This window comes from Chenopodium album, chromosome 18, assembly GCF_948465745.1.
Source record: "Chenopodium album chromosome 18, dcCheAlbu1.1, whole genome shotgun sequence".
Classification (NCBI taxonomy): Eukaryota; Viridiplantae; Streptophyta; class Magnoliopsida; order Caryophyllales; family Amaranthaceae; genus Chenopodium; species Chenopodium album.
The window spans coordinates 16,799,562-16,871,650 of NC_137851.1; the positions used below are offsets into that span (position 1 = coordinate 16,799,562).

Sequence of the window (72,089 nt, forward strand, 5' to 3'; positions counted from 1 at the left end):
CATAAAAATAATAGTATGGGTCAATCTTCACCAGCAATGACGAATGTCACTTCCATGAAATTGAGTAAGGACAATGATAATGTTGTTTACTAGTTCGCTAAAATCAGCGAAAGTAGGTGGAATGACGGTGGTAATGAGAGGGATGAACGAGAATGTTGTTGAAATAGAGAGTTGGTCGAAACCAAGTTCATTCAACACAAAGTGGATGTTAAGAACGACAAGGAGTATTGCACCGGTGAAGTCCTCATCGAAGGAGAACCTCATACCAACCGAAATTGAGATTTGTATATATGGTACAGACGGGTGTATTATGCGTATGGTACACTCAGAAGAACATTAACTATAAATAAAAGGTGGTACACTCGCATAGTACCAATCAACGATTGTAAAATTACTCCGTACTTCCTAGGTTGGAAAAACTTTGAAATAGTATGTTTAATTGTTGCCGGAAAAACTTAGTTTATGGCATGCGTTTATTTTTTCAAATGGATTTTAGGCTCGTTTTTAATATATCATTGCCCATCTTGTGATGAGTCTATTTTATGTATTTTTATTCCCTGTCCCACGGTCATATTTGTGCTTATTTGAGCTCTATGGAGCTATTTTTATTATTAATATACGTTTTCTAGTATTTAATAGAGTTGGTATTATTTTATAGGGATTTGCAGATTTATGATAATTCTCGAGCTTATTGAGCCACTACAAAGACATTGAAGTTGGATTGCATTTTAGGACCATATACTTGAAGCCCAAGGCCGAGTTAAAGGAATTTGGTTCGGTGAATAAGGGCTTGATTTTAGTGAAGGAGTCCAAGTTTAACAAACAATATACAAACCAAAGAATTTAAGGATTGGGCCAAACTTGCTGACCCAATACCAAGATAGCAGCCCAAGCTGTGCGTGATTTTTGCCGGGCCCGAACAAGCGAGAGTGTACTTGGGGTTTTGGGTTGTTGATTTGTTATGTTAGTCAATGGGATTTTATTTTTTTTTTGGTTTCTTTTCCTATATAAAGGAATAGGAGTATTGGGTAGTACGTAGGGGGAGGTCAACTTTTTACTTTCTTTAGTTTTAGTTTTAGTTAGATAACTTAGATGAAAATTTTAAGGTGATTAAATAGTTTTTTATCACCTTAAGCAATCTTACATGGCACACTTAGGCCACAAATAATCAAAGTAGTCCCTCTTAATTTTTTTTTTTTTACCAAAAATCATTTATGAAAATTGAAAAATAATTTTAGGAATTAAAAAAAAAAAATCTTAGCCACCCTCTCCACCAGCCCCTACCCTGCCACGACCACCGCCACCGCCTTTGACTGCCGGAGACCACCGACGACCGTCTCTGTCTGCCGCCGACCACCAACCCTACACCCTAACATGCAGGCGACCCATTTCTCCCTTTCCCCTTACCTTCGGCTACCCATTTCTCTCTTTCCCCTTACCGCCGGCGATGCCCAGTCTAAGATCTAACCCGAAATCATCCCATCACTTTTTTCCACCTTGAAAACAACGCCCCACGCCGATTTGAGGTGGGGGAAAAAGAGATAGGCTGGTTTCGTGGCTGGGAAGAGAGCATGGTGGGGTTTTGGGCTATTGATGCGGTCGCTGGCCGTGGGTGAATGCGTCGCAACGTTGGGATAAGGGGAAGACAGGTTAGGCAGGTCGGCAACGAATTGAAGGAAGAAGGTCGGCCGGCGAATTGAAGCAAGGTCGCCGGCAATTGGTTTAAATCTGGGCGGCGAAGGCGAGTGGTTGGCATCGCCGGTGGTGGTGGTTTTTTAATTTTTTTTTTAAATTTATTATTATTGTTATTTTTTGGTGTTTATTATTATTGTTATTTTTAAATTTATTATAGTGTTTTTTTTAAATGAGCTTAATTATTTATATTAGATTTATTATTATTATTATTATTATTATTATGATAATAATAATAATGATAATAATAATAAAAGAAGTTATCTCGTTTAGGGCGATTAGGGCAGGGCATTGCTTCCACATCAATTTTCGGTAGCTTTCCGGCGGTTTGGGTGCGTTAAGGTCAGGGGCAGGGTTCTTGGTTGGTGTGGTATCAAATCAAGCGAAATTCAGGTACTTTTATCGCTTTTTGTGCAGTTTTTGGTTGAATCTCAGGTGGTATTGGAGCAGTTTTTCGGCGGTTTTTTTACAATTTCTGGCGACGTTGAGGCAGGTTTTCCGCGCTTTTTTGAGGCAAGTTTTTGGGGCTGTTTGCGGGCTATTTTTAGGTAGGTTTTCAGGAGAAATTCTGGTCGATATTGAGGCAAAATTCTAATTGCTTTTGTGCGTGTTTTAGGTCTTGTTTTGCGGCAGTTTCTAATGCAGTTTCGACTTCTTTTGGGTGTAGTTTTTGGTCTGGTCTGGTGCATATTCTGGCGTATTTTAGGTCAGTTTTCAGGCGTTTTAGCTCTGGATTAAGTCTGGTTGTGTACTGGTTTTTCTTGTCAATTTTTGGACAGTTGTTCTGGTGCGTTTTGGGTGGTGTTTTGGGTGTAGTTTTCAGGCAGTTTTATAGGGGTTTAAGTGGTTGTTTCCAAGTCATTTTCTAGTCTCTGTGGAAGTTACTTGCAGCGTATATTTGTTTGTTGTATTTGGTAGTTTTTGTCTCGTATCGACTTTGTTAGTGTTTCTTGCGGCTTGGATAGTTTTGGGTGGTGCATGTTTCTGTGCAGCTATGTCGGTTGTCGCTGTGAAGTTTCGTTATCCCTTTGTGGGTCTTAGTGGTTGTCAAGATGGGAGTGGAAATGGCCTTACTTGGCGTTCTCTAATCAGGAATCTTAGTGATCGTCATTGTTGTATCGGTGCGCGAGATATCACCCGACATTCTCTTACTTCTAATTTGGTTGTTTATACTGAGGTATAAGTTAATTTTAGGCGTATGGGGAATTGGTTATGTGGAGTTTGCTACAAAACGCACACGGTACGTTAAAAGTGTCGTCATGGTAGGGGTGAGGATATGTCACCCCCTGATGAAGGAGATGGTATTGTTCGTTTTGTGCTTCATAATTTCACCAAGCTTTAAGCTCCTTCTTCTCCTACTCGAGTTGGACATGTGGATGGTTTGTTGCGAGATCATAGTGATGGTTTTGATGTGGCTACTCTTGATTGTTTATTCTTTAAGGGGTTTTGCTCTGTTAAGTTTATCCCTCCCAAGTGTCGTTTGGGGTTTTCTCGGGTTCTGAAAGGTACTCTTGATAAGGTGATCTCTAAGCCTGATGACATTTCTAATTGGGTCTCTTTGTTGGTGTTACCTCTTTGCATCCTTAAAATCTTTCTCCCGTGGAGTAGTCGTAAATCTCGGTCTTCGGTAAGACGTCGACATCAGGAAGAGAGTATTTCCCGTGCTATTTGTTCTTGGAGTGTAGCAGGTGGTAATTTGCAGCTTGTGAGGAAAATTTTGGCAGAGGATTCTCCTGCTTTGTCGGTGGTTGATAATAAGGATCTTGATTTGGAAGAACGTAATATTAAGCAGTGTCGTAGGAAGATTTGCGATGGCCTAATATCATTGCAGTTCGGGTTCTTTCTTCTTCAGGCGTTGCTCCTTATAATGACGTCACTCTTGCGGATTTACAGTCAAAGCACCCTTCGTCTCCAGCTCCATCCTTGCCTGATATACCTGTTGATCACCTTCATCTCGTTACGACTTTTGCTGTTGTTTTGGATCAGATTAAGAGTTTCCCTCGTGGCACATCATGTGGTAGGGATGGTTTGCATGCTCTACATCTTATGGATTGCTCGAGTGGTACAGCTGTAGCAGTCTCAGATGAGTTGGTTGACTCTATTACCGGGGTGGTTAATCTCTTTCTAGCTAGAAGATGTCCTATGAAATTAGGAGAATATATTGCTAGTTCTCTTCTTACACCACTTGTTAAGCCCGGTGGTGGTATTCGTCCTATTGTTGTGGATACAGTTTGGCGGCGTCTAGTTTCGAAAATGGGTGTTGTTATGGTTGGTCAGTCTTTAGGGAGTTACTTTAATGGTCTTCAATTTGGTGTTGGAGTTTCTTTAGGTGGTGAGGAAATTCTTCATGCAGTGAATCGGTTGATTGAGGACCGTGGTTCTTATGTTGGTCTTTCTATGTTGTTGGTGGATTTTCAAAACGCCTTCAATCTAGTTGATCGTTCGGTCATGTTTCGAGAAGTACGTCGCCGTTATCAGAGCATTTTGCAATGGGTTGAATTCTGTTATTCTAGTCCAGCCAGATTATATTATGGGGACTAAACCTTATGGTCGTCTCAAGGGGTGCAGCAGGGTGATCCCCTTGATCCTTTGCTTTTTGCTTTGGTTTTACAACCCCTGGTGTGTAAAATCAGAGAGACTTTTGATATATGTCTTCACTTGATTATGGAGGAAGGGCCTCGTTCTGGGTTACGTCTTAACGTGGAAAAAAATGAAGTTTTCTGACCTACAGAAGTCCCCCGAAGTAGGCTTGTGGGTGTCTTTCCACCTAATATTGCTCGACCTTTAAGTGGTGTTAAGTTACTTGGTGGTCCCGCTAGTCCGATTCTGGTTTTAGTGGTGAGATTGTGATGTAGAGGGTGACCAAGACCATTGCCCTTATAGATAAGGTCGCGATATTGAATGATCCTCAATGTGAGTTGTTATTACTTAGGGCATGTACCAGAGTTTCTAAACTCTACTTTGCATTGCGTACTTGTCCTCCTAGTACTTTTGAGGCGGCTTAGCACACTTTCGATGGGGCTCTTCGATCTTCCTTGGAGCGTATTGTTACTACTTCGGGACCTGGGTTTGGTGACTGGTGGTGACGGCTTGCCACCTTACCATTTGCATTTGGAGGGCTTGGTGTTTAATCCGCAAGTGATGTTCATCACTATGCTTTTCTTGCTTCTCGGTTGCAATTTGCTAGGTTGCAAACACAACTTCTACGGCATGCTGGCATTGTTGGTCTTGGACGAGCCTTTGAGGATGCGTTGAGTCTGTTTAATGGAATAGTGGAGTTTGACATTTTGAGTAATCCTAGTGAGGTCGCTGCCCCTAAACTCATGAAGAAATTGGTAGATATATATTTCACAAAGGTTACCGCTTCTGCAGAATCTGCTCATTCTTTAACTCCTCGACAATCATCATTGTGGAAATCACAGCAGGGACATCACGCCTCTGCTTGGCTTCGAGCAGTCCCTATTTTGGGGTTGGGTCAGACGATGAATGCCAAGACTTATTGTTGTATGTTGTGCTACCAGTTGGGTGTTCCATTGTTCTCTATCACGACGTCGTGATATGCTTGTTCAAGGGTTTTTGCTGAGGATATTTTTGGTGATCACGCAGTGTCTTGTGCTGGTATTATGGGCATTAAACATCGGCATAATGTTGCTCGGTATACCCTTGTTAATGTTTGTTATCGGTTAGGGATTTCAGCTAGAAATGTGGTGGACATTGGGTTATCTGGAAGGAACGACGGGGCTCTCAGACCTGCAGATGTGTTACTTTATTCCTGAGATCGTGGCCGCGATGTCTGTGTTAACTTGACAGGGTCTTCTCCATTGACACAGTCTGGGCTTTCTAACTTTGTTCCTAGACGGGTAGTGACTGATGCGGCCAATCGAAAGTGGGTCAAGTACGAATCCAGTTGTCGAGCAATTGGATATGGCTTCCTTCTATTCTGTTTCTCTTCTCTTGGGGAGTTAGAAAAGGAGGTTGTTGCATTACTGATGCAGATCCAGAAGTTTTTGAAGACTCAGGACATTGGAGCGCGTGTTGCGGCTCATATCTTTACTAGGGTCGGCTTTTTCATAGCTACAGGAGTGGGGGCCCAAATTATATCTCGACTTCCCACTAATTTTCTATAGGTTGTATAACTTTGTTTGTTCTTAAGATTTAATAATAATAATAATAATAATAATAATAATAATAATAATAATAATAAATGCAAGTTAATTAACCGCCTATAAATTTCAACCGCCCTAGGGTGAACCGCCTAGAATTTTCAAAACAAACCTTAGTTGTTTGGAAAAACTAGGCGGCTCAATTTGTAGGGGAAAAAAAAAAAAAAAAAAAAAAAAAAAAAAAAAAAAAAACCTAGCCGGTTCAGGGTTAGTAAAAAAAAGGTTGTTTCTCTCCAATAGTTCCATACATCTTAGTAGTATATTGCAATAAATTTTAAATTAATCTTGTATAAGGTTTTTTTTTTTTTTTTTTTGAAAAAATCTTGTATAAGTTTTAAGTAATACAATTATATAAATATCAAGTAAATGGGAGAAAAATCAATACAATTAGGTTACATAAATTTTAAATTAATCTGTTATTTAATTAATTTTGACATTATATTTTATGTTGACACTATTATATTTACACTTGGTTTGAATAATAGAGTTATGTTTAAGAACAAAACAAAAGTAAAGAGAAAAATGAATCATAATGAGAGAACAAAAATAAGTAATCTTGTACAGTGAGTAAAGACTATATTTGGTATTTACTAAAATTTTCCACATTAATTGATAAATTTTCCTAGCTATCATTTTTTTTTTTTTTTGAATAAATCTTCCTATCACATCCAATTTTGATTTACTTAATATGTCATAAATTTTTTTAATTTCCTAAAAAGATACAAGTGATACTCAATAAATATATATTCAAAGTATTCAAATACACATATCAAGTAAAACATGTAGGATCAAACCTCCCAAAAATCTCACACAAAATCTTCAATTTATAAATGAATAACTAACGTCAACATAAATATAAAAAAAGGTACAAATATCTAAATTTTCAAAATTTGAACATTATACAAATCTTGTGAAAGCTTAGAAAAAGGGGGTTACTAAATGCCACGATGAAATTACTTATGCCGCGGTATTAAATGACCTTTCTACCCTTATCAATTTAATATTTGGCCTCACCCAATTTTCTCACCACCCATCCCCCCTTCATTTTTTTTTTACTTATAAACTATTATGTGATATATTAAAAATTAAAATTTAATTTAACTACGAGCATTAAATTAAATTCATGTGAAAAAAATAAAATTAAAAATAAAATTCGTAAATTTACTAATTAAATGTATTTTGTTATTTTTAATTATTATTTAAAAATATTTAAGAACTTTAAACAGTTCACAATCGCATGTAATATGCGACTGTACCAATCGCATGTAATACGCGACTGTACCATGGTACAGTCGCATGTTACATGCGATTGCACCATGGTACAGTCGCATGTTACATGCGACTATACCTGTAACATGCGACTATACCATGGTGCAGTTGCATGTAATATGCGTCTATACCATGGTATAATCACGTATTACTGGTATAATCGCGTATTACATGCGACCGTGTACATCTAATAAAGAAAAAGAAAAGGTTCGACATAACTTGACTCCGATATAAACGCGGACCGGCGTCAACTTATTTTAATGGTCGGAAAGTACAATGTATGTGGTCAACCGTCGTGAATCTACAATGTTGGTGGTCAAGCTAGTTGCCAAGGTGGACCTGTCGTGGTGGATGGTTAGGGTTAGTGCCGGTACATGTGGTGGAGTAAACGGTCAAGGTGGAGTCATAGCTTGGAGGGTCAAGGTTAGTGTAGTGGGTCAAAATTAGTGGTGGTTGGATGAGTATGTAATTTTCAAAATTAAAAGGGGCATGAAGGTCTTTTAATACCATAGCTTGAGTAATTCTATTATGACAAATAGCAATTCATAGGGAAGTGAGCACATGTTCAGTTGGTTTTGCTATAAAAGGATAAAATTAGACCAAGCAAAAGTTGCCTATCTTATTGTTCTTTTATTGGTCAAAGTCAAATTTAAACTCCCTTATAATTCCCAATTATTTATTCACTTCTAAATATTTTTCTATTAAATAAAATATATTTCTACTAAATTAAAACTTTCCAAAATTAAAAAATACTCTAATTAAATCATTTTACTTTTAAACACCAAAAATCAAGACCTTTCTCTATCCTCACGTCTTCCCTCTTTCTTTCTTTTCCTCCTTTCTTTCTCTTCCTCCTTTCTTTCTCTCTCTTATTACCTGTTTTTGTAACAAATTTTTACTTATTTTAAAAATCAACTTATATAATTACAGCGGATTTTCATTGTTTGGGTGATAATCAAGTTGGCAGATCAAACAAAAAAGGGTTTTGTTTTATATCAATTCAATCTTTTTGTATAATTTTTAAGGTATGTTTCAAATCATCTTTCATTCCTTGGTCATTCTTCATGTATGTATTTTGATTGTCCTTTTTTATTTCTTTGTTGATTGATATTGTTGTAATATTCTCTTGGATTTTTCGAATTTGATTTTGATTAAATTATAATAACATTGAGACTGCATCACTTTAGTCATGGTTATTATTTTTATTTTTATTTTTTTTGGTTACTATTTGATGTGAATTTTTAAATTACAAGTACAACAAGATAATTGACAATTACAAATGACATTGATGTTTTTTATTTTTATTCATTTTGTTTTATAACCATATTTATAATTTGTAGATTTTCTTTAAGGGATTTTAAGTGCAGATTCATTAAAATATTTAAAGGAAGTCAAATTTCAATTTTAATTATCCTTATAATTAATTATAAATCCCATGATTATATAGTACTAGATTGATCTTCTAGCTTTTATAAAAACATAGTTATGGCATGATTATCTATTCATGTAATTTTTTTTTATTTATTTCTTTTTTTTTTTTTGTAGTGTTACAAGATTATTGAAATGTTGTTCTAGTAAAGGTTTTGTTGCATCGCAAAAGTATTAAAAACATTGCCTAAATATATTTCGATAGTTTTATAAGACTATTGAATATGTTTTTCTGTAATCATACATGACTACTCAAACAAAATTTTGGTAGTCGATAAATTTTAATAGTCATATATACGAGACTTCTCTTAAAATTTCGACGGTCTTACAAATCTACCATTTTAATTACAATGGGTGACATTTGCTTTATTTCACAAGCTTTTGAGGAAGAGCATATTGTCGTGTCATTTTGGACATTTTATCTTATGTAGGAATTGTTATGAAATATTGTAAATTATGGAAGTCTATATTATTATGCAACAACAACCTTGAACATAAGAAAGAATACATTAATTGAGTGTAATATGTACTCATCATTATTCATTATGCTAAGATATGAATGACATTTTTAGTAAAATCATATTGTTTTCTTGGTTAAGATCGATCTAGCTAAATGTGTATGCCTAACTAAGACTTTAAATTTATAATTGAGTTGATCAATTGGGATATACGCTCTTCAACTGTATGGCGTACTATGGAACATAAGGAGTTTTGCTTGTGGTAACATTCCTTCATTTAGTAGCTTATTATCGATAATGCACATTGCATCCTCGATCTTTCAATAGGTTATTCAAAATGTACATTCTATTTCAAAGACTTGTCTACCAGATAAAAATAAGTGGGATTGGGTTTTAATTAACAAAACGTCTTTTTTCTATGAATCCTTGTCGTTTTTATGGCTCTTGTTATGGCTTATAGTAGCCTGTTTTATTATCAAGAACATGCTATGATGAGTAATTGAATGGAGAGGATGGAGGGGATGGTTATATGTTTGAAAATTTCTAATCTTGTCTTTGTACAATTATTAATTTATTTAATGTATTAATTTATATACAGATATATGGTGTTTGAAGATCTCAATTTTCTTTTAAGTTCTCGACATTATGTTCGAGGTCTAAATATTGGAGAAACACAATTACTGAATCTAGGGTTTTATATTATCACTGGTTTTGGTTCTATGTATAGATCAATAGCAGGATCATTTGGTTGAGATATGTAAGACATGGTCACCGCAGGACTTATGAGGATTGTTTACCCTTGTTGGAAGCCTTCTGGTGAAGGAGAGAGTTCTAGTAAAGACTCTAATGGTCGGTTCGACGGTCTTTTATGGCATAAAGATTTTGGGAACCATGCAAATGGTGAATTTTCTATGGCCGTTGTTCAAGCAAATAGTTTATTAGAGGATCATAGTCAAATTGAGTCGGGTCCCATGGGATCACTTGATAATGGCCCTCATGGGACATTTGTCGGTGTCTATGATGGTCATGGAGGTCCAGAAACAGCTAGATTTGTCTGCAATAATCTCTTCAAGAACATTAAGAGTATGGCTTTTCACAAACCTTACCTCATTATGCTTTCCAATTTGTTGTATGACCATAAAACATTATTTTAGCTTAGCCTGATTTAGTGCTTCCTTAATGTTTTGTCTTTTGGTTTGCTAATGCCTTGATTTACTGACTTTTTCCAGCTATTCTTGGTGCAGAGTTCACTTCCCATAGTCAAGGTATGTCTGCTGATGTTATCGTGAAAGCATTTATGGCCACAGAAGAGGAGTTTCTCTCTTTAGTGAAGAAACTATGGCTTGAAAAGCCACATATTGCTTCTGTAGGTGCTTGTTGTTTAGTTGGTGTAATATGTAATGGATATCTTTACACTGCAAATGCTGGTGATTCACGTGTTGTCCTAGGAAAGCTAGATAACTTGGATAAAACTATGAAAGCTATCCAGTTATCTTCTGAGCATAATGCAAGTTATGAATCTGTGAGAGAAGAGTTGCGATTGAAGCATCCCGACGATCCACATATTGTTGTTTTAAAGCACAAAGTTTGGCGTGTAAAGGGTCTTATACAAGTAAAATTTCTTTATCTTTTATTCCTAAATCATCTTTTTTTTTTTTTGTCCTTGTAGAAGATGTAAGCTATATATTAACATCCATGTGTCAAGAGAATGTGCCTAAACAAGGAAGGAAATTGAATTGAATAAAGAGTAGAACAGTAGACATTAAAACCTTAATAACTAGCTAAATTTGAATTTCATATTTTGTATACATGTAGTTCTTCTATATTGATTCATATTCACAGTTTTGATTTGGGGAATCCAACAATCCTTTTCATTCTATCTATTCAAGGAAATCCATCTCATCTATCTTTTCCTCTTTCTTTCCTAGAGCTTTATGTTACTTATTTTCTTTCTTATTCCAATTCAATTGTAATATTCCCTCTTTATATTATTCTTAAACTCCATGCCAATTTCAAGTGTGAAGATGAATTCGGGGTGTTAGGAAGATGAGGCATGGTCATGTGCGAATTTTGTTTGCTCTATAAAGAATACATTGACTCTTCATATCTAGGTAGTAGCAATTTGAAAGTTTCTTTGTGACCATGGCTCGCTTTATTTCGAATTTTGAAGTTGGAATTGAGGTTTTAGGGAAGCTAAGCAAGGCTAGTATGAGACCATTTCCCCTGATATTGATCATACATACATTACCTAAATTTATTGTTAATGGCATGGCATAGATTTCTAGAAGTTCCCATAAACATAGTTATATAATCAATGTGATTGATTGAAGGGGGAAGTGTTTTTTAAAATGACCACCCAATTAGAAGAGTTGGATTAGCTTGTGTATTTAGATTTGGTCTACTAAATAATTGTTTATTATTATACAGGTTTCAAGATCCATTGGTGATGCCTATCTAAAGAAGACTGAGTTCAATACATCACCTTTATTAGCAAAGTTTAGATTGCATGAGCCTTTTGATAGGCCAATCATGACAGCTGAACCATCAATATCAGTACAAAAGATTTTTCCCGAAGATCAATTTCTTATCTTTGCTTCAGATGGCTTATGGGAGCACCTTAGCAACCAAGAAGCTGTTGACATTGTGAACACAAGTTCTCGACATGTACGTCATTTTTATTTTTCTAGCATGATCGTTTTTCACGATAATATTGTAACCAAAATTTAAAAAGTAGTTTATAGGAAGAACTCCAGCTCAATTTCATGAATATAATCATGAAGTAGGAAAAATTATCATTTTTCCCTATCTTGCCTCTTACCCTTATAGGGGATAAAAGTATATGTATAAAAAATTCTTAGTTTTTTAGTTTGTCTTTTACTCTTATTTAGTTCTTGAGCGTGAGAAATGATTGAGAATGAACATCTTTTTATTGAATTGCTAATACTTAATTAAGACTTTATTTATTTGTTTTTTTTTCCCTTAACAAAGAATGTACTGACAGAGTTTGTTGTGTGATAGGGAATTGCAAAGAAGCTTGTGAAAGCTGCACTTTGTGAGGCTGCAAAAAAAACAGAAATGAGATATTCAGATCTTAAGAAGATTGATCGAGGAGTTCGAAGACATTTCCATGATGACATTACAGTAGTAGTTTTGTTCCTCGACTCTCATTTGGCTAATCGAAATATATTTAAAGGACCTTACCTTTCAATTAAAGGTGCTGGATATTCTTCTTCAGGCATTGATTCTTGACAAATCTGAAAAGAAGACTCTTTTCATACAACCGATACTCGGTCAATTTTGTTTAATTGCCACTTAGGTGGTTTTAGAAGAGGGGTAAATAGAGGATTTTTTTTATAATTTATTATAAATATTTGCAAATTGGAATATTAAATATGGTGTAATTCCCTTTCAAAGGCCCTTGGAAGAATTTCCTCAAACACACTCGATGAAAAATACTACAAACTTCATTTTATAAACATTATGTAAAATTCTATTGATTGGGACATGATGTTATTAAAGGTCGTTACTAGAAAGATTTATGATTCTTAATTATTTGTTTGTTATCTTTAACTTAAGAATCTCACTGTCTTAGAAGAAAACTGATTTTGGGTAATGCTTCCATATACCTTTGATGAGTAGTAAATTTTAAGGCTTCATCTTATTAGTTCTTTATACTTAGTCAGGATCGGGGTTAACAAATTAAACTTTGGAGTTATTTTAATGCACTTTACTATTTTATCTTTGTTTTTTTTTAATTAAGGCTTCATCTTATTAGTTTTATCTTTGTTTTTATATTACACTTTACTATATTCTTCAAATGTCACTGAACATTTTATAAGTATATATTATTCTCTAATCTAGGGCTGTTTATATACAAGAGGGTCGTTTTTAGGGTTTAATAAGGCTCAAATGGAACAAGTCACAATTCAAAGACTTCTCCTACTACCAAAAATTGTAGGTACATTGTATGAAATAAGCTGACAAGACACCGTACTATAAACAAATATAAAACCCTAGTCATTTGGAGAGAGGATTGAAGAGATTTACAAGAGTTGTGACCCTAATATATTATTTATAAATTCATTGTTTCTACATATTTTCATTCCTCTTTCTTTGTATATTGCAAACTTAGCTTGAGTTATTACGGTTACAAATTCACATGACTAGTGTGACAATTTTCGCTCTTCTACTCCGCTTTAAGTTTCAAAAATCCAATGTCAAATATCCACAACATAAGGAGCATTTGTGAAAACCGAAATTTTATTTGTTAATTTGTAGGTGTCAAATTTATGTAAATAAGGTAATATTATTAAAAAAATATAAGGAAATTATCAAATGTAACCATATAAAATTGCGCATTCTCAATGGGTTGTAGCAATTTTATTTTTCCAAATATTCCTTAACTAACATTGAAGGTATAATCTTTCTCTAGTCTAGCTTTATTTTAATAATTCTAACATAATTAACCTTTAATGATTCATCATGGATAACTATTTGATTAACACCCTCACCACCACCACCTTGCCACCCTTTCCTCTTTCCTTAAATACCCAGCCCCCCTCTCCCACCTCTCCCCCACCGTTAACAATCCCCAGTCACCCTTCCACTGAACTACCGAGTCGCACTTGTCCCCACTCCTAAAACACGTCGTCCCTCTCCTTCCCCTCGGAACAACCTAGCTGCATCTACTCGCTCTCTTCTAAAACCCCTCTTCCCAGCAAAATCCTCAAACAGTCTTTTCGTATCCCCACTAAAAGAGGCGTGAGAAGGAGATAGGGAAATTAGTTTTAGGGGGTGGGGAAAGGGACGTCGTGGGTTTTAGGGGTAAGGAGAGGGCGGTTGATGGTTTTGCTGGGAGGGGTAGGGAGGGTTGAGGATTTTGTGGGGAGAGGGAGGGGATTCTAGGGTTTCAAGGTAGGGCAGTGCAGCTGGGTGGTTCAAGGAGGAAGGGAGAAGGGCTAGGGTGAATGGGTGTTTAGGGGTAAGGGAAAGGGCGACTAAGTTCCTAAGCAGTGGTTAGGTGTTTTTGGTGGTGGGATTGGGAGGAGGGTGGCAATAGTAGTGAGGGTATGCTAATTTTACTATGGTTAGCCCATTGTCAATTGATTATGTTACGGAGAATTCTTTAACCTTCGACTTTCTTTATAACAAAGAGGAAATTTTGTCAAGAATTACCAATTAAAGCGCGTGTTTTAAAAACAACTACCTATTATTATTATTTTTTTTAAAGAACTACCACAAATTTGTAAAAAGTTTAACTAGCACTACCACTCTAATAATTCCAACTAGAATATTCGGCATATAGGTTCCATTTTTTATCTTTACTTCATAAAATAACCTTCTAAATTGACTAAATTACCCTTCATAAAGGTTAAAAGTGGTAAAAAGTGAGCACCCAAATGTCGGATATTCTAGCCAAAATTGTTAGAGTGGTAGTGCTATTTATACTTTTTACAACTTTGTGGTATTGCTTTAAAAAAAATTAATAGGTAGTTGTTTTCAAAACACGTGCTTTAATTGGTAGTTGTTGACAAAATTTCCTAATAAAGAAAGTCATTTCTAAGGTCTCAAGGGCTCCGATAGAGTAAGTCATAAAGACCTCATTTTCTCTTTATTACCTATATCTATTAATCTATTAACTTATACTAAAAGCGAATAACTAATGACACTTGTCATTACCGTGTGAAAAAGTTTCCCGCCTTTTTTGCTTCTCTTTCTCTCTTTTTTTCTTTTTTTTTTCTTTTTTTGCAAAATCTTTAAGGAAATTATTTATACCTTATGATATTTTCTTTCCAGTTTGACAATCATAATCCATCTTAACTTATACTAAAAGCGAATAAGCAATGACACTATTACCTTATGAAAAAGTTTCCCGCCTTTTTGCTTCTCTCTCTCTCTTTTTTCCTTTTTTTTTCTTTTTTTTTGTAAAATCTTTAAGGAAATTATTTATACCTTATGATATTTTCTTTCCAGTTTGACAATCATAATCCATATATATTCAAATGAAATATTTCTGCATATCTTTAATATACTTTATTTTTTTGTAATATTATTGTCAAAAATATTTAACAACCGTACATTGCACGAGATTTTAATCTAGTTGTAGGTACATAAAATGGAATAAGCCAATAAGACAACTTTCCATAAATAAGTATCAAAACTTAGGCTTTAGAAGGGAGGAATCATGGTATATATGAGAGTTGTAACCCAACAAATTATGAATAAAAAAATATTATTTTCGTACATTCTCTCATCTTTTTATTTGTTCATTGAATCTTCTCGATATATACGTAAGGAAAAAAAATAATCACATATAAAAATTAGTTTGATTTATCTACATTTATAGTTTCACAATATCAACTTCAATTCATTAGGTCATGGGGCCCCTTCTTTATGATTAAGTTGAGTTGTTAAAAATTCACCTGACCCTACCCGACCTAATTCGAAAGTAATCCGATCCAGATTTCGAGTTGTATAACAAGATGATAATTACTAATGCCTACACCCTAGTGTAGGTAAATATACCTACACCACCTCCCCCCACCACCACCAATTTACCTCCCAAATAAATACAGATTATATGTATATCACCATTTTTATCTTCTAAAAAGCTTCATTTTATGATTTATCTCTCCAAAAACCATCATCCTTTATTTTTTTTCTCCAAAAACTTTCATCATATCCATTTTCTCTCTCCAAAAACCTTCATCCTTAATTTTCTCTCTCTAAAAACCTTCATATTTTTCATCAGAAAAATTTAATCATCATCTATTCATGTCACTTCTTATGGGAGCTTCGTTGTTAACGCAAATCATTGATGAGGTACTAATTTATCTCTCCTTTTTTATTTCGTTGATTTGATATAATTGATAAATATTGATTTGATTACTTTAATTTTTTCCCCCAAATTGATTGTCAAATCTTAGAAAAAAATTAATATATTGATTGAATTATATCAATATTTGATGATACTCTTGTGTTGAATTAGTTTATGGTGTGTTATTATATTATATAATTATTAGACATAAATAATTGAAAACAGAGTGTTGTTGTCCTAATTTTCTGGATAGTTTGATCTATTTCTTCAAGTTATTGAGATGTAAATTAAAATTAGTGTGGAAAATAATTATTGAAGAATGTTCACTTTCGTTATAATAGATGTTCATTAGCGTATTAGTAAATGATCATTCGCATATTAATATAAGAGCATTAAATTTCAGATATATATATATATATATATATATATATATATATATATATATATATATATATATATATATATATATGTTCAAATTATTGTCATCTCCATCAAATTTTTTCTCTGGAATTAAAGATTTTGAGTAAGAATTTGTGACTTCTTACACTTTTTTGTGGAAGTAAGTGAGTCTTATAATTGTAGTTGAATTATGTTATTGTTTGATATTCTCTAATTTTGTGTTAAGGCATGATTTTATATTATTAATTATTGGCCTAAAATTTTAAAAATTGTGTACAACTTGTTCTAGTTCTTATGATTGTTATGACTAATAATGAAATTTCTTTTTTATATCATTCATTCTCATATTGATAAATGCTCATTATATATATATATATATATGTTCATTCACATATTAATTGGTGATCATTCAAATTTTTATAAATGTTCAATTGGATTGTTATATAAGTACATTCTCATATTGAAAAATAGTCACTTAGATTTAAATTCACGTTCATTTCATTCTCTTATTTAGAAATGCTCATGAGTCTCACTTGGATATTGATACTACATGCATGAAAATTGTTTATTGATAGATGTTTATTCAAATATTAATACATAAATTGTTCATCCTTGCTTGGATTTATGTATATTCACATATTTATATAATGCTCATATGTAAAAACCATAAGGAATAATGAAATCATTTGCCACTGAAATATGGAGTATAATTGTGCTAATTTTCATAATTAGTTGAGCTTTCGTAGAATTATTGAAATTTGAATTAGTTTATAATGAAAATGATTTTTGGATAAATGTTCATTTTCATTTTGATAGATGTTCATTATGATATTAGTATATGATCATTCGCATTCTTACCTTAGATAAGAGCAACTAGGGTCCAGTCTTGAGAGAACACTACCCTAGTTTTGTTTATGATAATTAAGATATTAATGATTGTATAATGGGATTTAAACAATTGTTCATTTAGATTGTACATGTTCATTCTCATAATGAAAATAGTCACATAGACTATAATAATACATGTTCAACTTCATATTAAATTAATATATACATTTTAACTTTAATATTGACAAATGTTTATTCGAATATTGATACATAGATGTTCATTTGAATATGTGTATATTCACACATATATTAATGTATATTTACACATATATTAATGTATGTTCATTCACATATCATAAAATGTTCAAAAATCATCACATGTTCTTCATTCATCGTAGAAAATGTATTATTAATTATACTTTACAATGTGTTCATTTTCGAATTCGTTATTGTTATTCATTCGTAAATGTTCAATTTTGAATCCTTACACGTACTTTTGTTTGGAATGTGTTCATGGTTGTAATTATTTTTTTTTTGAAAAACGGGATATCTTATTGTACGAGATAATCAAGCAAGGAAGTTGAAGGCGGCAAATATATGTGCTCATCAGATCATATTTTTCATGGTAACCACACAAATTTCATATGATTAGAGATGCAACAAGGAGGATATATCTATATATACACTTTATTATACCAAATGTAATAATTAATAATGTTCATTTAAGAAGACACATATGTACATTTAGGATTGAATGGTTCACTTTCATGTTTACGAAGCAATTACATGAAATAGAATAGAAATGTGTTATTATTGTAATTAAATTAAATTTATTTTATATTGGAGATTATTTTTTAATAACATTTTATTTAAATAAATAGAATTCTTAGATGTATGTATTTGCATACAACTTATTATATTACTTACACGATTACACATAGCTCTTGAAATGAATATTTGATGATATAAAAAAGAACATATGTTGAAACATTAAAAAAACAAAAAAACACAAAAATGAACGTTTGATGATGTAATACTTCTTATAATAAAAATGATTTGAGTGCAGTAATTCTTATAAATAAACTTGTTCTCAGGTTTATCTATAATAAATTCTAAAAATACAATTCAGAAAATATACGAAGTATTAATTAGAATAAAAAACTCTTTGCTAAAAAATGAACATTTAATAATACAAAAATGAACATTTACCAATACGGAAATGAACATGTTATAAAAATTTACAGGAAATTCATAAATGGAAAGGGAAGGGCGAGACACGCACGGAGGATGTGGGGGGTGTAAGCATTGTTCCCTACCGCGGGGTGTAGGTAAAAATATGTAACAAGATGATTTAGCATGATTCAACATTGAATTAAACTCGATTCGACCCAACCCGACCTGACACGACCGATTCCTCCAAATTGACACCTCTACATTACATTAAGCTTCTCAAATTTGTTACTTGTATAATGGAAACTAATAATTCCACTTTTGCTCTATCTTCCAAAATCAATCCCACCTTTCGATTATTCCAAAACAATCCCACCTTTCACCCTAATCTTCTTCTAATAATCCCTCTGACCTATAACCGGTTAAGCTGGTCATTTTTTTTTCTAAGTCTTTCTCTCCTACCACCATGTCCGCCAATCCACCAGCCCTACCCACCATGAAACCTCCCACCCCTTGCCGCCACCTCCACCCACCGAGAACCCCCCACTTCTTGCCGCCATCCCCTCCACCACAAAACTAGCCTAAAAAAACTCCTAAACTACCCCGAAAACCCCTCACCCTTAACTCCAAACTCCAGGGAAACCCCCCATCCTAACTCTGAAAACTCCGATCCCTAAAAACACCTTAACCACTCCTAAAACCCAATTACCTATAGCTGAACATACTTCAATTCTTCCATACCCTTTTTATCTCATCTTACTAGTTTGGCCTTTTGTTGTAGCTCCATGAAGATGAACTTGAGATAAGAAAGCTAAGTTGGACTTCTACTCACGTATACCTAGTTAATCAAGAAATCTTTGATCTCCTTTATATAAATCAAATCGAGGAATTTATCGAGGGCGTTCCACTTGAAGCTACAGCTCAACAAGCTGTATTTTGAGGTGGTTTGACACCATCTTTTAGCATTGCGATCTCTGTACCGAGTTAGAATGGGGTTGGGTTGCCGGGGAAGGGGATGGCCGGAGGGGAAAGGGGGTCGTTTAGGTAAGAGTAGCGGGGGTTGGGCTTTTTTTATATTAATTATTTTTGTTTTTTTAATTATTAAAAAGTAAGTAAGTCTATTAAAATCCGACATGTGGCAAAAACTTAAGAAAATTGGTTACCAAAACAATTCAATCGATGAGGGATTGTTAGTAGAATATTACTCATAGGGTGGAAAAAGCTACACATACATTCATTGTATGTGGGAGCCACATACATTGTGACATGGCAGCATGTCATAGGTTCTTTGTTTGGGGTCCATGATCCACTTATTTTCAAATTTCATTCAAATTTGAATGAAAATTCAAAGGTTTGAATTTCAAATTAATTGTCATTTTCAATGCAATTAATTTATTATTTTTTTTGCAAAAAAAAAAAAAAAAAAAAAAAAAAAAAAAAAAACTGCAACATTGATGAACATCACAGAGAGAAAGGACGAAATGGGCGACGAAGGAAGATGAACAAAAAAACCTTGAAGCTGCTTCATTATATTTGCAGATGCTTAAATTTACATCAACCGCAAATATTATTCGGTTTAATTGAACAAAATAATTGTTGTTTACATGAGAATATTGAGAAATTTTGAGTTAATTAGGTTTCGGAATTTTCGATTTGGTGGTTTATGAACTGGATTTATTCTAGTTAATTATGTAAATGTATATATATTATTTGCAGAGTTATTGTGTAATTGACTTATTCTTCCTCCATTAATCATGTCCAATTCATAAATGGGTATGTTTGCATAATATACCCATTTTCAATTGATTAGTGAAATGAGTCGTCTCTTCCTATCGTATTCAAATGGATTTGGATTTTTTGTTGGAATATTATAATTGTTAAAGGCAAATAAGTAACCGAGTGCATATTGAATATTAGATAATTAAGAGATTTGAAGTCCGACAACAGCAATGGTTGAAAAAGGGCTTAGGTCGTCGACGACGATGGCGAAAAACCCCCCAAAATATTCAAACAATGTTATTAGATATTTTTTTAGTAACTCAGGTTACCATATTTGGTACGAAAAAAATATGAAAACGTTATAACAATTCATACTATGATTTTTAGTAACATAGGAAAGTATATTTGGTAAGAACATATTGATTCTGAGTTACGTGATTATTTGAAAGCTTTGTCTCTCCCTTTTATTTTATTTTTTTTGTTGTTACCTTTATATTGATCTTGTGTAATTATTGTTTTGGTAATTATAACTACCAAATTTTAAAGTATTAATAATTTTAAAGTGGAGTTGATCATGTATAATTGTATTTCTTTAATATAAATTCACATTGAGAGGAAAAAATTAAAGGCCACCCTATCAAGTAAAGAATATGGATAATTTAGCAATGATTTTTTAGCAATTCAAATAATCATCTATTGTGAAAAATGTCATACGCCAATTCAAAATAATGAATTGAAGTAAATACTATAAATTTGTTGACGGATCACTTTCAAACAATTAAAAAGTGTATACTTGTCAAAGGAACTTTCTATGTTACCGAGTATCAAATTGTAATAAATGTCTTTTTTCTTCTCAAATCCTTAATAGACTATCATCACGATTTGATAAGGTCCCCTGAAAAAAATAATCATTAGCTTGTATTTCATTGTACATATAAAATATTTGATTGAAATGCCTTCATTTGTATATAGTCCTCATTATTATTATTATTAGTATTATTATTTTTATTACTATTATTATTATTATTATTATTATTATTATTATTATTATTATTATTATTATTATTATTATTAAGCCCCCCCCCCCCCTCAACTCACCCCATTTTTGTTCAAAAGTTAGTATATTAATTAGTAACCGTATTTTTGTAACAGAAAAACTTTAATTTAATACTTTCTTAATTAGTAACAGGATATGCTGAATCATGAAATTAGTTATAAACAAAATGAAAAATCTTAGCATTAATAAGTTTTTAGCAATTGAAATAATAATTTAGTGTAAGATTTCATTGTGTCATACACGAGCAAAATAATAAAGAAAATAATAAATCTTCACCTTAAAACAATTAAAATGCGTTAGTTTACTTGCCAAAGGAACTTCTATGTTACGTAGTATATTATTATAATAAATGTATTATTTCTTCTCATATGCTTACTAGACTAGCATCAAGATATTAATATTTCGTTGAAAAACTAATCATTGGATTGTGTTTCATTCTTTATAAAAAAATGTAACTGAAAAGTCTTCATTTGTATATGTATGCGACATATCTTATGTATAATAATGAAAGACGGTTGTCCTCTCCTTCTCTTGGAAATACTGTTTAACTTAGGCCCTATTGTTTTTGTTAGTAGTTTATGATACATATATTATATTCACGTTACTTATAAAATATCAAAGATAGTTACAATGAGTAGTAAGATCAACTAAAACTCAAAACATTTTTCACATTAGTATCTATTGATACTACAATTTTGTACCTCCTTACTAAAATTATATGTAACTTGATAAAATCAACTACAACTTCACACATGTTTTTAATGGGGTTCTCGAAACCTTTGTAATCAAATGTTATGTATTAGTAGTTTGTCAAAAACAAATTTATAAATCAAATCTATCTAAATCTATAAGTATTCAAAAACTCTAACCAGTAACGGCACATGTTCCCATCCCATTACATTTATGTAGCTTATTCTCTAACCCAAGTACCAAATGTTTTATTGCATTTATTAATCTTTTAAGTTTTTCTGTAAGTCTTTCATTAAACTTATACTTCATCTTCACCTCCCTTCTTCAATTCAACTCTTTCCTTTTCTCTTTTTAATTTTAGCCTTTCCTGGCCACCTCCTTTTTCCTCGATATAACCATCTAACTCTGGATCTGCTGGGGAAGTCGCATACAAAATACATATGCACTTATTGCATAGAGTTTTTGTAAGACTAAATTGAACTGAACTATTTTATGAGAGAATTAAATTAAAAACCGAATTGAACTGAACTGAATTTGAAATATGTTGTGGAGAACATCCCCTTAGTAGTTAGTACTGTAAATAAATGGGATTGTATAGTTTATTTTTTAAAAGATATATAATTAATTTTTATTTAATTTATAAAAAATCATTTATATAATTCAATTGACAATTTAAGTTAAAGTGGTATACTATCAATCAATAATATATACTAAAAGACACACCAGCAATGACACATGTCAGTTTCTGGTGTGTCCTTAGTATTTTTTAATTTTTTAAAAAAATTAATAGAATATTTATTTAAGGAAAAGTTTGTAATTTAATTACTATATAAATAAATTACTATATAAATAAAAAAAAATGATATTCACCTTTTTTAAATATTCACATTCAATTAACTAATTAATATGGAAAATAGAATAGCAAAATATAATCTTTGTAAATATTTTTTAAAAAATACAATCTTCCACTATAAATTTTTATGTGGCAAACACAATATCCGTTTTAAGGATACAATTGAGATAGACAAAAATTAATGACTAAAAATGAGATATTACAATATATGATCCGTGATAAGTATATACGTACATAATTTTTTTTTTGTCAATAACCGTGCATGGCACGGGACCTAACCTAGTAATATTATATTCTCTACCATAAATTATAAATACAAATTATGTAACCTTCTAATATTATTATTATTATTATTATTATTATTATTATATCTCAAAAACAAATAAAGTCATACAACCTATAAAAAGTTAGTGGGTAGCCGAGATACAATCTGCCCCCCCCCCCCCACTCCTCTAGCTATAGCAAATCCAATCCTAGTAATTATTATTATTATTATTATTATTATTATTATTATTATTATTATTATACATTGAAGGATAGATTTTTTTTTTTTTTTTTGAAGGAATACATTGAAGGATAGCTATGTCAATTATAGTTGTTGTTTAAGATTATTTTGTTTTTGACATAATTATTTAGTAACAACAACTGTTTGATTAGTTTTAATTTTTGTAATTATAACATAACCTAACAAGTCCATTTGTATTCGGGGTTTTAGGGTATAGTGTGCAAATTGCTAATATAAATAGATAATTATTCTACTTATACTTAGTATACGTTTATATAAATAGTTAATTTTTTTCTTAATAAAGGCCGGTATAGGATTCGTTACTGATTTAATTAGTAATTGATTAGTATCTAACACATTTGAATTTGTACATGATCAGTGGAAAAATATGATTTTACTTAAACAATTGTTCTTGTTACTAAATATATATGTATCTATGTATCAGCCAAGAAAGTCGCAAGGACTGAAAATTAATTACCCGTTCAAGTTCAAAATCCAGTTTGGAACTTCGTGGAAATCTTAATACGAGAAATGAATGACAGCATTTCAATGTAAAGTATATATTGTCTAAATTGATATCATTTACTGGAATTCAATTTGCCGTTCACCGTCAATTGTTTAATTGGAAAAGCGAGATAGATAAGTGTAGTGAAATTCATTTAATTAAAGTAAAGAAATGATAGAAATAAATCGATCATGGTGGATTGTTGATTGCCCAAAATCGAATTTGTTTGTCCAGTAAACATGCTCGCGAATAGAAAATCTGATAACTTCATCTGAGTAACCATTGTCGGCGCTGGTTTTCGTAATCTTCACCGGCGTCCTGTTCATCTTCTCCGACGTCCTGTTCATATTAACCTTGTATAATGGTTATGATACCATCGGTGATAAAGTAATAGAAAAAAAAAAGAAAGAAACAAAACAAAATCATTTGTGCATTAAATGTGGTTAGGTGCTAACTTTTTTTGCCAACCATTTTCCCGCTTTAGTAGCTTCTTAGCGCCATTGAGGGTGAAATTTTCCCCCCTAATATTCCCTCTTTTTTTTTGGCTCTTGCTTATGTGGCAGCACCTTATTGGGAATGTATGTGGGTTCCACATACAGTGAATGTATGTGTATCACTCTCCCTCATAGGGTAAAAGGTGAGACTGTTTTGGAATTATCAAAAGGTGAGATTTAGAAGGTAAAGCAAATGTGTGATTATTATTTATTAATTTTCATTTTTTTTTTTTCAATGAAAGACTCTATTTATGCCCGCTCTTAAAGCTTCCCAATTACACCAAACAAAACGAGATCGTTTAATTACCCACATTGACACTCATCCAATCAATCACACACCATCATCATTCATCACCATCATCATTCATCACCTTTCTCACCATCTCCATTTTCCATTCCTTCCAATCTCAGTCTCTCTCCTCTCCAATGGAGATCGACCCACTCCCCAACGGCAACACCGGAACAACCTCCATCATCGGATCATCCACCGACACCACCCTCTCTTCCGCCGTATCAACTCCGGCAACCTCGGAAACTCCGGCATCCAAGTTGAGTTACTTGTCGGATTCACTCAAACTTGAACATCAATTTCTTCGAGTACCCTTTGAACACTACAAGAAGACCATTCGTGCTAATCATCGTGCCGTTGAGAAAGAAGTTTCCGCCGTCATTTCTGCCGTTGATTCTTCCTCTTCTGATTTGTCTCGTGACGACGCCGTTTCTCATCTTTCTTCTCTTGTTTCTCGTCTTCAAGGTCTCAAGAGAAAGGTATCACACTACTTAGTACTTTCTTTTTTTTTGCAAATTAGGTGATAAAACTGATAATGGTTGATTGGTTATTTATCGGGGTTTGTGTTTTGTATGTTTTTCGGGTTTGACGAGAGTCTCAAAGGACAGTGATGTAGACGGGTTTCGATAACTTGAGCTAATTGGTCACCCCAGTTGGAGAATTTTGATGATTCTTAGTGTTCGTGAATTGGGAGAGTTTTATTTTGAGTTTTGTACTTTTGTTATAGTGAAATTCTAGAAGGGAAGTGATGTAGACAAAATTCGACAATTTTCCATTGCCTGAGACCTTTAATGCTTTACCAACTAAGCTAATTGGCATACACATTGAGAAAATTATGTTGATTGCAAGTGTTTCACACACACTTTCACTAAAATAACCCTATAAGTATGTGAATTTTAAACTAAAGTACAATGAGCAATCAAATTTGCGAAATGGGAGTTTTTTTTGTAGTATGATGGAGTTATATAGAAAAAGAACAGATGTCGGGTTCTAGAAATGGCTTCTTGTGGTGTAGGTTTGGTGAATTTTGATCAATCCTTTCAATTATTTTGGTAGTGAAATTCTGTTGATTGTAGAATGCAAGAAAGCATTCTGTTTGCTTTTGAAAATCCATTTCACAGGTGTAGGCTTCACATGTGTCCCAAAAATCCATTTTGTCATCCAAGAAAGCATTCTGTTGATTGTAGAATGCTTTCTTGGATGACAAAATGGATTTTTGGGACACATGTGAAGCTTTTTTGGCTGCAGCTTATCATACTAAGCTGATTTTCACACCGAGGCTTTGCTTTTGTTTGCTGTTTGGTTCACCGAAGTGGACCGTAATTTGGTCTAAATGTCTATCCCTTAGCTATTTATTGGTGTACTCTTGTAGACAGCAATTTTCTTTATTTGCAGCACTTGCATGTTGAATTAATATTGTAGAACTGACTTTTTTCTAATATGAAGCTTTTATTAGTTTGATGCTTATAGCCTTATGTTCGTGTCTTTAACGGTAATTCTGGAAATAGATTCATTTTCATTACCTCATGCTACTTTATCATAAATAGAATTGAGTTGGTCAAGCTCCTCAACTTGATTGCCTTTTTTTCCTAAGCATGCCAATCACTTACCTCATACCAATTACTCATTGGAGACGTAAGAGATGCTAAATATTTGAATAAAATACAGAAAAAAGGAAACAGAGGAACTATTTTTGTTTTCTTTGTTGAAACTCCTTCATCAAACAGCCTCTTTGTGAATTTAGTTTACTACAGAAACTCATAATCTCAACCTCAAGAATTCATATGACTCTTGGAATTATTGTGTAAGAATATATGCAATGGGATAAAGCCTAGATACTCCATAAGTTCATAACTGTATGTGCATTTCCCTCAAGCACTATAATTTTATTTTATTTTTCCATTATTTGACTCTTCATTTTATTTACAGCTATAGTGATACCTGCTTTGTAATATATATTCTTTGTCAGTTTGGCTGTATGTCTGTATCCATGGGTTTTGCATAATTTTTATTGCTTAACCATGGGTTTTGCTATTGTTTAACTCTTATTGTTTCTGAAGATGCTTTCAATTTTGGTTTTTGGGTGTGGAACTTCAAACAGTCTACTTCTCCTCTCCCCTTGCCCCTCTCTCTCCTTACTGTTGTTTCTGTGACTGTTTTGATTAGAATAGCAATACTTTATCAACTTTTCTTGTCAGAAATGTTAGGTTATTGATTAATGTGTACAAAGAGGAAATAAGGAACCAAAAAATGATTTTTAAATGTTAGAAAAATTGGTGGTTTCCTATATAGGATGCTTTGGAAGTAAAGCTCATAGCAAATTTCATGTTGCATTTTTTTTTTCTTTGGTTGCTATTTTTTGGTGCTTATTTTTATTCATGTTTGGCAAATAGCTAGAGGAAGGAAGCCGAGTAGAGAACTTGCAAGCACAACGATGTCGATCTCGATTAGACCATTTGGAATCTGCAGATGCAGATAATTTAAATGAATGGAGCAACACACGTTTGAAGCGGATTCTTGTGGACTATATGCTTCGTATGTCGTATTATGAGAGTGCTGCAAAGTTGGCTGAAACTAGCAATATACAGGTATCTTGCTTTCTTTAGATTTAAGTGTTCTAGAAATTCATTGCTGCAACTTTTTATATTTTATCAATTTGCTTATTTATTTATTTATTTTTTTTTTTATTTTTTTTTTTTTTGGGGGTACCACCTCATTTTCTTTACTGGTAAGACATTGATTAGTCACCATCAGATATGTATCTAGTCTCCCCAGTATATTTATTTTAAAAATCTCCCTGGTTCACAGTAAGTTACATATGAAGGGTAATATTATCTCTATATAACAGATTAAAAGTCGCCTAAGTTCACGTCTTAAGACTCTGAATCTTGTTCAGTGAACAAAAATTTGCTAGAATAGATGACAAACATCATGCCATCCTTTGTAATTGATACTTTGGAGAGATATCCGCTTAAGCTGTTTTATATTGGCAGAGGCATATCCTTTTCATCTATAATACATGTGCATTTACTTCTTTGAAGAACCAAGGGACTTTCTGCTATTAGCAGCTCTTCAATACTACATATCTGATTGCTATTTTAAGTGAGATATTGTTTATTATTGCATATAACTTCTGCACAAGCTAGAGGATGCTTGTAAGTTATAATGATGAGCAACACATCATTATAACCTAGAAGAACATCCTCTAGATTGTACAGCAGTTATATAATCGAGGAGAACACACAGAAAATGGTTGTTACCATCCTCCATTCTTCAATAACAAGTAAATATCAACTAACAAAAAGCCCTTATAAAAAGAGAATTTTTGGTTAATGATGATCAGGTGAGCTCACACATATCCCTTCATTGTGAGATGGCTAGCAATATTTGGGGGAGGTTTTTTTGCTGTGCATGGACCATGGAGATTACTGTTCTGGACCGGTTACAGATCTGTTTTGTTGACTTTGGAAGAGCGAAGGAGAAGAACATGTTTTGGCAAAATGATTTATTTTTTTAAAAAAAAAAAATTGTGGTGTTTGTTGCTAAATTGAAATGTGTAACTGCTTTGAGTGCTGGTTCATTGTGTGATAGTATAACTTTTTCAGCTTTGTTGTGGGCTAAGGTGGCGGGGGAATTTACAAGTTGCTTAGTGGGGGATATTAAATGGAATTGGGCTAATATCTAATCTAAATTTTGGCTTTAAGGAGGACAACTTATGATAGCTATCCTTTTTTCTCTGGTTTTGTTCTTACATCTATTTGCTCATTATTGGTGGACAACACCGGCTATTGGTAATGACTATTCGTCTGAAAGAGAAGGCGAAGAAAAAAGTTAGACAAGAAGAACCAAGGATAAGATGGTGGACCCTAAGGGATGCAAAAGCTAAGGTTTTTACAGAAAAGGTAATTGAAGAAGCGGATTGGGATGGAGAGGTGGATCCGGACATGACCTGGTTACGAATGAAGAACTGTTTCCTAAGAGTGGCCAAAGAGGTCTTAGGGGAAGTAAGGGGAAGAACTTCGGTACAGAGAGATACTTCGTGGTGGAATGAAGAGGTGAAAGCAGTAATTAAGCAAAAAAGGGAATGCTATCAAGCCTTAGGAAAATGTAGGAGTGATGAAACCTTTGCAGCGTATAAGGAGGCTAAGAGTAAGGCAAAGGCAGCTGTTCGCCAAGCAAAAGAAAAGGCATATCAGGAGGTTTATGAAAAGCTTGATTCCAAGGAGGGAGAAAGGATCATTTATAAGATGGCAAAGAGAAGACAAGAGGCAAGGAAGGATATTGGCATGGTGAAGTGTGTCAAAGATAAGAACCAAATGGTCCTAGTGCAAGAGGAGGGCATCAAGGACAGGTGGAAGGGGTACTTCGATGAATTATTTAATGGAAGTAATGGAGTTGTGATAGGAGATACCTCTATGAGTGATGAAGAAATCAACATGGAGTATGTGCGAAGGATTAGGAGAGTAGAGGTGGAGATTGCACTGAGGAAGATGAAACCTAAGAAGGCGGTTGGCCCTGATGGGGTACCGATAGAGGTGTGGAGGTGTTTGGGTAAGATTGGTATTGATTGGTTAACAAACCTTTTCAACAAGATATGGACGGCTACAAGGATCCCACAAGATTGGAGGAAGAGCACCTTGGTCCCGGTTTATAAAAACAAAGGAGACGCTCAAGATTGTTCTAACTATCGAGGAATTAAGCTTATGAGCCATACTATGAAGTTGTGGGAAAGGGTGATTGAACAAAGGTTGAGGGCATGCACAAGCATTTCAGATAACCAATTTGGTTTTATGCCTGGGAGATCTACTATGGAGGCAATCCATTTGATAAGACAAATGATGGAGTTTTATAGGGTAAAGAAGAAAGATCTTCATATGGTCTTTATTGATTTAGAGAAGGCATATGACAAGGTGCCAAGAGAGATACTTTGGTGGGCAATGTTGAAGAAAGGTATCCCACGAAGGTATGTAGACCTAGTTAAGGATATGTATCGGGATGTGTCAACAAATGTGAGGACATGCGGAGGGTTGACAAAAGATTTCCCTATTACAATCGGATTGCATCAAGGGTCTGCATTAAGCCCTTTTCTTTTTGCAACGGTTCTAGACGAATTAACTAGACCAATTCAAGATGAGGTTCCATGGTGTATGCTGTTCGCAGATGATATCGTTTTGGTGGATGAGACTAAGGATGGGGTTAATGTCAAGTTGGAGCAATGGAGGCAAAGGTTGGAATCTAGAGGGTTTAAGCTAAGTCGGAGTAAGACTGAATATTTGGTATGTCGTTTTGGCACTCAGAGGGGGACAAACAATGAAGTGGTGAGTTTGGATGGAAAGGATTTGACCATGAGTGAATGTTTTAAGTACCTAGGGTCGATCATCCAGAAGAATGGTGACATTGATCAAGACGTGACCCACAGGATTAAGTCAGGGTGGCTTAAATGGAGAGCGGCCACGGGAGTGCTATGCGACCGCAGCATTCCCTTAAAGTTGAAGGGAAAATTCTACAGGACTGCCATAAGACCAGTGTTGCTCTATGGTACAGAATGTTGGGCTTCTAAGAAAGAGCATATTAAAAAGATGGAGGTTACGGAAATGCGCATGTTAAGGTGGATGTGTGGAAACACTTTAAGAGATAGAATCAGAAATGAGGTTATTCGCAAGAAAGTAGGTGTGGCGGGCATTGTAGATAAATTAAGGGAAAATCGTCTGCGTTGGTTTTGACATGTAAGACGGAGACCCGAGGGTGCACCGGTGCGAAGAGTGGAAGAGTGGGACCATGGAGGGATTAAACGAGGAAGAGGGAGACCAAAGATGACTTGGTTGGAAGGAGTGAGGAAGGATATGAAGTGCATGGATTTACGTGAGGATGAAGTTTTGGATCGTAAGGGATGGAGGAGAAAGATTTATGTTGATGACTACACGGAATAATCAAATTTGGTTCATGTTAGCCGACCCCACTTTTGGGATTAAGGCTTTGATTGATTGATTGATTGATTGATCTATTTGCTCATTATAAAATATATTTTCATGAGTTTATTGTTGTACGGTATTTATCTTTTTTTTACAATGCAGCTCTTCCGTTTTTCCTATTCATATGTTTAACTTGAGAACATAACCTCTTTGACTGCTAAATGAGCTGGACAAGTTCATATATGTTGATTGTGATTGCTTGAAAAGGATTTTTTATAATCTTAAAAGAACTTTAAATGAGCTAATTATAATTTGAGAAGTTTATGACAGATCTAGAATTGCTTTTCTTGAAATTCTTACTGATAATCTTTCTTAAAAAATCATAAACATTTAATTGTGTTTTGTGTAGTACACATAAAATTTTAATATTCTGGGAACTGGTAATTTAAGACTTTGGTGTGAGCAAAATAGACCCTCCCCCCCCCCCCCCCCCCCTCCCCCTCCCAAAACAAATGGTAAAAGAAATAATCTTTTCTTGTCAGAGAAGGCACCCCAGAAACTTTTGTGCTCTATTTAGCTCAGAAGAAAATTACTGCAGTTTTCACTGATGTAGTTGAAATGATCTTTTTATGTCAGGATCTTGTTGATATTGATGTATTTCATGAAGCTAGACGGGTTATTGAAGCTCTTCAAAACAAAGAGGTATCTCCTGCATTAGCCTGGTGTGCTGATAACAAGTCTAGGCTGAAGAAGTCAAAGGTGTGTACAAAGTACAGACTATATCCTGATTTTATTGCCTGCTAATTTGAACAAGTATATAAGGAATAACTATTGTCTTAATTTGCTACTTCATAGTTATTATGACTCACCTATTAAGTTGCAATTAGCTAAGGTCAAAGGTTGAAGTTGCCTGAGATCAGGTTGTAGGAAAAGCGATATAGGCCCTCAGTTATACAGTCGTTATACTCTCTGTTCATGTATGTCTACTGTTACTAAGATTTAAGCTGTAACTACTGTGTAAGTAGCTAAGTACCATGGAATTTTTCCATGAATTAGTATGCGCTTTTCAACATTTCTCGGTTAACAGAGCCTCTTTTTAGGGTGTTAAATTCTGGTGCTTGTTTAAGAAATTTTCACCCAAGACTCGTTCAGCAGAACCATATACCAAACAAAGAACCTGCAAAAACTACAAAACTCCTAGCGAGTTTGGGTAAGCTGATTAATATGGTATAAGAAATTCAGACCAAAACTTGTGAAATCCTTCTCCTAGTGATAATAGGATACACTCCGAATAAACTAACAGAATATTAATCTTACTTTCATAAAAGTACTTAAGAAAGTAGGAAGGCTATATTACTGAAATTAAGGGCATTTTTCAGTTACATGAAACCTCACTGTTATGTTATTAGCAAAACCATGCAATTAGTCTGAGAAAGCATGTAGAGATAGATCAAGGAATGCTATCACATCAATTAGGGTCTATGGTGAAGCTTGTTACAGCTCTTGATCTCTGTCAGATATTTTAGTCTGCCAAATTAGGAGTCACTTAGCTCAATGTGTTGTTTTGTTGGGATATCTTACTATAAAATTTAATCCATTAGTGGAATCTGAGGAGGCATTATCATATAAGGGATCAGGAAGAGATGGGGGACAAGTGGAAAGGATGTTTACATCAAGTTTTAGATAAATGCAAAATTTCTTTGTCAAAAGTGTTGATATTGGGAAGGCAATGAGTGCAATAAGGATATATAATAATCCATTACTGCTTCTATATTGAATTTTACTTGTGCAATCTTACAATAATATCACTTACACTGTGTCAAAAGTCAAAACCCTGTGTAGTTGGTGTACACAATTGTAGAAGTTGCTAAAAGCAATACCTCCTTGGATATTCATCTAGCCATAGGTGTTGCATTTGTGTTCTAAGTTTTGAAAAATTATATGGTTGATCATAGTTTGACTCTCATAATAGGGAATAGAAATTTTAAATAACGGCATTCAGAAGTTCAATCTGTTTTAGAGCGCTTTTCTAGTTGACCTTTTAAGAACATAAAGGAAAATGGGAAAGTTCAATAAGATTTAGCTTTTGCAGAATAGATCATCAAATAGAGGTAGCAAATAATAATAATAATAATGTAATCCCTAAATAGAAATGAGACCAAACCCTTTTGAGTGGTGTTTTTATTATTTATTTTTTATTTTGTTAGAAAAATAAAATAAATTTAGTTGTTAGTATCAAATAGATTGTCAATACATAGTTATCTCATCTATGGTTTTTGAGAAAATGACATTGTTTTCGTGATATAGTATTCTCTGAAATAATTTTTGAACGGGTTTTAACTTTTATTTTTAGCTTATGATATGTGTCACTTTAGTGATATGCTATAACACTCCTGCACACAAAGATAAAAGATAAGGTAGCTTAACACTACCCTCTTTCTTGGTTACAGAGCAAATTTGAGTTTCAGCTAAGACTTCAAGAGTTCATAGAATTGGTTAGAGCTGATAACAATATGCGTGCAATTAGATACGCCCAAAAATATCTAGCACCATGGGGAGCAACTCATATGAAAGAGTTGCAGAGAGTTCTTGCAACACTTGCTTTTAAGAGCAGTACAGAGTGTGCTACCTACAAGGTCAGTTTTTTGATCAGCTTCTTTGCTTGTTTCTCTATTTTGGTATCATTATCAGTATTATATTGCTCTGTATGTGCAACTGCTTCATTTGCTCTTGTCACTTTGTTGTTTTGGAGTAATGACATTTTATGTAATATGACCTCAGATACTCACACATGCATCAAGTTTCAAAACTGCCACTGTTGTAGTGTGTGCAGATCTGTAATAAATCTGTATGAGATGCTCGCAAGCATATCATTGTTTTCTCTTGTTTTGCTTCTATTTCTTATTTCTTCATCCAGTTTTAGATACTATACAATGTTTTAGTACAGAATTTTCTGCAACATTGTTTGAAGTTCCCAACCCTTTCCCTAGTCTAACATTCCCATTGGAATTTTTTTTCTTCTTGTGATGAGTTTTATTTTTCTACTCCATATTTTATCATTGTAAAACTTGCATGTTTATTCTTGTTTATATATCCTGCCATCTATATTGCTATTTGAGTATTGTTTGGACATGCATATAAGTCTGGGGTGAAGGTACGAAAAGTATTGGGTCTATCTGATTGTAAAGGAGATTAGTAGACTGGAAATTTTTTCTAATTTTCAGCTAAGAAAAAAGAAACTAAAAAATAAAAATCATTGATAATTTAGTCATATTAATTGACACTACTAAATAATAAAATTGGGCAATGCTACTCCAAGCTTCAAAGTGTCTGGAAACTCCTACACGAGAAAAGAGAAGAGCTTATCTGGATGATTCTCTCTTTCAACCCACTCTTATTTTTAATCTCTTGCTCCATTGTATTGTAGATAATTTCCTCTCATTCAGTGAACGACTCCACCTTCTCATCGAAGACAAGTTTCACGAAAATGCTAACAGAATTAATGTGAATTTCCCTTACTGACCCTGCCACTATGAAGAGCATATGTGAAGTAGATCCTGAGGCATTGGGTTATTGTGTTGATGTGGGGCAGATTGTTTGTATCTTTGTTTGTGTACTCCCACTGTCCCTATTTTTTTGCCCCATTTGACTATGCACGGTCTTCAAGACGCGTCTTAAAACGTCGATATCTTTATTTCCATACACGTAAAAATTACAAAAACGTGATATTAATAAATATAATGAGACGAATCTAACAAGACCACTCATGACTAGATAAACTTTTATAGATTAACGGAAATTTATGGTCAAAGTTTTTAAAATTTGACCCAAAAAATGGCAATGGAGCAAAAATAAAGGGACGGAGGGAGTATTTCTTAAGCCGGTGAAGTTCAATTGTCTCTTTTAATAAATTAATTTCTTTTCCTTTCAAGAAATCAAGAAAACTTCTTGCAGTCTTTTGTGGGGTTCGAGGTCTTGTGGTCAAATTGCCTCATCATAGAGGGAGACTGCCCTCATTATAGAGGCAAGCTTTAGCTTGACTGCCAGGCCTTACTAAACCAAGCTCGCATACCCCATTCAATCTTTTATAACAATGTATTGACTCTCTCAACGAGGTTATCATAAGAAGCTAATTCTTTGGATGTCATTGTGACAATGTGACCACTTAATCTTGGTTGATTTTCCCTTAAAAGAGAAAATAATGACTGGTGTTCTGGACAGAATAATTCTACTTCACTCATACTTGATGTTTGCCTCCTTTTCCTCTTGGCAGGTCCTTTTTGAACCCAAGCAATGGGACCACCTGGTGGACCTTTTCAAGCAGGAATTCTACAAATTGTATGGCATGACCCTTGAACCATTGTTAAATATCTATTTGCAGGCCGGCTTATCTGCTTTGAAAACTCCGTATCCTTTTTGTTGCTTTTTATTTAAATTTAATTTTTAAATCTGCTTTGAAAACTCCGTATCAGTGTATCACTTTTGTTGGTTTTTTGTTAAATTTAAATTTTAAATAGGAGCTAACATAGAGATGATGCAATAACAAGATTTTTTTTGGAACTAAGGCTTTGTTGTTGTGCTTGACTGCTTGTGCAAGTATGCACTTTTCCTTTTTTATCACCATTATAGAATTGCTCCTACATTATGCTTTCCCACATAGTAATATTAGTCACCTTTTAACATAAATATAGATTTTAGGTGCTTAAGAAATATATTTCAGCACAATCAGGACACATGTTTCACATCTATATATTGTTCATGCTGCTTGGTTTGAAGCTATGAACACTAGCCTAAATGCTGTCTATGAAGCTGTCTTCAAGATTAGAACATGTATTTCACTTGCATGCTAAATTGCAGAGAACTGCATCTTGATTCCATTTAGGTCCAGTGAAATATGTTGTGCCTTGACCTCTTTTAGATTTTGCTATGAAGATGACTGTCCGAAAGATGATCCATTGTCTCAGGAAAGTTTCCGTAAATTGGCAGTATCACTTCCATTCTCGAAGCAGCAACACTCAAAAATTGTCTGCTACATAACAAAAGAATTGATGGATACTGAAAATCCGCCTATGGTCTTACCAAATGGCTATGTTTACAGCACTAAGGTTTGTGTAGTGTCCATAAGTGGATTGATTATTCTTTAAGCTATCTTTTTTCTTTAAATTTTCTTTTTCCCTTTCTGTAACCATAGTTCATTTTATTGATTGTGCTTTGGCAGGCTCTCGAGGATATGGCTCGTAGGAATAATGGTAAAATTACTTGCCCAAGGACAGGTGAAGTCTGCAACTATTCTGATCTTGCTAAGGCATTCATCTCATAGAATCATACCTTGAACAACTATGTAAAAAGACTGTAAACAAGAATAGATTTTTCTTTTCTTTTTTTTTGCTGTGACCCGTTGGAGGATTGGCAGCTACCCACATGTACATATCAAAAGGGCAATTTAATTTGTTATTTTCTTTGCTGATGCTGTTATTCTTGTTTATCAGTATGTGAATGTTTTTATAAGCAGTAGATTGCTCCGTGGCTATAAAATCGAGTTTTCAGCTGCCTCAAAGATTATCAACCCGTTGTGTCACAATAAAAGCAGTTGTGGATGTCTGTATATTTTTAATGGTTTCTCCACTGCATTTGCCATGATGAAGGATGTTGATGGTTTTTAAGATAGCTTTTACTCTGATCAGGTTTGCTATAACCACTTCAACAGTACATGTTTGATCAAAAGATAATGAACCCTTCTATGTTTACTGTATACTCTGTACAAGAGATCGTGAAGTGTATTTTACTGCACATTACTTCCCTAATCAGAAGATAAGAGAGCACCCCTTATCCTTAAGTTACGGGATCATTTGTGGTTTCCAAAATCCCTGCTTTTTTTGTAGCGAAGCCTATGAGATGATTGCACACTAATACACTAATTATCCAGTGAGTCCAACTCAAAGTTTTGAGGAGCATATTTTCATCCTCTGTCCATAATATACTTCGTATGAATGAAGTTGGTAGTCCAGTTGCTAAATTCATTGTTTCATGTTTCCCTATTAAGTCTCCTTGGTTCATGTGTTGATCAGGCTTTGACAAAAATCCAACACTGTTCAACAAGAGCTTGAGTAGAAATATTGTCAATTTCACTAACTGGGTTCGATATGAGGGTTTTGCTCAACCAATTTATTAAAAAATGACTATGAAATTATTCCAACTAGAGCATAGTAGCATACCCGTGCCAATGCATGGGATATATTTTACGCAAAAGAATTGAAGACAAAGTGAAATGTTAATAGTTATTGAAGTCCCTTGAAAAATTTCAAAAAAAAATAATTAAAATGACTCTTAATTATATATAAGATTATGCCATATATTTTTAGCAGGAGTTTGTTATGCGTCATAATAGCACCTCAAGATAATATATTCCCGAAAGAAAAAAAGTAATTGCGCCAGGAGGCAAAAAATTGCCAAATCAATATGATTTTTGGCAAAATGAAGTTCAAATTGGATGAGAAATTTAAAAATTGATTTTGATACATTCAAGTAGATCCAAAATAAAAAGAAACGAGCAATACTCCGCAGTTGTTAATGACCAATTTGAATGGTTACCAAACAAAAAATAATATACCACTTCTATTTCAAATTATTGTCGCAAATAATTTGAAACGAAGGTAATAGATACTATACGGAGGTAATAGAGTTTTGCAGACGATTAAACATTACAGTAATAGACATACAATACGGAGGTAGTAGAAAATGTCTTTAACAGTATTTCTCAACGAATTTTCCAATTGATGATTTCAAACGCAAATTTGTACAGCCAAGTAGTATAAGCTATCATTATGCCAGCAAACACCAAATGCAAACTTAAAACCTTAACAGTTAACACCTAAGTACAAAACATGCCTGCCATTTACCATCAATATGAAAGGTGTTAAAACAGGTCATTATTCAGCAAAATATTCCAACAAAAACCATCAGATGCATAAACAAATGAGTGAGAACAAAAAATTCTATGTAATAACAACAGAGTTTAAACCAAGGTAAATGCGACATCCTTCCAGTTAACAGCTTTAGTTGTGAACACAAGGTATTAAAAAGAAAAAAAAAATACTAGTATCTCCGATCATTCACTGCCCCTAGGAGAAGCTTCATAGTCGTCATTGTCATCTTCCCTACCATTCTGGTCATTCCTAGCAACAGGGCTGACACTGTGATCTCGGCCATTTTCTTCAAAGGGGCTACGACTTCGAGCATCTCCATTTCTGGGGCTCTCTCTTTCACCTTCTTTGACAGGGGTTCTACTCCTCGACCTTGGGCTACCAGCATAATCAGATCCATTGGCACGTCTCTCATCCCTATCAGAGGATCTACCTCTGCCTTCAGGACTCCTATCATCGGGTGTTGGAGAGCGTTTCCTGCCCCTTGATGACAGAGGAGAGCTCTTCTGTCGTTTGGGGCTTCTGCTTCTTATAGGGCTCCTGCTTTTGACAGGGCTCTTGCTTGGACGAGGGCTCCTTGACCGACCAGCACGCTCGATATCTCTCTCTCTTCTTGGTGGAGATCTAGACTGACTGCAAGGATGAAAAAAACAAAAGACAATACTTAGTTGAACCAGTGCATTCGCACTACCCTAATGGCATGCAATTTAAGAGCCCCACCAAAACCAAACCAGCAAAGCCAAAACAGAATCAAGCAACAGAAAAAACAAAAATGTAAGTAGACAGGTTACAAGCCAGAAACACAGTTGCCAATGGGATAAAGCCATAACAAACAGTGACAACTATGTTTTCAGCAGTAGAATTGCTATCTATATTAGTTCTAACCCAAGTGAAATACAGTACTTGCAAATGTTTCCTAGTAATACTCCGTAATAAGTAACCTACCAGCTACTCCTATCTAGAAGTATTGAAGGAAACACCCCAACCAACCATATTGTTTCTCACATTCAAAACAACATACCAAAAACTTGCTTTCCCCTTTCTACTGTACGGCTATAACCCTTTCTAGGCATACAAACATAGAATAAAAAAAATTGCATAATGTGCCAAAAACTTCAACGGCAAGCTACCCTTTCTCCATTGTGCATCAAAACCCAGTTATAAGATCAAAAGGAACAAAGCTGGAAGTATTATAGCTATAAGATCAAACGGAACAAAGCTGGAAGTACACAATACCAAAGTAATCACACTAAAAAGACACCCAATATAGCAATCCAAAGAGGGCCTTACCGGCATTTCCAACCAGATTAAACTCATCTTGCACACAAATTTATTGTAATAGCATAAAAATTGCTTCAATGAATAACACACCTGTAGCTACGGCTCCTACTAAAACTACGGCTACGGCTTCTGTCTCGGCGAGGAGATGGTGAACGCCGGCGTGGCGATCCTGAGGGCGAGTAGCTTCGACCGCGTCTGCTAGAAGAAATCAAACATAATTTACTCAGTAACAATCAAAGTGAGACATGCCAAAGTTTATTGCTTTCAAGAAAAGAAGCTTATACTTTAAGTTTACTCTTTCAAAGATGTGACTATCATTGTTAGTCTACAAATTCTACTTTTTTGGTATTGCAAGCAATGGTGGAGCTAAAGGAGAGGTGAGGGATGGGGCTTAATGCAAAATAATTTCCAACAAGAAGTTCTTAATAGAGGTATTTCAGATCGCTCAAATGTGATTAGGGAGAGAAGCTTTCAATCGCTTAAACCTTACCACAATTAGACTTAATATGTAAAGATAAACTGATGGTTAAGTTTAAAGTAGTATTGTAGAAAACAAAAAAAAACAGTAGGCAGTTTCAGAAAGAGAGACAGAAATAACAGTAATGCAAATTATTCGAGGGGGCAAAGTAAAAATAAAGACCTTAGTTTCTTGGGGCTGTTTTGACAATTCCTTTCTATATGGCCCCGCTCTCCACAGCGGTAACATTTGTTCTTCCAGTCACCTGCTTTGCAATCTCGTGCCCAGTGGCCTTCAATTCCACAATTAAAACATCTTCCTGATCCAGGGGCTGGTCCTCTGCTACCAAAGTCTCGTGACTCACGCGAACCACCTGGACCCCGTGGTCCCTACATGATAAATTAGAAAAAATTCAGCAAATCAATACATTGTAGAATTGTAGCTAGATTAGGCACAGCACATTGGCATATTGAAGTACGGAACAATCTAAAAATGCATTGCACTATGAATATCTACAATGAGACAAGCACCCAATAATTGGTCAGTTACAGCTGCTAAGCTTATTTAAAACAAGCTATCAGAAACTCTACTAGTCTATTATATTTATCAAATGACGAAAAAAGAGCAAGTTATAATAACACAATAATTATTGGTAATACACTAAAACGCCAAAGGATGTCCATTGCCACATACCCCCTTTGCAAACTCAACAATAATTCGACTACCATCCACATCTCGTGCGTTTAAGCTATATCTTGCATCTTCAGCATCACGAGGGTCACTAAACTCCTGTTTTCATAATGTAACAAAAAAAACACCAAATCTCATATATGATTAACAAAAGAGCACAAATCATTATAGTGCTTCTGGGAACAACAGATTATTAAAAGAGAAGTGGAGAAGAGGGAAGAAATACATACAACAAAGGCATAATCGCGCTTCATATCCACGTCACGTACTCTGCGTAAACGGTTTCCATAAACAGTAAGGCCATCAGGACAAAACTACCGAAGGGTTGATACCTCGCCCCTCACAGATGAACTAAACACCACTTTGAGAATGTTGCCAATTCCATAAAAATACGCATTAAATTATAGAAAGAATCGCCAAAGTCCCCTATACATTGCAAGAATAGCCACCAATTCCATCAAGGGCAACCATCCCACCATAGACCTCCAAGGCTAGGCAAAAGCCTAGAAACCTTCAACAAGACATTCAAGTTAAGCCACACGACACATGGAGGATTGCAACACTCTCGAAGAAATATTTTCATTAGGAACATACATACATTAAAAAGACTAAGGACCTTTGCAAGAGCCCCTCGACTTGCCATAGCACAAGTCATAAGGAGAACTTCCACCACTCACATCGACTAAAATCCAGCACCCAACACTGAAGAGAAACTTGATCAAAGAGAGAACTTCATTTTACTGAACTTCATTTTACTCCTTTAGTATACTAATTCAAGTACTAAACTTATAAAGCCATGTTAAATTACAATGGTACTTCCAGTTACAAACACAAAACCATCTTTACAGTCAAGAACAAACTCACAAAGCCTCCAACAGGAAATTTGATACAAGATGCCATAATTATATATTAGTAACCTGAATTACATTACCTTCCGTATCTGCTGAAAAGATCTTCCAAGTCATGACTCCTGGTACGCGAAGACAAGCGGCCAACATACAGACGTGTAGCACTGCCATGACGATCACGATCGCCACGGTCACCTCGGTCACCACGATCACGGTCACCATATCGAGGCATTTTCCTACATAAAAAAATTCATACAAAAAAAAATTCAATTATGCTAACAATTTAATCCCCTTATAAATTCAACTACAACATCAAAATTCTAGCATTTGATTAAAGAAATAATCAAAGACGATAAAAGCGTGATTCTTACATCAAATCGATGCGAATAGCTGTTCGGTTTTTGGCCAATTTAAAGCCTCACATTTGAGAAAACATAACAATAATCCGCAATATATAATCAATTTAAACAAAAAGAAAAACAAATCTAAATTAAAATCGCCCAAATCAATAAATCTCACATAAACACAAAGCAAATCGAAAACCTAGCCTACTGATTCGCATCCACCAACACAAAAATTCAGAAAAAATCAACCCAAGAATACAAATCGATTGAACAAGATACATCAAAATACGCATCAATCAAACAAAATTCAATCAATCACATAAAATTAAATATCAAAAATCAAATACGATGAAATAATCGATTTAGAAAAAGAGGAAATCATAAAAAAAACACATACTTGAGTAGGATGAGTGAAGCGTACCTGACGAACAAAGAAGCGGAGCACGAAAACCCTAGATTTGTTTCGAAACGAAGGAAAGGAAGAGAAAGTGTTAAAAAATTTCTCTCTCTTGGTTTTATATAGAGGGGTGAAGTTAATGAACGGCTGAGATACGTTGTCGTAAGGAAGATAGAGGGTGATGGTTAGAGTCCCTTGACTTTGTCCTTCTACACATGGAGACAGATTATAACAGAGTTGAGACTTGAGATTTGAGAAGTTGCTAAATCACCTACATGTGTCAACTTTTCATACACCTCGAGTTAGGCCTTCTTTAGTTCAATTTATTTTTACTCATCTTATAAAAAAAAATAAGTTCAAATCTGAATAGAAAAATATAAGTTCGGATCAGATATAACTAGAAAAAATAATTATTGTTTTATGTACAGTTTTTTTATCGTTAAATATCTTTAATTTTACAATAAAAAAATTTATAAAAATTACATATTATAAAATATACATTATTATGAATTTAATAAGACCTCACTTGATATATTTTTTTCTTGTAAATTATGGTATACTTAAGATCAAATTTTACAAGTGATATATACAAATACTATAGTATGTAAAATTGCAGCTTTTTATACTTTATACATACGATGACCATACACGTATAATAAACTAATAATACAGAATGTACTAACTTATGTTCTTTGTAGAGCTTGTTTGGTTGCCACTGTTTTCCATGGGCAATGAAAAATCCCTGATTTGCAATGTTAGTGGGTTATTTGGTTGTCTTGTGATTAATAAAATGGAGGCAAATGCAATTTCCTTGGTAATTATACCTGATGTACTAACGACTAAAGTTATACCATAGCGTCCAATCGAAAGAACTTTCGAGGCATGGTCTGGCTAGCTATGACATGTGCATCATCATCATCATTATTATTATTATTATTATTATTATTATTGTTATTATTCTTATTACTATTACTATTATTAAACTTATTAGCGTGTTAATTGTTTTACGTATTTATTATCGTTATGCTTATTAGCTTAGGGCGTGTTTGCATCGTTTTTGTTTTTAGTTTTATGATTTTTTGAAAATCAAAAACTAAAAACAGAAAACAAGAAAAAGGTGTTTTCACTTTTTTGTTATCAGTTTTCAAAATTATCATGATTTTAATAAGTTTGACTAATTTTTAATCCATTATATGACATATATCATATGATTTTAAAAAACAAAAAACAAAAAAATAGAAAACTACAGTGATGCCAAATGAACTCTTAATTAAATATGTCGTGTTTTTTTTTATTGTTTTTATTATCATTAAAATAATTGTTTAAATACTAAACAAGGAAAGGTTTAGATGCAATTAACATCATATTAATAAGGGCATATAGGTAAAGAAACATTTTAAAGATATAATTGTCTTCACACTAGATGAACAAACATCAATATTTATAAGAATATATAGGTAAACAAACATTTTAAGGATATATTGATAGGGGCATATAGGTTTAATAATGCATACTCTTCAATATATGAAATTTTGTATTGTTTAATCATAAATGTGTTGATTGAAAACTAAGGAAAAACATATCGAAACTAGGAGTACAATATTTAAATATTAAATTACTAAATATAGTTTACTTATTTCATTTTGTAGTGCCAATGCAAATTTCTTTTAGTATCACTTTTCGAGGCGCTTGAATATATTATCAATCTTCACAAAATCCAGTGGTTTTGGAAAGTATTCATCTAAACCAGCTTCTACAAATGCTTGAATGTCTGACTTGGATTCAGAACTTGTCATGCCAAATATTAAGCACTTAACACCCATAGCTCGCAACTCTTTAGTTGCCTTCACGTAAAAGAATTAGTTTTAAAATTAATATAAATATTAAAAAATTAGTAAATGCAAGGGTGATAATTTTACCCTTTGAAATTATAGTTCATTACTTTAATTGAAACTAGCCTTCTGGCCCGTGCATTGCACGGGTTATTCATAAAAAAATTGCATTGAACGATGAATGAGGAAATATCAATAAGTCATTATAGTTATAATGTGTAATCGAAAACATGATTAAAGAAATTTAATTTTTGGAACTTTGATTGAAAATGAGGATTAGATAAAGAAGGTGGAGGGGCTAAAATTAAAGGGAGAAAAGGAAAAGATTGAATTGAAGAAGGGAGATGAAGATGAAGTGTGCATGGAAGATGAAGTTTAAATTTAATGAAAGAATTAAAGAAAAATAGTGTAATAAAAAATTAATAATGTAAGAAGACATATAGCACTTGGGTTAAAGGGAGAAGAAGATGGAGAAGTGTAATAGGATGGAGACATGTATCTTTCTTGATTAGAGTTTTTAAATACTAAGTATAGATGATAGAAACATTAATTTTTTTTAATTTGAAAAATGAGGAATGAACCAGAATGCGATTATAGAAAAAAAAAGATCTTGAATATAAAGGTTCTTTTTATAGAATGATAATTAATATTAGGGATAAATACATATAATATAATTTATCTTGTATATAATGACTCAAATTTAATTATCTTATTCATACTATCAGCCAATTAGTACTTTATCTAAGTCCTAATTATGCCAAAATGTTATATTAATCATAACTGATTTATTAATAGCCTTATATCATTAAAAGATATGTTGTTAACATCAACATATGTAACATTAAGAAAGCCATTAAGATAATACAAAAAAGATTACCTGAATCCCATCCATTATTGGCATTTCCATATCCATAATAATAACATCAAAAGAATTGCCTTCAATGAAAGTGTTCACGGCCTCTTGACCATTTTCCACGACCTTAGTTTTAAACCCTTTATTGTTAAGCAACATTTGTTCGATCTTTCTAATGATAGCGGTATCATCTACAACTAAAGCAGTAAACTTTTTCGCATCATTCATGCTACTATCTCCAACCATTTTAGACATGTCTGAAAAACACACATAATCAAAATATTATTGACAACAACAACCAAATAAGTATACGAGAAATGTTACAGGGTATAGCTTATATAAGTATAATACATTTATCACGTGAAAAATGACTAAATTTCAAAATATATAAAAATTCACTTTCTAATTTTAACACATGCATTGCTAGCTTGTATTAAATATTACTTATCTTAGGTTAATAATAATGACATTGATTAGAGATCAACTCTTCCTAATTTTGTTTATTTTATTTTTATAAATGACACTAGCTAGCTATAAGGGGAAGGGAGAATTTTGAAGAAAAATATTTAAGATTACCTTTTTGCCGATGAATTGAATAGAAGCATATATACTTGGTCTTTTTTATTGCTTTTATATTGAAATAAGTGTTACGCACAAAATCAAGATGGCCTTAAGAAACAGAATCCGACGTGATACGATTGATTTAAAATAAAAAGTATGCTGATTTGATTTTGTATTACACACCTAGAATAATATAATTTGTAGTTGTTATCAGCCTTGCATCTATCAAGATTTATTAATTAGACTTCATAACCAAAATTAATTAACTATATGACAAATAATCTAACTCTTGTACATGGATTACATAGATACTTTATCTAATCTTTGAACTGTATCAGATTGGCTTGACATTTTGTACATAATCCAAAGTGATTCAAGAAATCATTTATCTTTTCACGAGATTTTTCCTGAAAAGTTTAAGTTCTTAACATTGTAACAAAATAAAATCTACAATATACAATCAAACCGGTCTCATATACTATATTGAGAAAGAAACTAGAATTATATGTATCCATTTTATCAACTAATCCTTATGTCTTTATTGTATTTTGATTAACATTGATTTTTTTTTTTTTTTTTTTTTTTTTTTTTTGCTATTTTAATTTCGTACCTTTAATTCATCCCTGTATCTTCAGTCATTATAATTGACCATCTAGAATTGATAATCTCATTGATTGTGAATGGGGTGTAACCTTTCTGGATTAAAATTTGTAGTTGTCTTGTCCTTTTAGTAAAATCCATTAACGATTTACAAGTTTCTTAAAACTTGTTGATAGCTCCATCCTTACTTTATTCCTTGTCCCTGTTGTATTAGTCAGGTTCAACTTTCAAAGATTGTCAACATATTCACACATGTTAAAATAGGCACACTTGAATCGACGCCTATAATACTCCATGCATATTTAGATCAATTACTGAGTATTTGAGATGACTTGAGTATTTAATATCAACTTACTATATATTTTTAATGGTACACTTTGTTTGATTTGATTGGAATTGAAGTAGCATTTTTGATCAATATATATGCTTATATTTGAAGACTAATATTAATTTTCTTGTTTGCAAATACTATAAGAGGAAAGGAAATAGGACGGTGAGCAGAAAGACTTACATTAAGAAAGTCTTTAAAGCAAAGTTCGGTGCATTTACAAAAATTATATTAGTTCTAGTCCAAAAGCAGATTTAAATGAAATTTGCATCAAGCTTGGATCATTATTGCCCATAACTACTTATATGTCTACCTATTTATCTAGATTGTATTGAACTGATCTACGAACCTTATGCTCAAGTACTATAGCATGCAAAATTTCTTGCTTTTTATATTTTATACATACGATGACTATACGTGTATAATAAATTAATAATATACTAAATTTTGTACTTCGTAATATCATGTCTCTTTCCTCTTATGTCTACATTCCGTTTTTTCCCATTAATTATGTCTCACTTCTTACATTCTTAACTTTTCAATAACTATTTAGTATAAAATCAGAACTTTTAATAACTTAATTTGATTTTACTTATATTTTTCATTGAGAAAACAACAACTAGCACTAAACAATTAAACCCTTAATACTAAAGATGTGTTCAACCTTCAACTATATGAACTACAATTTTGTCACACATAACTTCCATGCTCTAAGGTCTATCATTCTATCTATAGTTTCATGGTGTTGCACATTAGGTTTATACTTCGGATTGTTTGACCAATCTTGAGCATCCCCTTTGTTCTTATAAACCGGTACCATAGTTCTATCCTTCTAATAATCTTGTTTGTTATCCAAACCTTGTTAAATAAGTCTATTAGCCATTCAATACTAAACTAAACCTCGATAGGGATACTAGGGTCAATAACTTTCTATGATTTCATTCTTTTCAATGCCTTTTTTACTTTCATTATCTGTATATTCTACTTTCCATTGCCAAAATGCTCTTTTTTCTAGTTCCGAATCTTCAACATAGTGATGTCTTTGATGACACTACACACTTGAATACCCTTGAACAATGTATGAGACACTAGACCTGGCAAACGGGTCATTCGAGTCAGGTTAGTTCGGGTCGGGTCAATCAATATTCGGGTCGGGTCGGGTCAATTCGGGTTTCAGGTAAGTTTTGGGTTAATGGTAATTCAGGTCGGGTCAGGTATCGGGTCAACACTTCGGGTCGGGTTGATTTTGGATCGGGTCGAGTCATTTCGGGACGGGTTAGTCTTCGGGTCCAATTATCGGGTCAAATTCAGGTTGGATTACGTTCGGGTCGGGTCAATTCGGGTCAGGTCAATCCTCGTTTATGTCGATGTAGAAATTTGACCAATAATACTTCCTCCATTCTTTTTTACTTGACCCGCTTTGACTTTTACACTATTCACCACCCATTATTTGACCGTCTCTTATGAATTATTTTCAAGGAAAAACATATTCATGTGAGTCTTGTTAGAATCGTCTCAATAAGTAATAACATAATATATAACTTTTATAATTTTTACTTATGGAGAATTTAAGTTATTGATGATTAAAATTATGCACTGACAAGCGTGATAAATGAATTAGGTCAAGTAGAAAAGAATAAAGTAAGTAAATCATAATTATCAATAAGTATAAAGTATAATAATTGAATATTAATAATATATTCATTAGACAATTCCAACAGTACTATATACACAAGACTGTATTGTTTCATATGTATGATCACTATCATTGATTAATTGGTCAAAAATTCAAATTATATAAAGTAAATAGTGGAAAAAAAATTCAATGTTAACACTTAAAAGAAGAAGCTAAGAGTAATAATAACAACAACAATGTTCCTAATCAAATGGAACTCTTTATGAATTACAGGTACTAAATTACATGCACATTGGATTCGGCTTCTCAATGGTCAGCCGGTCCTTTATCTCCATGAGGATGGAGTAGCAATCTTTATTAAACTCGTACCTTGGGATGTACGGTTTAAATTCCTTCTTTTTCTTCTAGGTCGGCTAATCAGATTCATCGACCGCCTAGAATTCTTTTTTCTTTTTGCTCTCTTCAGCTTTCGGAGCCGGCTAAACAGACTGGCTCTCCTTTTGTTTGTCAGACTTTTTAGAGTCTGATTGATTACTAGACGAGCAGAGGTCGGTGGCATGTATGTAAAACTCTCCGCCTCCATCAGCGCCTCTTAAAGGGTGAAAACCCTCTTCCTGACGAGGTCAAACTTAAAGGTTGACCTATCCTTCAGACCCTTAAAGAAGTTTATGTAGGCTACTTCGTCAGACAGTCCTTGAATCTGGATTCTCACCAGATTGAACCGCCTGACGTAGGAGCGAAGACCTTCTATCTCTCCTTGCCGGATGGTGCTCAAGTCGAGACTTGTTTTCTTGGCAGGGATGTTCATCGAGAAGTTGGAAGCAAACAAGAAGGCAAGCCTCTTGAAGCTGTCAATACATCCGGCTGGCAGGTTGCCAAATCATTGTTGGGCTATTCCCTTCAATGTAGCCGGAAAACATTTGCACCATATGGCATCATCCAACCCCTGCATGTGCATAAGGTTGGTGTAGGCCATGAGGTGATCCTCAGGGTTGGTGGTACCATCGTAGGCACCAACCAAGACATTCTTAACCTTGGCCGGCTGTGCCACCTCGGTTATTTCCCTAGTGAACACAGAGGTTTGTTCACCAAGTCTGAGCAGCCGGAGCTGCTAGTCCAGGGGTTGGACATTGTATACTACCTGACCTCCAAAGAGGGCCGACTGCATGAGCAGTGGGTGATATGTCTATTTTATATAGTGATTTACCCCCGTCCCTTGGTCATAATTAGGAGTATTTTTGGCTTTATAGAGCCACTTTTATTACTAATATGTATTTTCTAGTGTTTTCGTAGTTTTGGTAGTGTTTTGTAGGAAATTGCAGATTTGGAGCATTTTCCCGGATTTATTTGGATCCACTACGAGAACAAGAAGATATTGACCATCTTTAATAGGCCAAGGCCAGTTAGAGTCATCAAACCGGTGATTAAGGGCTCGACTTAGAAGAAAACGAGGCATTGGACCGAGTGATTAAAGCCCTAAAGAGGAAATTAGCGTTTGGGCCAAGTTATTAGCCCAACGAGAGTCTAAGAGGTGCCTACAAGCTCCGCTCGGCCGGATGGAGGCTCGCCCGAAGGCACGCCCGACCGGGCGGGGCGGAAGAAGAAGGAAGTGTCCCTTCGCCCGAGCTCGCGCCCGATCGGGCGCGAGAGATGATCTCATGATGAAAAAGGCGCGCCCGACCGGGTGATGCACCGCCCGACCGGGCGCGTGTTTTGGAGACGATTTTCCATGATTTTTACTTAGTTTCTAATTAGGATTATTAAGCTTTATATAAATACGTTTTGTTTATGTAGACACCTAAAAATGTCTCCCCAAAACCAAACTCGATGATGAAAAACCTTTCACCGCCATTATTGGTCAACAATTTGGATTTCTTAAATCCATATTTATTCCCAATACATTTCATAAATCAATCCAATTCCTAGCTCATTTCCCTAAACCATAACTTACTTTCCACTTTTCGTGTCCACATCACAAAACCGAGAGAAACTTATTTTTTGGCCCTATAATTTTGATCCAATTATTATTTGGTCGAATAGGTCTTGAAATAAGCTTTCCAATGATATATCATAAGCCCAATTCCAATTTAAAATGAAGAAGATATGAGCAAAATACTAAACTCGGCCCAAAACCGACACCCTTTCACTAAAACGGCCATATCTTAGAATCTACAAATGATTTTGAACTGATTTTAATTGAATTGGAAAGTAGACTTGATAAGCTTTCCAATGATATATTATATGACTTATTCTGAGTTACGAATCAAAAGTTATCATAGTTTTTAAAAACGCGTAAAAAATTGTAATTATCGCGCAACAACTAAATTGCCGCGTTGTGGCAATTGCTGACGTGTCACGGTGCCTGGTACCGTGACACGGTCCTTTCACGTGTCTTCTCCGTGTTTTCTTTACGCGTTTATGAATCTGGACGCAATTTTGGGTAGATGTGCAACGTGACACGGCGCCATGTGGCGCGCCACGGTGGACATTGTCGCGTCGCGGTGTCCGTGTCACAATACAGATACCATGACACGGGATTTGTCTGTGTGCTCTCCATGTACAATTTTCACACGCTTTGTCAGTTTACACGTATTTAGAGCAAAATTGCGCACCGTGACACGGTAACCTGTACCGTGTCACGGCACGCATTGCCGTGTCGGGGCAGACACATGCCTTGTCACGGTGCCCCAAATTAGGGTTTTTATCTTTTCTAGGGTTCTGTGTGATCCCCTATTCATTTCCTCTATAGATACGAGCCTCATTTCTACAGTTCGGGGCACCAAATCATTCTCTCTTCCTCTCTTCTACACCAAAAATCATTCTCTCTCTCTCCCTCTCTCATACTCTAAGCCTTAAACCTATATTCCTAACTACATCATTCCTTCTTTAAGCACTCCAAGGAGTCCATACAAAACCCGAGGTTCCGTTCTTAAATCAAGGCGTGAAAGGTAGAATTAACTGAGGGTTTGGACCAAACCAACTCTACTTTCATTTAATTATTTCAATTTGATTTATATTTTTATTGAAGTTACTAACAATTTATTCATGATGTAGAAATTTAAAAGAGCGCGCGGAATATGAGTAATTAATTTAATTACTTATTTTATAATAATATTGCTACTATCATGATTAGAGTTATTTATATTTGATTTGACTAACGTTATTATGGTTAAATTGCTTCCAATATTAATGTTGATTTTATTATATTTTTTTATGATCACCAAATTGCATGTTTAAAGGGAATATGTAATTGAAAATCACGCCTAATAAGATAATTTGGACGACTGGTTTAGGTTCCTTTTTAATCTTATTATTTAATCGAAGTGATCACGATATTTTAGAATTATTTGTTGCAGTAATATTCAACCAATTTAGCATAATAATAGTTTGGAGCGAATTGAATATTTTGTTTGTATGCCTTTGAGATCATAGGAATACTTTTCACAATAAGAATCGAGTAGAGGCTAATACGGGCGAATGTAGCTCCATGACTCACTTCGTACCATCATCCCCGATCCTGCTTTCGTGGTTTCAAACCATATGGAGTTAGTAATCTCATGGATTATGAATGGGGTGTAACCTTCATGGGTCAATCGTTGTCCCTTTATTCGTTGTTGCCTTTTATGATCCGTGAACGGTTTACAAGTTCCTTAAAAAATTGTTGGCGGCTCCCTACTTTGCTTTGTCCCTAATCGTATACGTCAATTCCCACTTCCTATGAGTACCAAGCATATTCACACATGCTTAACGTAGGCGCACTTCAAACGACACCTACAATTTAGTCTTGATACAATTATCTCTTTCATTAGCTAAATTCTCTCTTAAGCTTAGACTTCTCTTTATGTCTCTCTCTACAACTCTTGGTTTTATACAATTCATTATTTCTTTTAATTTTGGTAACGATTTCTTCCCTTTTGTTTTCAGTAATTTATTTGCTTTTATTCATCATGTTTTGTTTAATTGCTTTGATTAGTTTAGATTTAATTATGTGTGAATAGATTATTTTCTAGGGTTGTGGGATCCATAAATAATATAAAGGGGTAATTTATTATTGTTAATTGTCAATGCTTGATTAATTTCCTATTGATTGATTTAATGCTATGCAATTAGATTAGGCCTAGTTTATTTGTATTAGTTATGCAATATTGATTCAAGATTCGAGAGATGAGAATTGATGTTTAGGCTTAGTTTCAATAGGCAGGTTCATTTATAAATGGTTAAGTCAAGATTCGAGAGATGCGATTTAATACCGGTAGATTAATTATGTGAATGTAATACGTAGCGAAAGCCTTTTATGATCTGATTAATTATTGCATTGATGATAGATTATTATGTTTTGCCCTGGAATATTGTTTATTGGTGAACCTATACCCTAGGCTTTTAACCAATACTCTTATCAATAATCTTTCATAGCCCAAGGTCGGTTAGAGTCATTTTTCGGATTATTATGTTTTGGACACGGTTTTATTTTTATTTCTAATTGTTTTTGTAGTCTAGATTATTCCCTTTTGTCTCAGAGATCTGAGACAATTCTCATATTTGTTGTTTAGTTATTTGTTTATGCCCAGGTGTTCTAGATTAGGTTATATCCTATTCGATCCTGAGAACGAGCGCTCTTTTCATAGACAAAAGAATCTTTACAAGCAAATACTGGTGGGTTCAGGGGGTGATATTCCTAGGGACCTTCCATCTGATTCTAGTGATTCGGAAGCTTCTTCAGAACCAAAATTAGAGATGACAACAGTTCCACCTCGTAAGCTCAGCGATTATTCGCAGCCGTCCCTGACGGATTTTCCACATCTTACCCCTACTCCAGATCTCGAGGGAGGGCAATTCGAGATCAAACCCCAGTTTATCACGATAATAGAAAGAAAGCAATTTAGTGGAGCTAAAGGTGAAGACCCTAATCTTCATATTGCAGATTTCGATTTGTTAGTATTGCAATACCATTTGGCAAGCTAGGTTCACGTAAGACCAAATCAGGGAGATTCTTTTTCCCTTTTCTTTATGTGGTAAAGCAAATTATGGTATAATGGATTGAATAAAACTGCACTTGGTATAACTGACTGGGAGACTCTTGCTTTGAATTTCTATAATAAATATTACCCTGCAGAGAGGACAACTTTATTGAGGAGTGTAATTCAAAACTTTGCCCAAGAGCCAAATGAAACTTTATGTGAGGCTTGGGAAAGATTCAAGGATCTGCAGTGAGAGTGTCCCCATCATAATTTAGCACAGTGGAAGCTAATCCAAGCCTTTTACAATGGGATTGGAAATTCATCCAGAACAATTTTAGATTCTGCAGCTAATGGTAGATTTATGAATCTTAATGTAGATGATGCTGGTCAAGTTATCGAAGAGATGACAATTCACAATTCCCAATAAAGGAATCCTAGAGGCTTTGCAAACAAAGGCAAACATAGTGTCGATTTAGTATCATTTTTGCAAGCTCAATTAACTTCAATTAGCCACAAATTAGATAATCTTAGTACTGCTATTCCTAATTTTATAGCTAATGTTTCTGCTGTTAATAATTCTAATGAAGCTTTTTGTGAAAATTGTGGAATTGTAGGACATTAGGAGCAAGATTGTAGGAGTTCCATGGAGCAAGTTAATGCCTTTCAAACCTATAGGTAAAATAACCCATACTCCAAAACTTATAATCCTGGCCTCCAAAACCAGCCATATCTTTCCTACCGGAGCACCAATGTGCAAAACCCTCCACCTCCACAACAACCACCACCACAACAGAATATTACCATCCTAACTCTGGTCAGAATACCCAATCACAAACCCCTCCATCTTCTGACCCTGCCTTGTTAGAAATTAGAGCGATGCTATCAAATATGCAAAAGCACATGGAGAGTAGGGATGCACAAATTGATTCAATCTTAGCTCATAATAAAATTATGGATAGTCAAATTGCGCAAATTTCCTCTACTCTACAAACCCGTCAGTAGGGAGCACTACCATTGCAACCAATCCACACTACGGATCATGCTGTAATTACTCTGAGGAGTGGTTCACACTATGATGGGCCTTCTATGCCCAAGGATGATGAATCTGTTACAACAATAATTGCTAATCCTGATTCCCTTGTACCAAGTGCTAATGTTACTAACCCTGAAGGGCCACAGGAGAAAACTAACTCTTCTAATGTTTCTTTGCAAGGTAAATCTCAGGACAAGGTTGGAGATGTGTAGGGCCCAGTCATCAAAGTTCCATTCCCAAATAGACATTTGAAAAGTAAGTTTGATAAGCAATTTGGTAAGTTTTTGGAGGTTGTGAAAAATCTACAGGTAAAAGTTCCTTTCACTTATTTAATCACTCAGGTTCCTGCATATGCTGAATTTATGAATGATATTTTGACTAGTAAAAGGGCCTTTGATGAGGTAGAAACTATAGCTTTTACAGAGGAATGTAGTGCTTTATTGCAATATAAATCCCCTCCTAAATTAAAGAATCCTGGTAGTTTGGCTATCCCTTGTCATATCGGTAATGTCTTCATTGATAAAGCATTGTGTGATTTGGGTGCTAATGTTAGTGTTATGCCATCGTCTGTGTGTTCTAAACTTAACATGGGTGATTTAAAAGTTACTAACATTACTTTACAGATGGCAGACCATTCTGCTAAATACCCCTTATATATTCTAGAGGATGTCTGTAGGGAATATTTCAAGCATCCCACACTTGAGCCCCACTGTGATCATACACTTAAGCATGGTGGCATCCAAAGGGAAGGAAGCTAGAGCAAAAGAGTCGCCAACAAGTTTTAGGAACTTGTAAACCGTTCACATGGTGAAGGTTACACCCCTTAACGATCCAGGAGATCGTTAACTCCAATAGGTCTGGAACCATTGACGTGGGAAAATTAGGTCGTTGGACTAATCCTCCTAAGCCAAACAAAATTTATAAACACTCAACAAACCTAAATACAAGTATAGAGGTAAGTCAAGGGTCGAACCCAAAGGAACGGTAATGTCTAAGTGCTTCCAATTATGCGCCTAAGCTAGGTCAAAGACGAAGGGTAAAAGAGGACACTAACAACTACTAAGACAAAGAAACCAAACAAATAAAGTGCTAGGGATTAGGATTCACTTATAATAGCAATGAACAATGCAAATTGGTTTAGGAAGTTGACTAAGTCAAGCAATGTGAGGGAAGATCAATTATGCAACCAAAAGAGCATATCAAGCTATTCTCCTAGAGGTCTAACTAGCATCAATTACGATAAACTCTAGCTAGGAAACATCACAAGACACCTCAATCATGTAAATACAAGCCACAAATCAATGGTCCGTATCAATGTGAACTTACAATGCAATCTAGTGCGAATAACTAGGGTGATCAAGCCTAAATCAAACACACACATGCACATAATCAATTAACCAATTTAATCACATCATCAACTCCATCAAAATCCCCAATCTACATCAATCCATTACATAATACAAGCTTCACCAAATCCCTAACCAAACAACTACTCTAGCAACATCATCAATTCAACAAACAACTAAAGAAATCAACAATCAACAATCAAAGAATCAACAATAAAAAAAGAACAATTACTCTAATCAAACATCAATCATCAAATCATCAAAATCCAATCAAAATCAAACAATCTAAACATGAATACTAAACAAAACAATAAATGAGATAGAATTTAGAAATGCTCATTGATAATAGAGTAGATCTCCAATACAATTGTCACCATTGAATCTTCAATCTCTCAATCACCATTGAAATTCTTCACTTTCTCTCTCTAAAATCTACTCCTAAAACTAACCCCTAGATCTAGAGAGAGAAGCTCTCAACTAAGCTAAGAATATGATCTAATTCTATTATTAACTTCTTACAAAAATTGGGTTCAAATAGGTATAAGAAGAGAGAGAAAATCGTCGAAATCCGATCGGAAAAGACCCACGCCGGTGCGGCCGCACAACAGAGGATGTGCACCCGCACCACCATGATGTGCGCCCGCACCACCATGGTGTGCGGCCGCACATCCTTCATGTTCGGCCGCACCTTCTGCGCGTGCGGCCGCACTCAGCTGGGTTTCTTCGAATCTTCAACTCTTCAAGCTCAAGGGGTGCACACATGATTTATGATGGTGATGGGCACTAGGAGTGGCAGTAGCTAAGGCTTAATATTGAGGGCACACACTTCCTTTGAAGGGAGCACCGCAAGCGAGCACAAGAGAAGAGCCAAGACTTGGAACTTCCACTTCTTTGCATCTTGAGCTTCCCAAATTCCATGAACTTGATCCAAAAGCTTCTTCCACCATAGTGGATCACCAAAATCAAGACCCGAACCTCGTCCAATACCTACAACCACGAAAATAGAGCAAATAAAGAAGAAAAGGCTAGAAAACCAACAAAATGCACAAAAGCTACAAAATAAGAGAAGAAAGGTAAAATTAAGCAACAAAGCATAAAAATAAGAACTTATTAAGCATGAAAGCTATGAAAAGAGAATAGAAAGGACCTAAATGCTCGTCAAATGTGTGCCATTTATGACACACATCAACCATGACTGGAAGTTCGGGGATGAAGGTACAAATCCAACCTAAAAGAGATTGAACCTGCCCTAATAATAGGCCTCTACTTTATTCTTCTCGTATTCATGTGCGCTTTCTGACTAACATTCAATCAATAGGTTAACCCTAAACCTGTTTAATCTATGTTGGTTGAATATTAATGCACCAGCAAATCTATTATTGGCGATCACTTGAATTATAATCATATAAGCCTAAACAAGATTATTAATTATCTTATTAAGCGTGATTACAAGTACAAATTCCCTTTAAACCTGTAAGAAAGGGCGTGACCAAGCAATAACAATAATAAATATCAAGCAACATAAAATAATCATCATCAAAATAATAATATTCTCAATAAAGCTTAATAATAATAGCAAGATCCTAAGCATGATACTAACATGATATAAAGAAAGAATAGGAAGCATCACAGATGACATAGAAACCAATAAAAGCATCCTAACATGATACTAGGAATTAAAAATAATCAAAGCGTGATTTCTATATCAAAATAACAATAATTAAATTACTTACTTCGATGCCTCGTATCTCTTTCTAATAACAAAGTACACGCGTTAGTAACTTCAAGGAAAATATTAAACAGTAAATCTAATCAAAGAATTGAAATAGGATTTGGGACCAAACCCTCAGAAATTATCAATCTTTCACGTCTAGGGCGAAGCCAACTTTGAACTTGGCTAGGTGTGTCTAGAACTAATGTATGTGGAATTTTGTATTTTGAAAAGGGGAAGTTTAGAAAAAGAATAGAGGGAGAAAGCTTCTAGCTTTAGAGAGAAAATAGAGAGAGATGATTGTTGATGGTGGAAAACGGAGAGATACGACCCTTATTTATAGAAAAATAGTCCGGAAACAAATCAAGTCCTATTTGGAATAAAACTGGCATCTGTCGCCAGGCGACATACATCAGCGCCAGGCGACAGGATTAGCGCCAGGCGACATACGTTGTCGTCGTTTGGCGCTAATTAAAAGATAAAACGCGCTTTTGTACCGAATCCTCTTCTTAATATGATTAAGCAGCAAATTCCGTGTTTATCAGATTAAAATCAGGTTTATCATAAAACACTTATTTTATTCCAAATAAAACTCTTTAAAATATAATTATTAATCCTAATTCCATTAGAATTTAAAAGAACCTTCTAAATAATCTAGAAGATTAAAATCAATCCTAATAACTTTAGGAATAATAATTAATAGACCCTCCTCTAGATCATTGGGCCGCATATAAAATTCTTTTCGAGCCCAATTTAATTTAATCCATAACTTCCTCATTATTCATCAGAATTGGGCTTATAATATCGTTGGAAAGCTCTTTTCGAGCCCGATCTAACTACACTATTATTATTGGACCCTCATCATGGACCAAACTAAATTGGACTGGCTACTTTCATAAATAGAGTGTAAAAAGAAATATTTTCAAAAACAGAAAGAGCGATATTTTAATAAAAACACCCACATCACTAGACTTTCCATACTTTCACTTCGTTCGATAATCAAATGATTTGAAAGGTATTCATCACTGCGTTTGGTTTTGGGGAGACACATTTGGGTGTTTACAGAAGCCCTTACTTTGACTGAGTTTGGAGAAACGCAAGTTTCAAAAACAAAAGTCAAAGTAGCGATAAGGTCGGAGAATGATTCAGAACGTTCTGCGATCCTAAATCATTCTTGTAACGCCAATACCTGCAAACTAGCATTAGTTAAACAGATAAAAGAGTTAAGAAACGCGTATCTTGCACCGTCGAGCACACGTCTCTGGAGTAACCGATATCGTTGCTGTATTTTGTTGGTGACGACCTCCATAGTGCCTCGTGAACGCCATCTGAAGGTAACAGTGCCTCACTATCTTCACTCGCCTGTGACAATCCTCCACAGTGCCTCGGGAACATCGTCCAAGGTGACTGTGCCTCGCCATCTTCAGGGTTGTGGCAGTACCTCGCCATGGCCGTGCCTCGCCGCTATAGACAGTCTCCTCTTTGCTTTGGGACATCGTCGAAGACCGCTGCTTATAGCTATCTTCAGTTGTGGCCGTACCTCGCCACGGCTGTACCTCGCCGCTGTAGACAACCTCCTCTTTGCTTCGGGACATCGTCGAAGACCGCTGCTTGTAGCCATCTTCAGTTTTATGGTGATAACCTTCCCAGGAAAGTTATCGAAGACCACCGCTTGTTGATCCTCAGTGCTTCGCTTTATAAATGCTGATTTTGCTGTTGTGCCAATACCTCGACACATTTTGTGAATGAGCCAGTACCTCAGCGCTTGTGCTTATTTGTGAACCTATACTTCGGTGCCTGCGATGAGCCAATACTTAGGCGCTTTAAGCTAAGTGAGACGATCATTTGTCAGGTCGATCACTTACTGCGATTGTAATCGAGCCGACTACTAATCATGTCAAATTGCTTATAAGGGCTAACTGGCGCACCAAGTAACCCGAAATTGCTGTATAAGGTCCGCATAATCATTTATGGGGGCCACGCATCCTGTTGCCGCACTTGCGCACTCTTTTACGATTTGTCGCCAGGATTCAGCTCTGTCGCCAGGATTCAACTCTGTCGCCAGGCAACAGGCATTAGTGCCTGGCGAGAAGCTTGTCGTCTGGCGCTGATGTCGGGTTTTTCGAATAAAACCCCTTTCTTCTTCATTTTGTCGTTGCTGTTGCTCTTTGCTCGCGATTTTGCTCGGAAGTTCAACTTGCTCGTTCTCCTCCATTTCTCAACCAAATTCGCTCAAGCTTATTTCATCTAGTTTCCCGATCCATGTAAGTTTCCTTCAAAATCACTTCGGTTTTGCTGAATTTTGCATGCTTTGTTCACGAATTTTTGGGAAATTCGAAACTTATATTGCTTAATTTGCTTTGTTCATTGGATCTTATGCCATGAAATTGCTTTATTATTTTTATATATTACCTTGGGAGCATTTTAAGACTTGTTTGACTCAATTTGGTGAAGAAATGAGCGAATTGCCATTGTTGAACCCCTTGAGTTTGTGAGAACAATGTGGCTTGTTCTTCGCATTTTTGCTAGCTATTCTTGTTCAGTTTGTCACAATATTTGTCATAGTATTACAAGAAATTGTTTGATTGCTGAAAAAATGCTATTTCTGCATGTATTGAAATTGTGCTCTGTTTTAGTACTACGTACTCTATTTTGTTGAACATAGTATCATGCGGCTAGGCGAACCTTAGATACTATGGAACCCTTAATTTACTGCTGCTTTGCATAATATAGCATGACTAGACGACGCGACTCTGGCTCTCGTTCTAGGGAGGCTCATCGGGAGGACGATCTCGTTGATGCCGGCGTAGGAATCTCTTCTTCTCTAGGGGAGTTCCCAGAGCGGGACGAGCGCACTCTGTACTTTGCACCCGAGTTTCACATATCGGAGCGCGTTCGGCGTGGGATTCACAGTGGGAGAGTCCGTAGCCATGGTTCTGGCAACGACGCTATCGGTTCCTTGTATGATACATACTTTCGCGACCATGACGGTTTGCGTCGTCGATAGGAGTCTTGTGGCTTGACTCCTCTGCTTTGAGCCACACGGGCTTTGTATTCCTTCGGGTCGAGCCGTTACGTGGTTCGAGCTTTGGTGGAGTTCTTTTAGGACACCACCAACACTTTCCATGTTCCCTGGGGTGAGATGACTGTTACCCCTACCGACTTCAGTCTCATCACGGGGTTGGAGTTTCGTTCGGTCGCACTTCCGTTTGTTAGCGAGATCACAGTCTTTTCTCCAGTGGTACTGGAGCTGTTGGGCCCCATCACTGTTCGGGCTCGTAGTGAGGCTGAGCCGACGCATCTCAGCTCTCGATGTATCCGCCGGTCCATGCTCGTGGTGGATTTTCAGGATGGTGCGACCACCCTAGAGCAGCGGGTACGCATCTTTGCTCTTATCTTGCTGTCAGGGACCTTTTCACCCGACAGAGGTAGTCGAGTCTTACTCTAATACTTGCCTGCTCTTCGCGACCTTCACATGGTGGGGTCGTATGATTGGGCCAGCTTGGCCTACGCGGACTTCCTAGTCGGATTGCGGCTTTCTAGTCGTCATGGTTCCTTCGAGGGAGATATCGCGCTCTCCAGCTTTTGGAGACTCGTAGAGGTATACTTTATTTCCTTTATCAAAGTTAGCTCTAGATCTGCATTAGCTTTTATTGAAACTTCTTTATCCTTGTAGATCTGGTTCTACGAGTATTTTCCGTCTCTTGCGCCGGCAAAACCTTCACCTCGCGAGCTCCCCCTTGCTGCCTGTTGGGGAGGCCGTCTCAATGACCAGGCTGCTTCTGCTTGTGTTCGAGAGTTGATCCTCTCGGTACGTTCCTTGAATAATTGTCTCTTAGTACCTTTTTTGTAGGATTTTATCTCATGAATATGCATTTTGTAGGAGCCTGCTGTAGAGTTTCGGTTGTGGACCGATTTGGAATTCCTGCGCTCGCTGCGCAGTACACTGCTTAGCGTCGGTACTTTCAGGGGATATACGTTGCTGTAGTGTACTTAGGTGAGAGAGTGTCTATTCAACACTCCTTGGAGGCTTTTGTCGTTTCTGCTCGTCCTCCTCGGCACATGTTTGACCAGACTAGATTGAGGACTTTAGCGAGTTGGTCACCAGCGGGTACTCCGTGGCAGACTCACGCCCGAGCGGAGCAGTGTTATGGAGAGGTGTTGTTGCCACTTTTGGCTCCACCACCTGTTTTGCCAGAGGGAGGAAAGGTATTCCTCGTTTTCTGTGTTTGTCCTTTAGATAGCCCCCAAGTAGATACTAATAATTTGGATTTGTTTTGCCAGGATACGCGTGCAAAGTTCGTTCCTCCACCGGCATCCATCACCTATCAGGGGATGTATGGCCCGGTTGAGGAGATGATTCCACTGGCTCCTCCAGAACATCGTTTTATCGAGCAGTCGATACCTCGGCATCAGACTTGGGTGAGTCATTTGTTCATTGTTTACTTATATATCTTTGATTGTTACTGACTTGTTCTCTTGATAGTTTACTCGCAAGGTGGTAGCGAGGATGGCGAGGGGTATGGACGCCTTCCGCTACCAGCTGGTGAGATTGAGGGACCGAGCCTCCTGTCGTCGTGACGACACTGCTACAGAGGTATTTCTCTTCTCCTTATCACATGTTTTATTTGTTTATTTTTGCATCTAACTTGATTTATTTTTGCAGGGGCAGCCTATTCCTCCGCCACATACTCGGACGAGACCCGAGGCTAGTAGAGATAGATCTGGGTCTGGCTCGAGACGTCGTCATACCACTTCTGGTGGCCAGGGTGGCCGGTCGGAGACGGCTCCTACCAAGAGATCGGAGGGTTCGGGCTCTTCGTCTGAGGGTGCACATGTTAGGCCGACAGGCCAAGGAGGCGTGACATTGGCTCCTATAGGGGGTGGTGTTACGTACGAGGTTGGCTCGTCGTTGCAACAACCATAGCAGCCTCAGCCGTTAACGATTCAGCGTCAGGGTGAGCCTGGAGTTAATGAGGAGCATACCCCACGATTTACATTGTTCTTTGACACTTTGGGAGTTCCTCCCCATTTGCGTCCTCCTGCACCGTAGTTGTATCTCTATTTTTATTTGACTTTGTAGGACTTTGCTAGTTTGTATTATATGACTCTATATTAGACGCGCTGTATATACAATCTTTTATCTGTTTATGCTTATTTATCTCTGCATTTTTTATTTTTCCATTTTATGTGCATGTGAGTGTGTGAAAAATTGTGACTAATTTTGACAATTTTGCGCGAAAATTCCGTCATTTTTATTATCAATGGAGGGTATCCGACTTTCTCCCCCAGAAAAAATGAAAAATAAAATAAACTTTGACTAAAATAAGCCTAAAATTAATTAAGCTCAATTTAATCGAAAATAGTGTTTGAGATAATGTTGGATAAGGTTTTAAGACAAAAGGTCAAAAAACTGTAAAGTCAATGTACAAAATTGAGTCATAGTCGGAAAAAACACGGTTTGCATAGTGCGTCAGGCTGGCGTCGTGCCGACTTTCTGTCGCCAGACGCTGACCTCTGCCGCCTGGCGCTAAACTCTTTTTCTCCGAATCCTTTCGGGGTTCGAACTGTACCAGTTTTGTGCATAAATAGCCCCCTAATCTGCCGATTTTTTTATATTTTAAACAGACTAAAAATAGTTATAGTTTTAATTCTCATCAAGCAATCATGTCTAAGAGTTTTAGTGATTTTACTCGTGAGTGGTGCCGATCTTTGACTACTAAGGAGAGAAAAGAGCTTGACTTTTTTCACTTGGGAGGTATATATGGTATTAAGGGGGTAGATATAGATATAGATTTTATTCATACCGCCTTAGAATATTGGGATCCGGACACCCATTGCTTTAGACTAGACTATGATGAAATTAGTCCTTTACCAGAAGAATTTGGTGCCATTCTAGGCTTCCCCTCTTTGGATCTTGCGGTAATTCCTAGTGTGAGTGAATATTATTATAAAGACTTTGAGCGTTTCTTTAATCTTAAAGACAGGGATCTAACAAATATTGTAGAAGGAACTGTAGTTAATCTGAAAGAATTTGCACGCCATTACTTTGATAGACCATATTATGAGTCTTTTCATGTTTATAGGAGGAGAGCTTTCCTCTTTTGCATGTTTAGCCAATATCACCTCACTAGTGGTAATATTCGTGAGGGTCAAGCAATTTTAGTATCTGTCATGGAACAAATTGAATCAAGGAGGAATCCAATGCCTTTAATCGTTGGAGAAACTATGCTTAGTTTAGATGAATTAAAGAAAAATTCAAAAGCACCTCTTCGAGGTTCTCCAATTTTATTACAGGTAGAAAAATAATATTTTTAATTACATAAATCAAAAATATATATTTTTGTATAGTAATACTAATTATTTGCATTGAATTTTTGCAGATGTGGCTAATGGAGAGGCTAGAATTAATTAGTCCTCCTGATAATATTGACAAGTATACGCCAAATTGCTTTGTAAGGCGAAAGAAACGCTTTTCCATAAAGATGGGCCGCCGGGAGTGGGGCAAAATATTTGCCTCTTGTGATTTCGCCATCAAGTGGGTTATTCCTTAGTGGAAAATTGAGAAGATGGTTGGTGTCAACAAACAATCCTTTTGCCGTCTTCCTAGCTTGTCAAAGTTGACCTTTTATTACCCCTGCAGGGTAAAAAGAAAGTATGGCCTTGCTCAAACCATTCCTTCTGGTGATCTTCGTCGCCCTTATGAATTTTCTGTTTCACAAGACATGGAGAGGTTTGATAATTATCGGAGTGCTAGGCCTTTATGGGAAGTTGTTACTGAAAAGGTTATTCCTTCTTTGTCTAAAGATGTGAAACAATGGATATGTGGTAAATCTAAAAAGGACCAGAACAAAGTTCAAAATAAGACCAATGTGAAGTATCGTCTTGGAGACAAGAAATCTCCTGTTAAGGAACGCCTAGGTGAAAATGTTGAATTCAAGACTCCTGTTATGCCTAAGAAGAAAAATACTGCTAAGAGTAAGGAGAAAAGAAAAGCTGACTCTACAGAAAAGAAAGTGTGGGTAGAAAAGAAACATGGAGTGATGGCTAAAGGGGAAACTATCGACACCAAAATTGAATGTAGATCCTCTAAGGGATGCTTGCTAGCAAAAGTGATGGATGACGAAGAAAATGCTGATAAGAATTGGAAGAGGGCTAGAAAAGAGAAGACAGATTAGATCATTGCTTAACTTTCATTTTTAATTTTCAAGTTAAATTATTTTTAAGCTTTAGTTAAATTCCATCAATAATGTAATTTTTACTTTATTTTATTAATGCAATTTTTAGCTTTTTAAATTAATTCAACATTTACATTTAATCTCTATTAAAGCAATGAAAAACACTTTTTTTGAAAATTATTCGAGTACGGAAGTCGAAAATTTCCGAGATAAACCGAACTTGGCCCAGAATATCGCAGAAAAATTGGCGTCGCAGTTTTAAGTCTGTTTCCAGACGCTACTGTTTGTTGCCTGGCGCTATATCTTGTTGCCAGACGCTGCAGTTGTTGGCCGACGCTGAGGTCTGTCGTCAGGCGATAGATATTTCTGGGATGCGTTGGTCTTGAATTTTTCGCGCCGATTGTACTGAGTTGACTTGTCAATGTTGGGATGCGAAATTTGTAAAAATTAAAGTGGCCGCACCCTATAAGGGTTGCCTACGTATCCTTTCCTAAGGAATCAGGCCAAACGTAGCTCTCTTGAGTTATCCTACTCAAGTAATTATGGGTAGTATTTCTTAAATTGGTCAAGATTTGTCATGTTTGAGAATTCATTGCCATCCATATCAGTTAGTTTTGCAGCTCCTCCTAATAGGATGGTTTTGACAATATATGGTCCAGACCAATTAGGCCTAAATTTGCCTCTTGGATCCAAAACATTTTTCCTTAATGCTTTTAACACCAAGTCTCCTAATTTGATGTTTCTTGTCTTGACTTTCTTGTTGAAGTGTCTAGCTATACGAGTTTGATAGCATTGAGTATGATGTAGAGCTTCCAGTCGCTTTACATCGAGTAGAATTAGCTCTTCATATCTTGCTCTAGTCCATTCAACTTCATCGAGTTTACTTTCCAACGCAATACGTAAGGAAGGTATTTCTAGCTCTACAGTTTGTACGACATCCATTCCATAGACTAAGGAAAATGGCGTATTTCCTGTTGACGAGCGAATTGACGTGCAATAACCCCAAAGAGCAAAGTGGAGTTTGTCAGGCCAATCCTTGTAATTTTTAGTCCTTTTCTCAATGATAGTCTTTAAATTTTTATTAGCTGCCTCAACTGCACCATTTGCTTGAGGTCTGTATGGGGAGGAATGATGGTGTTGAATGCCATACGTTTGTAGCAATTCTTCACATTCTTCTTGAAAGTGGGTTCCATTGTCACTTATCATTTCATGTGGGACTCCATATCGACAAATAATGTTTCTTTCGATAAAGAGTGCTACATGTTTTGCAGTGAGCTTTACGTATGATTTTGCTTCAACACATTTAGTGAAGTAGTCAATTGCTACTAAGATGTATTCACGACCTCCTGTTCCTGGAGGAGTAATTTTTCCAATGATGTCTATCCCCCATGTTGAGAATGTCCATGGTGATGTATAGGTGTAGAGGAGAGATGGAGGAACATGTTGTAAATTAGCGTATATTTGGCATTTAGGGCATCTTTTGACATAATGATGACAGTCCCTATTCATGGTAGTCCAATAGTACCCTTCGCGCATTATCTTTTGGACTAGCATTTTGCCATTTACATGTGTTCCACATACTCCTTCATGGACTATTCTCATAGCCCTTTAGGCTTCCTTTTTGCCTACACATAGAAGGTCTCGACCTTTACGTACCCTTTTATGTAACTCATCGTTTATGAGCACATATTGGGAAGCCAAAAGTCTTAAGGCTCGTTTTACTCTTTTGTCAGCATGAAGGGGATATTCTCCTTTTATGACGCAGTTGAGGATGTCTGTATACCAAGGTTCTTCTTCTTGGATCACTTCATCATCCTCTATAGCTTGAATATAAGCCGGTTTATGCCTTTTTTCTATCATTAAAGGCATTTGCTCTATTTTCGTAGGAATCCTAACCATTGAAGCTAGTCTTGCCAAAGCATCGGCAAATTGATTTTCTTCTCTAGGTAGATATGTGTACTCTACCTTTTCTAGTTGGTTCGTGAGAGTTTCCAAGTATGTTTGGTAAGGGGCCAAGCTTTCATTCCTTACTTTCCATCTTTTGGAAATTTGGTTGATGATTAATGAAGAATCTCCGAATATTCGAAGTTTCTTTACTCCCAATGCCAATGCTGTTTCGAGGCCTACCACGCATGCTTCATATTCTGCAGCGTTGTTGGTAACGTCGAAATCTAGCTTTAGGGAGATTGGAATATGTTCTTCTTTAGGTGATACCAATAACACCCCTACACCACATCCCTTTTGGTTTGAGGCTCCGTCGAAGTATAGAGTCCAAGTAAAATCTTCTGTGACCATCAAGTCTTCGTCTGGAAAGTCATTCTCATGTATTGGTGTCGAATCTTCTATTGGGAAGTCTGCTAAGTAGTCCGAGACCACGGATCCTTTAATAGCCTTTTGAGGCATGAATCTTACATCAAATTGGGCTAAGTTGACTATCCATCTTGATATTCGCCCATTTAGTGTAGATTTCTCGAAAAGATACTTAAGTGGATCCATCCGAGATACTACGAAGACTGTGTGAACGAGCATGTAATGTCTTAACTTGGTTGTGGCCCACACTAATGCGAGGCACAATTTCTCAAGTGGTGTATAGCGGATTTCATATTCGAGAATCTTTTTACTCAGATAGTAGATGGCATTCTCTTTTCCTTCTACGTCTTGTGCGAGCATAGCCCCCATTGTCTCTTTGGTGACTATTAGGTACAATCTAAGAGGGATTCCTAGGAGTGATGGTGCTAATACAGGAGGATTAGCGAGATAGGCTTTGATCTTTTCAAAGGCTTTTTGGCACTCATCGTCCCATATTATTGGCACATTGTTCTTAAGCTTCTTGAATATTGGTTCACATATTGTTGTCAGTTTGGATATGAACCTAGTTATGTATTGCAACCGGCTAATAAATCCCCGAATTTGTTTTTCGGTTTTGGGCGGTGGCATTGACATGATCGCCTTGATCTTAGTTGGTTCTATCTCTATTCCTCTAGAGCTAATGACGTATCCCAAGTGTTTTCCTGAGGTGACTCCAAAAGTACACTTAGATGGGTTCAACCTCATGTAGTATTTTCTTAGCTTTTCAAAGAATTTCCTTAAGGCTACCAAATGTCCTGGGCGATCCTTTGATTTTACAATCATGTCATCTACATAGACTTCAACTTCCTTGTGCATCATGTCATGGAGTAAGGCAGTCGTTGCTCGTTGGTAAGTGGCACCCGCGTTTTTCAACCCGAATGGCATTACCGTGTAACAGTAAGTACCCCAAGGTGTTATGAATATTGTCTTCTCCATGTCTTCTTCTGCCATGATAATCTGGTTATAACCCGCGTATCCGTCCATAAATGAGAGAAGTGCGTGATTTGCTGTATTATCTACTAGAATATCAATGTGTGGTAAAGGGAAGTCGTCCTTTGGACTTGCCTTATTTAGATCTCAATAGTCGACACACATTCTTACCCTTCCATCCTTCTTTGGAACTGGGACCACATTTGCGACCCATTCGAGATATTTGGCTACCCTGATAAAAGCTACGGTTATCTGTTTTTGTACTTCTTCTTTTATTTTAAGAGCTACGTCGGGTTTTATTCGACGTAGATTTTGTTTTACAGGTTTCATTCCTGGAATTAATGGTATTGTGTGTTGAGCTATTTCTCTATTTATTCCTGGCATATCTTCATATGACCAAGCGAATACATCGATAAACTCTTTTAGTAGATTAATTAAATCGGTTCTTTCATCTTTAGTAAGTGTTAGTCCGATTTTAACTTCTCTTTTAATGGTTGGATCTTTTGAGATGTCAACCGTTTCAGTATCTTCAATTACCGGTGTTCTATTTTCAAGTGTTTCCATTGCTTTAATTATTTCTTTGTCCTTTTCATTGTTAGTTAAGCAATGTCCGTCATCTTGGGTTAAAGAGTGACACGAGGAGTAAGCAAATGAAGACATATTATGAAACTCAGAAACCATTACATCAAATAAAGATATGTCCGATGGGACTTGACTACTGACTATTCTAGGAGAGGGTGCTAAAACAGAAGAATTGGGGGAAGGTGCTATAGCTAGAGACTTAGAAGACTCAATAGGGGAAGATTCTGACTCGGACTCTAACTCAGACGATTCTTCAAACATTGGTCCTTGTCCTGTTGTTATGGAGATCTTCCTTCCACTTGGAGAAGTCACCTTCACGATCTTTCGCCATCCTTGAACTAGCCTTTCTGCTGGAGTGATAAGCTTAGAAGGATCAAAATTATCACTTTGTAGTACCGTTTGAATGAGCAAGAAGTTATCTTCAATGTATGTTGGCTCATTCTTCTCATGCCCAAAGAGAAGCCCCATGACATTAAAGTCAAAGCATGGAGGTTCTTTCTCCTTATGGATAGGAGTTGGGATATCATCCAGAAAGTTGCAATCCAAAAAGATTTCGAACCCAGGTTGTCTTATCCCATTCTTGACAAAAGGTTCAGGAAATTCATAGCATGGATAATCCTCTCTCTCTCTTATGAATTGTCCATTTAGGGTGAGAGGATAATGATCCATTGGGATTGCTTTCTTTTGGGTACGAGCATTCCTACGTGCATTAGCTTTTTCCCGGGATCGCTTAAGGTCTTCTAGAGTCGGTTCAAAACCAAGTCCAAAAGTGTCCAATTTGGGGAGGCCAGGTAGTCCCGTTTGTTTCGCTATCCCTTTCTTCTTTCCAAGAGTCATTCTAGGAAAGTGTCCCTGTTTTCTGAGGATAGCATTTACTGTCATATTGGAGTGGAGGTCATAGTGAAGAGGGGTCCTTTCATCTTCCTCGATTAAGGAGACCTCTTCGTTAAAGCCCAATAAATCTTCATCATCTTCATCGTGCTCCACATTTATGATCGTCGGATTCTCGACGACTTTGATTCTCATTGGTGAAGCATCGACCATAATAGGGATCCCTCCTACTATAGCCTTCACTTGTTGATGAAGGGATGAAGGGACGGCCTTTAGGTCATGATGCCAAGGGCGTCCCAACAATAAGTTGAAGGATACTTTAATGTCTACCACTTGAAAAGTAGTAGCATGTTCAACGACTCCTGCCGTTACATTCATGGTGATGGTTCCAAGAGCTTGGCGGCGAGTGTTGTCATAGGCTCTTATTCCCTGTGTAGATGGAGACAAGTCTTCATCTCTTATTCCCAACATTCTCGCAGTTCGAAGTGGACAGACATTAATTGCTGATCCATAATCTATAAGAGTTATTGGGACATTCATCCTCTTGCAGATTACTGTGAGATTTAAAGCTTTGTTGTGTTTGTCACCTTCTGGAGGTAGATCCTTGTCAGAAAAGGTGATCAAATTGATAGGACTAGGGAGATCACTCGTGAGAAAGTTAGCCAACCCCTCAGGAGTGGTTTCGGAATCTATTCCTATTTTATCTAAAGCATTCATCACTGCAACTCTATGTTGATGGGATGTAGCTAAAAGTTTCCATACATTTATCTCAACCTTAGTCTTCTTTAGTTGTTTGACAATATTGTTGTCTTCTATGATGGGTATGGGAACTTGCTGAGTAGTAGGAATAGGTTGTTGCACGGTAATGGGAGGTTGCATTCTCTCGGATCTTGTGAGAACATCTATGGGTGAATCTTCTTCATCCCAAATGTCGTCCACTGGATATATTGCGGAGAGTGGGCTTTCTTCCATATCCTTGAGGTAGACGTCCTCATCATCACTGTCCCAAACTCTATTGATGGTAGCATCTTTCTCTTGAGGAATTTGGACTAACTTTTTATTATCAATCAGTTTTTGAATTAAATCCTTAAACTTAAAACAATGTTCTATAGTGTGTCCCCCTGATTGATGATATGGACAGTAGAATCTGTTTCTCCTCTTTAGTGATTCAAATGGTCTCGGTTCGAGAGGTTTGATCTTGCCACTCTCGGAGAGCATTTTGAACATATTTGCATATGTGGTCCCAATTGGAGTGTAGGTCTTATTGCTCCTTTCGGGTGTTTCGACTACTTGAAGAGAAAATGGTTTCTTCTTAATAATCTTTATAGGTGTCACTTCTTCATTGACATGTTTACTTTGTTCTTGCTTTGTGCGTTCAAGAACTTCTCTACACATGCCTATTGTTTTCTCCATTGTGTATATGAAGAGTAACACATCTTCTTTAGTGGCCGGTTGCTGAATTGGGGACCAATCACTCATGGCGTCGAAAAAGATTTCCTCTTCTTCTTCAAGGGCATGAGTTTCTTCGACTGGTTTGATTAAAGATGAGAGGTCAACACAATTTTCCTCATCAGAAATAGCCAAGGAGTCAGAAAGTGGTGCACTGTTGATACTTGGCTTCTTGATTTCAATCAAGTCTTGGATAGCTTCCTATAATTTCCAGCAATTCTCAGTAAGATGGCCCCTTCCTTGATGGTATTTGTAGTGTGCATTGGGATTCCAATTAGCCGTTCTCCTTTCGACTGGTGGATCCCCAAATGGTCCAATAGGAGTTATAAGACCTTTTGCATGAAGACGGTCAAATGCGGTGTCATAACTCATACCAATAGGAGTAAAGTTTCTCCTAAATGGTTTCTTTTGTCCTTGATTGTTCATAGTGAGGACTTCATTCAGATTAAAGGTGTTAACATTTTTTGAGTGGGTGGTTTTGGAAGAAGAAGGATTGTCGTTCTTCTTTCCTTTCCAGCCACTGTTGGAGTTAGTGGTAGCAGTTTTTTGCTTTGCAAGGTCATCTTCAATATTAATTCCAATGTCATAAACGGCCTTGAAAGTATTCAAGTTACTTTGGTATTTGAGATGTTTGGAATATTTTTCCTGAAGATTCTTTATGAATAACCTCACAGACTCTTTTTCAGTAGGCACTTCAATCATCTTAGCAAATGTTTCCCTCCACTTATTAAAGAAAGAAGTAAAACCTTCATTCTCTTTTTTCTTAAGTATCTCAAGTTCCCTATGATCGGTTTCAACTTGAATATTACATTTATATCTATCAATAAAAGTGTTTACAATAGCATCCCAAGTAGAGGTTTTCTCTTTGTCAAGGGAAAAGAACCATTATTGACAAACGGTTTCAAGAGATAGAGAAAATAATGAATGAAAGACTTTCCTATCAATTCCCTTGATAATCATTATGGTCTCGAAAGCCCTTAGGTGGAAATAAGGATTGTCTGTTGCCTTGAACCTAGGGATGTCATTGGCATTGAACTTCTGCGGAAGAAGCTCCTTGTCCACTGGAACCCTTTGTGAGCTAATGCCCTGGAATCTATAGTCATTGGAGAGTTTGCCCAAGCTTTCTTACATGAGCTCCATTTGTTGTTGCTTCACTGGGTCATTGATTTGAAGAGCCATGGTCTTTATCAATTCATTTAAGTTGGCCACGTCCTTCCTAAGTTCGTTAACTTCTTCTTGAGACGCCATTATCTTCTTAGCTTTTCTTTTCCGACTAACTGGTTTGTCAAAAGTAGTATTTGAACAAAGGTGTTGCCCTTGATTAACCGCCCTTCATTTCTTGACCAAGCGCTGTAAATTAAACCATTTATTTGTTTTAATGACTTGACTCAAATTGACTTTGACTTTATTGGTTTTATTTTTAAAAAAGCAAAAAAAAGCAAAAAAAAGTTATATGATTTGGGAATCAAGTAAGGGTTCAAACAAGTATGGTTTAATTGGAGGATTAATATCCGACTTACCCCCCTAAAAAAATGACAGAAAACACGCGCCTACAAGACTCTCTAGACATGGTCAAGGTGTGACATATATATTAGGTGTGTGCTTTAATAGTGAATGTGAGTGACATGCTTTGACTCTTGTACGAGACCATGGGACTATGTGCCTACACTTCAACTAAGGATTAAGCATGATTAATGTAATTAATAAACCAATTACACCGTTTAAGCAAACTGATTAATTAGACTCGTCGTCAGGACTCGAGCAAAAACACGGACTGTTGCCGGAGCAACAAGACTGTCGCCAAACGCTAAAGACCAGCGCCAGACGACAACATTGTCGCATGGAGCTAATCACTAGCGCGTGGCGCTATTGTCAAAACCTCTGCGCCATTGCCGAAACGTTGGTCTGGAACTGTTTCCAGTATTTTTACTCTAAAGGGACAAGCCTAAAGTCGTACTAAGTCAAGTTCGATTAATTTATTTAGAATTTAATCATTTATATTAATTAATTAATTAATTTAGCAAAGACCTGTAGTCATTAATTAGTTTATTTAAACTCATTCACAAGTCAACAAACGGTTAGTGGAAACACATATAGGTTATGCACAAACAAATAATGCACAAGTAGTCAAATAGTCACAATATGATGCAATGAGTTTGCAACCTAACCATGGCTCTAGTTCTCTAAAGTTCGGGATATAGGTTAGTCAAAGAGGGTCCATGGTTATGAGTCTGGATTATCGCGCGCAAGCGTTACCTTTGGAAGGGTTCGCGCGAGTGGATGGGACCCCGCGAGTTAAACTCGCTTCCACGGTTTGGTGAATTCAACAAACTCGGATGTATACTTCGTTGCCAGGAGCGTTCAATTGGGTAGATGGAGCGTAAATACCCAGAGGGTTATGGCCATATGTAGAACACATATGGGTTTCAGAAAAAAGGAAAAAACTTAATCAGGAAGTAAAATCGAGCAAACAATACTAGAAACTAGTCGAAACAAGAAGGTAGATTTCTGGCTCGATATTGGAGGAATTCAGCGCGAGAAAATAGCGTCTGTCGCCAGACGATGGAACTGTTGCCAGACGACAAGTACTGTCGCCAGGCAACAGAGCCATCGCTTGGCGATGGCGCTGTTTTCTTAGCGCTAATTCCTACATGCCTCGGCAGCTTTCTGTTCTTGAATTTTCCGGTTTTTCGGAGCGTTATTTCGACTTTAGTTGTGAAAGAT

The 72,089-nt window shown here is 35.7% G+C and overlaps 3 protein-coding genes, 1 non-coding gene and 1 pseudogene across 7 annotated transcripts; 2 read left to right on the forward strand and 3 right to left on the reverse strand.

Annotated features, from left to right (window-relative positions):
• The first annotated feature begins 9,644 nt into the window (after positions 1-9,644).
• Positions 9,645-12,369, forward strand: LOC145590571 (putative protein phosphatase 2C 38). The gene is made up of 4 exons (XM_081647005.1): positions 9,645-10,093; positions 10,240-10,622; positions 11,438-11,674; positions 12,029-12,369. The coding sequence occupies exons 1-4, from the start codon at positions 9,775-9,777 to the stop codon at positions 12,257-12,259; spliced, it is 1,170 nt and encodes a 389-aa protein (XP_081503131.1). The 5' UTR covers positions 9,645-9,774; the 3' UTR covers positions 12,260-12,369.
• Positions 12,370-24,337: 11,968 nt separating this feature from the next.
• On the forward strand, positions 24,338-35,715 carry LOC145590572 (protein MAEA homolog). Its single transcript, XM_081647006.1, has 7 exons — positions 24,338-24,815; positions 26,730-26,924; positions 30,885-31,007; positions 32,699-32,884; positions 34,522-34,655; positions 35,167-35,353; positions 35,467-35,715. Exons 1-7 carry the CDS (start codon positions 24,474-24,476, stop codon positions 35,566-35,568), a joined length of 1,269 nt encoding a protein of 422 aa, XP_081503132.1. The 5' UTR covers positions 24,338-24,473; the 3' UTR covers positions 35,569-35,715.
• Positions 35,716-37,228: 1,513 nt separating this feature from the next.
• On the reverse strand, positions 37,229-41,270 carry LOC145591582 (uncharacterized). 4 transcript variants are annotated; one of them, XM_081648081.1, is made up of 7 exons: positions 41,213-41,270; positions 40,531-40,683; positions 39,830-39,869; positions 39,603-39,698; positions 39,093-39,298; positions 38,543-38,647; positions 37,229-37,804 (listed from the first exon to the last, which is right to left on the reverse strand). In XM_081648081.1, the coding sequence occupies exons 2-7, from the start codon at positions 40,677-40,679 to the stop codon at positions 37,357-37,359; spliced, it is 1,044 nt and encodes a 347-aa protein (XP_081504207.1). In that variant the 5' UTR covers positions 40,680-40,683; positions 41,213-41,270; the 3' UTR covers positions 37,229-37,356. The 4 variants fall into 4 exon arrangements, with proteins under 4 accessions (XP_081504207.1, XP_081504206.1, XP_081504209.1 ...); XM_081648080.1 differs by having other exon boundaries at positions 38,543-38,650; XM_081648083.1 differs by lacking the exon at positions 41,213-41,270 and having other exon boundaries at positions 38,543-38,650; positions 39,830-40,110; positions 40,531-40,668.
• Positions 41,271-42,861: 1,591 nt separating this feature from the next.
• Positions 42,862-44,119, reverse strand: LOC145591922 (two-component response regulator 24 pseudogene; annotated as a pseudogene).
• Positions 44,120-52,122: 8,003 nt separating this feature from the next.
• LOC145593317 (small nucleolar RNA R71) lies at positions 52,123-52,229 on the reverse strand. Its single transcript, XR_014102664.1, has one exon. It is a non-coding gene; the product is annotated as a small nucleolar RNA R71 (small nucleolar RNA).
• Positions 52,230-72,089: the final 19,860 nt, after the last annotated feature.

Excerpts from the sequence above, each read along its gene's own strand:
- LOC145590572 (XM_081647006.1), top strand. The coding sequence starts at position 24,474 with ATGGAGATCGACCCACTCCCCAACGGCAACACCGGAACAACCTCCATC. Across the intron at positions 32,885-34,521 it reads CAGAGTGTGCTACCTACAAG|GTCCTTTTTGAACCCAAGCA; the intron begins GTCAGTTTTTTG and ends TCCTCTTGGCAG. Across the intron at positions 35,354-35,466 it reads GCTATGTTTACAGCACTAAG|GCTCTCGAGGATATGGCTCG; the intron begins GTTTGTGTAGTG and ends GTGCTTTGGCAG.
- LOC145590571 (XM_081647005.1), top strand. The coding sequence starts at position 9,775 with ATGGTCACCGCAGGACTTATGAGGATTGTTTACCCTTGTTGGAAGCCT. Across the intron at positions 10,094-10,239 it reads TCTCTTCAAGAACATTAAGA|CTATTCTTGGTGCAGAGTTC; the intron begins GTATGGCTTTTC and ends GACTTTTTCCAG. Across the intron at positions 11,675-12,028 it reads TGAACACAAGTTCTCGACAT|GGAATTGCAAAGAAGCTTGT; the intron begins GTACGTCATTTT and ends GTTGTGTGATAG.
- LOC145591582 (XM_081648080.1), bottom strand. The coding sequence starts at position 40,679 with ATGCCTCGATATGGTGACCGTGATCGTGGTGACCGAGGTGACCGTGGC. Across the intron at positions 39,299-39,602 it reads TTGTTGAGTTTGCAAAGGGG|GGACCACGGGGTCCAGGTGG; the intron begins GTATGTGGCAAT and ends TTTATCATGTAG. Across the intron at positions 38,651-39,092 it reads AACAGCCCCAAGAAACTAAG|CAGACGCGGTCGAAGCTACT; the intron begins GTCTTTATTTTT and ends GATTTCTTCTAG.